Source organism: Aythya marila (genome assembly GCF_965140915.1).
Source record: "Aythya marila genome assembly, chromosome: 3".
In the NCBI taxonomy this organism is placed as follows: domain Eukaryota; kingdom Metazoa; phylum Chordata; class Aves; order Anseriformes; family Anatidae; genus Aythya; species Aythya marila.
The window spans coordinates 84,698,188-84,752,528 of record NC_139044.1 but is presented as its reverse complement, the minus strand read 5'-3'; the positions used below and the strand labels follow the sequence as shown (position 1 = coordinate 84,752,528).

The 54,341-nt window shown below is 41.8% G+C and overlaps 1 protein-coding gene across 1 annotated transcript; it reads right to left on the bottom strand.

Annotated features, from left to right (window-relative positions):
- Window positions 1-4,121: 4,121 nt before the first annotated feature.
- ELOVL4 (ELOVL fatty acid elongase 4) lies at window positions 4,122-33,118 on the bottom strand. The gene is made up of 6 exons (XM_082757885.1): window positions 32,934-33,118; window positions 17,624-17,811; window positions 14,468-14,548; window positions 7,720-7,891; window positions 5,863-5,990; window positions 4,122-4,914 (listed from the first exon to the last, which is right to left on the bottom strand). Exons 1-6 carry the CDS (start codon window positions 33,031-33,033, stop codon window positions 4,639-4,641), a joined length of 945 nt encoding a protein of 314 aa, XP_082614011.1. The 5' UTR covers window positions 33,034-33,118; the 3' UTR covers window positions 4,122-4,638.
- Window positions 33,119-54,341: the final 21,223 nt, after the last annotated feature.

The window sequence follows — 54,341 nt, the reverse complement described above, 5'->3', positions numbered from 1 at the left end:
ATGGGACATTCTGCGGGATGCACAAAACCAAACTCAAAACAGCATGAAAAAAGTAATGTTTATTTTTGTTGTTTACAAAAGCATTAACACCTTATGCAAAAGAAGCATCCTGACCCACACATTTCCCTCATCCTCACGGGATATTGGCAGAAAGCAAAATTTTTTCTGTTCTTTAGGGTTAAACATCCTCTGCTCATGTGAATTGGAACCAACCACCCCACTGCCTGCCGTGGAGCTCTGACTCCTTACATTAGCAAAGAGGCCACCTTGCCAGAACACAACACAGCAAGATGTCCAAACAGCGACTTGCTCCAAGTACCCAATTGTCATAATCTGTGCTGCCACGATGAATACACCATCCAGATACTTCCCAATCACCCCACTCTCCAATTTCAGCTGAAACAGATCTGATTTTAAATACTTCACACATTATGACCGAACCCATGCTACCATGATGCAAGGCTCAACTTAATGCACCATGAACAACTTCACTCAAATTTTTATTTATTTATTTATTTTTAAAAAACAGCAAGTGTGCTCAGAAGCTGGTTTAGGAATGAGGCCTTTCAGCACAATAGCTATTTTTTCCTTTCTTACCTGTCTCCCCAGCATCTGAATGTCAAATGCTTACTCTAAAGAAACAAGGTCAACCTGAAAAAAAAATGTGCAGTATTTTTATTTTGCCTTCATCTTTTTGTCCCATTCTGGAACTGGAAGTAGGTAATGATCATATAATCCAATAGACCATGCTTTTGAACCTACAGAAAAACTGTTATTTATTTATTTTTAAGTAAGTGTTATCTTAAAGTATGTGATCGCAATGACTTTGAAGACTTACCTGGAGCAGATTAGTCACACTGTTTCCCCCAAATGATCCCTACATGACCACAGCATCATTCCTCAGCTCCTCTGAGTTGAGCTTCCTCCCCTCAGAACCTACACCTGACACCTCAAAATATTTACTACAGTGGTAGAAGTAGCTGTGGCTTGTCCATCATCCTATGCCTAAAATGACTGACAAATACTATTAACGTGTGCCGAGACTGAATCTATGGATCAATGAAAATGGCTTTGTTCGGCTGTCCGGGCTGTAGGAACTATGCTATTAGCTCCGGCCAACTTCACATCAAGGAAATATCATTTACCTCACATATTAAAAGAGCCAGTTAAGAACCCATATGTGTGTGTATATATACACACAAACACACATACAATGTATGTGGGCATGTATGTGTATATATACAAAATTTCAATGTATTTATTTTACGCTGAGCAAAGTGCTAAAAGACTCCAACAACCGCCACTGTTAGAGATGAGGCCAAATGAAATGGTATCACTTATATGGCATCAAATGATTGCATGATTGGTCCAAGAGCTTCAGAACTGTGAGCAAATAACTATTTTCCAACAGCAAAACCCCAAATGTTCCCAATGGATTGGATTGAACTTTTAAATAATTTTGAAGCATTTAGGAAAAAAAAATCACTCTGAAAAAATAGTTTTTTTTATATATAATTTAAATTTCAATTCTGTGTACAGCAAAAACATTTTTACACATACACTCTTACTTTTGTGGCAAAATTCTGAAGAGCTTTGGACTAAATGATGACTTTAACGAATCTGGCAGCATCTCACATATGCATCATTACCTCAAATTTTGAAAAAAGAAAAAGCTGCATAGTCATAAACAGAAGTATTGCACTCTTGACCATGCCTATAAAAATGCACATTTAGTAAGGCCATTATATTCAAGATTAGAATGGGATTCAAGTCATGAACAATCCAATATATTATAAATAGACCTAGGAAAGCCATATAGCAGAAGATCGACTCAAAAGAGCAGCATTGCAGCAACTGAATACGTGATTTCTTTTTCCCCCCATTAAACTGCTAATCTCAAGCTGGGTTTTTCCACATGTCCAAACAACATGATGTGTATCTAAGCATGCATTCTCGCAATGCACTTTTTAATGTTTCTTTTTATTTTTTTAAAAAGGTACCAAGTGACCCAGAATTTGGGGATAGGATTCTACTCGAGTTCTGCCAATAAAGTTCAAGTTTTATCAACTTTAAGCAGCTTCCATGCACGCTAAGGGGGAGAGAAGATTTGACTTCCAATTATTTTAAATATTTGCCAACATGCAAGATATAATTCTTACTTTACAAAGTGTAGCAAAGGATATAGTTGAACACGTACTAGAATACTTTTCGGTATGCTCTCTTGGAGCTGGATCACATTAAGAGTATCAGTTTATCCAATCTGGCTTACAGCAATAAAGACAGAGCAAACAACCAATTTAAACACAAAACAAGGAATGACACAGATTTACAAGTCAGCTGCCCACATCCCGCGGCAAATAGAAAGAAGCCACCCTTTGATCACAGTGGGGTAAGCTACCCTGAATTTACAAAAGGGTAAGAATCTCCACACCAGACATTACCTTGGAGTAGCGGGTGTGCTGTAAATCTGCTGTCTAACTTGCTTTGCAGTTATTTGCTCCTTTAGCCATTCCAGAGTAACACAGCCAGCCAACATTTTGGCTTGGTTAAATGCAGTGGCATCTGTCCAAGAAAGAAGGATAGACCATGTTCTCTCTTCCCCATGCCACATTAAATAAACAGAGTTATACAAATGCAAAAAAAAGCATCATTACAAAGGCTGGAAGAATCACGAGACGCAACAGATAGGAAAATTAATGGTCACATGCATTACAGTCCAGCAGAGACATTCTCTAACAATCTTATATTCTGCCATAAAATCCACGTTCATGGATATTACCGACGAACCACTCTTGCAGTTGAATCAACTCCAACATTAGGAATTATTTCCCAGTAGAACAGATCATAACCAACCTTTTTCCCTACGACCTGCTTTTTCAGGTTTAGATAGTTTCCATTACAGTGACAAGAGACAAACCCAAGACACAAAAGATGTTTATAATGTGCAAAACAGGTCACAACAGGTGAATGGGTATTTGAGATGCAAAAACTTAGATGTGCCACACACTTTAATATCTATACCTAGAGCTCCACGTACATTCTTCCTGCAGTAATGGTATCACTTGCTAAGGATGAACTTGCATCGAGCAGTGAATGTTTCTGACCAGAGCTGGGAAGAATGCATTTCCACAGCAACAACGCAGCTCTTACAGTGATGAGCAAGGACCCTGGGAGCTCAGGACATGGTTTCTAATTCAACCCATCTTTCTCATTGCATCCTCAGCAACTGAAAAACTTCTCTTAGTAAGATCACATTTCCCTTTCATATAACTCTTTTTATATTTTCTTCACAAAAGGAGTAAGATGAAAAGCTGTCTAAAAGAGACTTCTACTTTGTGTAGCAGTTATGACTGAAAAATGATTAGCAGAATTGCTTTGTCAATTAGGTTGAGAAGAGCCAAGAATATTTTGGGACTAGAGTTTCAGCAGCTCATCTCTGATATTCACATTAAAATGGTGGCCTATTAGCAATACTTTGCCTGCAAGTGTCTAAACAAATAGGGTATTGATGGGCATCAAGTAGTAGCAGCATTTTCAGCATTTTGTTTGCTGTATTTTATACTGTATTACTAAATTCTCTCTCCCCCAGTAAAGTGACTGTCCCGTCAGTATGACTACCCATACACACTGCACTTCTAAACAGAATTACACATTGTTTTCTCCCCACCATAATGTCATCTGACAATTTTCAGCATCAGCACTACAGGTTTAATGCAGGTCACAGACAACAAGCAACAGGCCTACGGTAATTGCTTGCTTCACACAACGTATTGTTTCATACTTATAAAATCTTAAAATGTCATCTTCACTTAGCCATACTAGAAATACCACTCCAAAATTTAAGTTTATTTAAGTTTACATTAAATTAGAATATTGATGATTTGACCAAAAAATACCTGAAAAAAAAGTCCCTTTTACTCCCACAGGAAATTATTTTTTCTGCTAAATTCTTATTAACAGATATGTATATTAGAGGACTCCATATTTCAGAAATCAGTTATTTAATGCTCAATATTCTTTTCAGCAGATGAAGAGGTAGGTATATTTCCACACAAGGAAAAAAAAAAAAAAAAAAAAAAAACAACCGAAAAACTGTAACAGACACTAAATTAAATCAAGTAATGTCTGAAAAGTCAAACACTGTTCTGACAGCACATAAACATGATGTGTCTGAAGATGCTTTCCAAGGAAGACAAGAAAAGTTGCACATTCTGATTAGATAATACATCATCATTTGAAATTTAATAATTTTCTGGAAAGAAAACACAAGTATCCAAATGCTACTTCCTCTCTCCCTCCCTCCCCCAAAGAAACGTGGGTGCCAATAAAACTGGTTGTGTCAATGATTGTTTTGATTTTTGGACTGCTAAACATGGAATTAACTGCAATTCTTCCTTACTTTCACCAACACCAGCAGTCTACAAGTTTACACAGAGACCATGTGTGTGATAATTACATAATTACAATAGAAATTCAACTTTTTGTTCTTAAAACAATCTTCATAAATAATGAAAATATCTGTGTTCTAGCTCTTCAGTAACCTAAGGTTAATTGGTACAGATAGTGGTTTTTTTTCTTCCTTTTATAAACCAAACTGTAGGTTCCTCACTGCCAACAACGGTTAAGGCCTGGATCGAGTTACTCTCCTTTTGCTTTTCCCTTTTTCTGCTTTTTTCCATTTTCCACCACTGGATTATTTTCCGCTTTGCTTACTCCGTTTGCAACAGCACCATTTGCTATTTTGCCATTCTTTACAGGTTCCTTGGGCAGCTTATATGTCCGATAGTAGAAGTTACCAAACAGGAAAATGAAGGTGACAGCATAGAAAATTACACCCCAGTGCATCCATTTAGGGAAAGGACAATCAATATAAATAGACAAGGCTGTGTGGCCAATAGTCACATGGAACTGCACCTGAAAGACAGAAAATACACAATCAAAAAAAGGGTTGGATGCATTTTGTGGGTCTGACTGCACTGATGTATACCAGGGTGTTAAGTTATGAAAACAGATGAATAGGATGGTGGGGGAAACTGTATCCCCCAACACATGACCAGAAGCATCAACTTCATTGCACTATCTGGCACGAGTTTTCAGAATGAGAAAAATGAGAAGGCACGAAGAGATCTGGATTTTCTCTGTCTATTGAACTTTTTAAAATTCAGTCGAAACAATCCATAAAGCAGTATCAGTAAATGCACAAAATTCTTATCCATGCTGTGCAGTTTCTGAGACATGAAATAAATACTTCCATACTTCTACCTCCAGTTCTGTTTTACTAGCCCTAAAGTACATTTGAAAACTAAAAACTAAATAAATAGACAGAGACACTTTCAATTGAAACTACATTTTCCTGTATCAGGTTACTGCTGTACAACAAAGCAGATCACAAGCTTGTCTTTAAGCTACGGTGGCAATTTCATAGGATTTAGAATAGGATAGCCAGATGTAGTATTACTGCCTGGTAACTGACTGCTTCCATATGTGGGTGCAGAGGAATGGAGTCAATGCCAGCCTAAAGTTGAGCTGAAGTCATCTTTAGCACTTTTCCAGTGTAATAATAATTTTTATTATGTCACTAAATAACAGTGATTGTTTTGTGAAAATACAAATCTTTTAAAACTTACAAATGCCGCTGTGCAGTAATAAGAGTTTAAGAACTTTTCCCACAACAATGGTTGTATAATTAGGCAATTATTTTAACTGCTTAATTACATTTAAGAATATACTAATTTTAACTTGAGCTGTGAGCATCATGCAACTAAGAACTTTTGAAAAGGACAACATCTGCTCCAAAGCTCTGAAGAAAGAAATCTACTTAGAGATAATAATTTCTGAGATAAATGGAGAAATTTCACTTACCAATTGCAATATGGTCAAGTATCGTTTCCACCACAGGTATTTCTGAAATTTAGGGCCACAGGCAGCTAATCCGTAATACATGTACATAATGACATGAATAAATGCATTCATCTGAGCTCCAAAAAAAGCTGTCCAGAAACAAAAGAAAGATTTTCATGTACTTTTGAAAAAAAAAGAAAAGAAAAATATCTATTCTAGTATTTGTGTGATAGCAAACACAGGGCATGTCTGGCTTCCATCCTTGAAATATTCAATTGTAGAGCATAGACCTGATAGCTGACATGTACTGACACAAACAGCTGTCCGTGCAATTAGTGTGTCACGACTTTCATTGAACTTCTTATGCAATAGCTTTTCATAAAATTTTGTTGAACAGACGTAAATCACACGGATTACACATTACTTATTATAGTATAAGTATGATGCTCCCTTTGCTAAGGGAGTATTTGACAGCACAAAGTATAAAGCAGTTTCAGGTTCTGAACTTAAATCTGTTAAGCCATAATTAGATGTGTAAGGTTCACAACTCAGCAAGAAATCAAGAAACTCACGTGGCAGTCTGAGTAAAGAGGCCAGAAAATAATACAAAGCAATACTTCACTTATGGCTGTAAGATGTTGAAGGGCATTGCAAAATGAGTTTGTCTCAATAGCTCATCTTTAGTTTCTTTATTCATGACTTACAATATCCAGCATTCTTAAATCAATGTATAGCACTTTTACCAGAACGATCGATGCTGGAAACAAAGGCATTTGTTCCCTTCGCATTAAGATCTCTTTGCTCTGTCAAGATTAGCAACCATTTAACAGGAATAAAGTATATCCTTTTAAGCTTTTCCTTTTACTACAGAGAGGATCAAAATGGTGGTGACGTATATAACTTTAGGACAAGGCAGACATTAGCTGCTGAAATCATACGGCTCTGATTCCCATGTGGTTAACTATGTGTAGGCCTTGTTAGTTAATTTATGATGGAACTTCCTGTGAAAACAATATGCCACCTACTAGTATGAGACATCTATGTTAACTGAGAACATAAAACTCACATACATTAAGTATCAGTGTGGTTTGACAAAAAAAAAATTGTTCTTCACTGTCCATTATTTTCAGTGCTGTGAGCCTACAAAACACATTACAAACAGAACAGGGTCTTCTCCTTTTTTTTTTTTTTTTTTTGAGAGAGATAAACAGGGCAAAAGGTACACTGCAGGAAAGGGAGGATGTAGCAAGAACAATGGAATAAAGTTCTTTGATGTTGGTCTTAGAAATGAAACGGGAAAAAATAGACTTATAATGAATTAGAGACTGGTGTCATTAATAAGTTTTAAAAGTTAATTGACAGATTTATTGGCTCACCTTCAAGGGAAGGTTTCAGAGTTTTATATAAGCCTTTTTAGACAAAAAAAAAAAATAAAGCAAACTCCAAACTCAGATATAATGCCAAAATAATGTCTCTGTTAACTTCATTACATTTGCACACAGATTGTTGCCCATAATTAGATTTTGCAGTTCTCTGTATCTGCAAAAGTTAAAGTTAAGCAAGACACATTCATCTGTTTCATACAGAACAAGGATAATTTTGAAGACAGAACTTCAGGCTTGCAATTGATGCCCATGAGGAAAAAAAAAGTTTTGCAATTCATTAGAATATGGGCCCTGGTATCTATCTTTTCCTCCCCCACAGTTCTCACAGACGAAGATCATACACGTTAAATCCACTGCACTGCTTCAGTGCTATTTAAACAACTTTCTGTATAACAATGTTAAGTCTAACAAAACTTTTTTCCATTGATCCTAAACAATTATAATAATTGTCCCTTACGTCCACTCAGAAGGGTATGGGAGGAAGGGAACTCACCTTGTCCACCTGCAACCCACTTAATCCCAATCCACCACAAAGTGAACATGGTGAAATGGTGATAGACATGAAGGAAACTAATTTGGTTAAATTTCTTCCTCAGGATGAAGAATACTGTATCCAAGTATTCAATTCCTTTGGAGACATAATACCACCATAAAGCAGCAGCTATCTGTAATTAAAGAAGAAAAAAAGGTTTTAGTGATTCTAATTTAAATGGAATAAAATTATCTCCATCTAGCTGCTGCAAGAGAACATCTCTGCCTTCCCCAAATCGTAGTAAATGTTGAGATGGAGTCAAACATCTGATGGTATTAGAGTAACAACAAAACAATACTTCATTCACCTACTCTGAATGTAGTGGAAGTAGTATTCTGAGGATGCTGCTCACAAATTGCTGCTATAAAAGAGCTAACAGAACTAAAAGCTTTATTATCTCTGAGCAGTTTACTCATTATGCATAAGGAATTTGTGTCTTCATTCTGTGTCAAAGCTTTGTGGCAGCAGACTACCACAGGGCTTCCCACACTAATGAAGCAACACTTTGATGTGGTCAGAACAACGAGGCAGAAACGTTACCATAAAATGAAAATGCAAAGGCTGAAACGTTACATAAAATTCATTCGCTATCACAGGCACATTGGTAGGAAGATAACAAATCAGTCTATAAGCTAGGCAAGGTAAAGACTTCACATCTGTTAGGGCAATATTCAGCCTGGAGAAGAGAAGGCTCCAGGGAGACCTCATCGTGGCCTTTTGGTACTTAACGAACACCTGCAGGAAAGATGGGGAAGGACTCAATCAGGGAGTGTAGTAACAGAACACCGGGTAACGGATTTAAGCTAAAAGATGGTGGGTTTAGATTAGATATAAGGAAGAAATACTCTGAGGGTGGTGAGGCCCTGGCACAGGCTGCCCAGAGAAGCTGTGGATGCCCCATCCCTGGAGGTGCTCAAGGCCAGGCTGGATGGGGCTTTGGGCAACCTGGTCTGGTGGGAGGTGTCCCTGCCCATGGCAGGGGGGTTGGAAATGGGTGATCTTTAAGGTCCCTTCCAACCCAATTCTGTGATTCCATGAATATTCCCTGCAGCTTTTTCCAGTCCACCCAGTCTCCCTCTCTGGAAACCAGCACTACCCCAGTGGCTATGCTCCAGTCAGGGAACAGAAGAAGCGAGATCAAGGGAGCCAGACAAGCTGCAGATATAACCCACCTATCCAACAAAGCAGCGCCACACACCCAAACATTTTTCCCTAATCCACCAATTAGGGTAGATCTTGCCCAAGATGCAGCGTGAACAAGGCTTCCTGCTGAAACCGGAGCATTGCTGTACCAGGTTAAGCCCAGAAGCTCTGTGCAGCAATTTGCTAATGCCGTGCTATGGGGATATGCTGTTAGTGGGGATTCCCTTCCCGATCCCAAAGCACAGCAGTGAGTGTAGTTGCTGGCAATGTAAGTCAACTAGCTTGTTATGCAGGGTGGGACCAGGACATATCCCAGGCGGTGACTCACACGTAGAATAAATAAAAATAAAAGGCAGGAGGAATGAAAGCAGCACCACCAGCAAGGAAAGCAGGCAATGTCACAACACATTCCTATTTGTAAGCTGTTCACTTCATCTTCTTCAGACTCATCTGAAGGCAAATCAGACTTTCTTACCTTAACATTATGTGAAGTAACTCTACCACCCCCATGGTCCCCGGGGAAGACAGAAGAGAAAAATGAAGAGAGCAGCAGCTTCCCTTCCCAAATACCCATGTCCTGTGAGATTTATGGGTATGGGTGAGCGAGAGGAAGGGGCATCAGGAGACCAGGCAGTACAGAGCAATGCTACAGCCCTGCGTGGAGTTTCCCTCCGTATCTCCAAAACAGCTGGAAAGGAACGCGTCTCTCCTTGGACGAAGCTTGTCACAGCCCTAACTGGATGGGTGGAAGTTTTAAAAAGGGATTACAGTAGAAGAAATAAATAAATAAAGAAATAAATAAATAGAACCAGCAGCACAGGAGCAGAAGAGTGCTGCAGCTCTGCATTGCAGACTCTGCGGTTTCCCAAAGGGACTGCACAGCTTACCGATGCCAAACCGCAGCCTCCTGTGTACCCATTACTCAATAGACATAACGTAGCCTACTTCGGATCTCAGGAAGAAGAGGCTGATGTTGTCAGTTTTATATTAAAAAATAAATTTATATTGAATATCTGCCAAAGTTGGAGAGGTGCCTGACGAAAGAGAAGGGACCCCCATGGACCTCAGAGCTCACAGCCATGCGGTGCGAGCCGCAGGAGCTGTGGGTGCAGAAGTTACCCAACATCCAGCACAGCTCTGCTCCTGGGAGAGGGAGCCCTGCGCCTAACACCCACACCAAGGCTTCGTCTCACGCCCATGGATTAGCATAACAGCTCGGCATCTTGCAGAGATCTTTGCTAAAGCTGCATCTTTTGAATAAATTAAGATAAGCATCTCTTCATCTCATCAGTTGACAGCAGCGACTTTGGACCGTGCCCATAAAATGACAAGCCAGCTACAACGCTCAGGTCCTCCGGAGACCCCCTGCCTGCCGAGAAACTTGCAAAGGATCAATAGGTCTGCTACAAGCAAACTGCCAGAAGAGCTCTAACCAAGCTGCTGTGTAGTTTGTTAAAGGAACAAGCTGTATTTCCAAATTTACGGTACGACAGAGCAACACACAAGCGGAGAAAAACCCAACAGAACACTTAGATTTCATGCCCAGGATGCCACAGATTCACTGTACACTTCTGGGAAGTCATTCAATGCACTTTATTCCTCCTCTTTTGAGTTCTACCTGCCTTGCAGAAAGAAACAATTAGAGCCCAGGGATCAAAATCAACTGAAGTTTTGATCAAAATGCTTCCCATCACTTAAGAATAAAAATAGCCTGCATTTTCTTTTGTTTTCTCTTTTTTCCCTTTCAGGATTATACCTGCCAATTTTTGTGTTTGTATAGATTTTTGGCCTAAAAGCTCTTTTGCCTTCCTCCTTCCTATCTTGAAGTTTTACTGCCCGTCACTCTCACAACTGATGGACTTCAGGTACTGAACTACCGCAGAGCTCCCAATGACTTATGCAGGCATTTTGATCATTAGCTTACAGACGCAGAAAAAAATGAAGCAGGTATTATGTCCTTTGCCCCAAGCCATGCATGCAGTCAGTGATGGGGGCAGAAAGACAGCAGAACAATACACAAACTTCCCCATTAAAGCATCAGAAGTTACGACCTAACCCGTGGTCTCTCTTTGGACACAGCATGAAAGAAAGATGCAGCTTAAAAGAAAATATGCATTAAAACAGGTGAATTCCTGAAACGAATAATTCTGGTCATGGCCATCCCATTTCTGGCAGTTTTCATGTCCATCAGCCTAAGTCTGTTAAAACACCAGATGGCACAGAAAGATTACTTTACAGCCTAGGATTAAGGGGGTCAACAAGAGGTCCAATCCCATGACCTCTGCCTGCTGCAGGGTTTTTAAGCAGAGAGCTGTTTTAACACGGGGCTCTGTTCCTGCACCCTCCTTCCTCCTTTGAGGTTGGAGATGGTTATCCATCAAGGAGTTTGAAGAGACAGGTGATTTTTAGCAGTTAACAATAACATGAAAACTTGTTAGTTTATTTTTAAAGAACTCACTTTCCCCCTCCCACTTCACTTACAGAATTTTGTTTATAGGAAATGGCATTTGTTTTATTAAGTCAAGTTCCCTTTTCATAGAAATTTGTTAATTTTCATAGAAAGTTGTTATTGTTTCACTTGAGGAAACTATTCAAGCTATAGTTATACATACAAACAATGCGAGTAAAAGCAGAGCATAATTACAACCACAGCTCAGCTTAGCAATTACAACTGGTACGCTTAAAACTAGGAACTAGTTCACCCCAACTCCTAATTCTCAGCTCTCCAGAAATGCTAATCAAATAGATGAACCTTGTTCTGGGAAACAAGAACACACAAACACAAGCAGATGTGAAAGTGACTATTTACAGATGCTAACATGTCTTAATTTAGACAACAGTGGGAAAGTGTTCACCCTAAATACTGGAGCTTCCAAAGGAGCACTCCAAAGCATGGATTTAAACCTCACCTCTGCACCTATATTATTTTGGCTCTCTAGCTATAAACTTAAATTTTCCTCCAAAACGCAGCTCCAGTTCCTTCAAAATCCCTTATTGGGGATTTTTCCCATTTTCTTTCTTCTCTAGTATGAAGACTTATTTTATTTTTTTTAAATAATCAATTACAGAACAAACTCCTCGATGTCCTGCCAGCAGCCAGTAAGGCTACCTACTACACCCAGAAGGTAAGCCCATCTGAAAGGAGCAAGGTCTTTTTGCAATTGCGGAATCTAATTTCTATCACTTGCCTGCTCCAGTTGTCCATTGCCTGTTGAAAGGGACACCTGGGTGGGATTAACAGGTGTAGGTAGGCTCAAAACCCTACGTAGGAGGACCGAACTTCACACTGTGTATTTATTAACCGTCGGTGAATGCCAGAAGCTTGATAGAGTTGAAAACATACAGCTGAACTCCTGGAAGGATGTCCCCTTTAGAATCAGCACAACAAGGCGGCCGCCTCCGACTCAAGAGATCTGAGAGCTGCAGATTGCTGGGGTTGCACTATACAAGGGCAGTGCCACCACGTGCCCAGTCTTACACTGCTCCCTTGAAATCATTTGGCTAAGGTCCTGAGACAAGATCTGGGTTGGAGAGGAAAGACTTCCTGCCACCCAGGATAGCCATGCCTTTGCTATGGGACCATTCACCACATCTTCGTACTGCCTTCAGGAAAAGAGGATGGCTTCTTGCCCCTCATTTTGAGCAGGAAAAGATACAAATGGAGGTCATGCCAAGACTTCTACATTTCCATTCAGATCACCGTATGTGATTAGTTTTTACAATTTTCAGTATTTGCTACAGCTTTCCAACCCCTGCAATGAAACTATGTATGAAGCTGCTGCTCTCCAGATCATTCTCTACAATGCTTTCTGGGCTCAGTGCTGTTTACAATTTCCTTTATCTGACTAATACAGCGCTCATTTACTCACTTTCTACCAAATAAAGTGACTGCATATGTAAGTAAGCCCGTTATTGCAGCATTCCTCTTCTGAGAAACCGCGCTGCCAATGAATACTAGACATTTAGTATCTTTCTCTATTAAGAGGGTATTCAGGGATGTGATTGCAAACTTGAAACTGCAGGAAGTTGCCCACACTTTGATATTTTAAAATTACTTTTGCAGGTTTATATTAAGAAAAAAAACGTTGCAAAAGGTATCTTGATTTTTTGTTTGCTGACAATGTATGACAAGCAACACAACCACACCATCTAAATGCAAAGCATGATACACTGTAAAGCAGACCCGAAACTTATCCTAGACTCCTCAAAGTACACTTGTAGTACTCCTATTTTCCTGAAGTGAGAATTTACTCAGCGCTACCAGATAATAATAATCAAGATATGGGTCTTGACTGACAACGTACTAAACAATTACTGCAACACTCGAGAGAACTCAATTTTCCCTGCTTTCCCAGCTCTATCAGTTGCAAATTGAGTGTTACAAGGCAGAACTTTAGAAATAAAGATTATTCAGATCCATAAGTTTGCAAAATCTTAAAAAGCCGGGAAGCACAAAGAACATATATGGATTGAACAACCTATTTTTTCCAGTAAAAAAAAAATACAAAAAACCCCACAACCTATCAAGCATTGTTATACTTTAATAATTTTTGTTTTTAAAAAAATCGTTAACAGAAGTATTCTTGTGAATGACACAGTAGGTGCACAGTACTGGCAAAGAAGAAAGAAAAGTGACTACCACTGGGTCAATAAAAACCTACAGAGCTGTTCAGCAGTATCAGCCATCACACAGAAGTTGTAAAAATCAAACCTGCTCTTCTCACTACCACCCCTGACACTTGCACAGGCGTTTGAGTACCTGTGAACAGCCCCTTTGTTGAGAAGTATTTTTCAAAACCCATTATTAACATTTGATGTATTTAGACCATAACATGCTTTCATTGCATTTTCAGGAACGTGTCCTAATCTGTCGAGGATGAAACTTGCAAGGACAGCTGCAAGATTCTCAAGTGTCAGCTCTGCCGGAAGATAAGGTTTAGCACATGAGCTAGTCAACGGCATTACAGAAGTTAACAAGCATCTGCACTTTGATTTTAACTTGAATGCTTTCCAAAAAACACACATTTGAAATCCAAGCTTCTGCAATGAAGTATACTGATAATACATTTGCCAGGAGCCAGCAAGAGTTCATGAAGCCAAACAAGTAAAGGATACAAGAAGTTGCCTCACCAGTGTGAATGAAGTGCAGCTTCAGTACCTGCTGACAAATCTTGCTGGCTTTGATCTAGAACTACACCTTCACTGCGGTTACGCTCTATCATAAACTGCAGCACAGGCTTGCAATCTAAGTATGTGTATAAAGCTTATCCTGGATCATACTGCCATGGATGAAGTCAAGGATGGTATCTTCAAGACTCTCCTCATTTGTAGCAGTCAAATGAAAGTTAGTGCAGATACGCTGATGCGCCGTGATTAACTCTGCTATGTGCAAAGCAGTCAAGCCTGAAGCGGTCAGAGAGAATATAACGGGATGCTGTCACGGCAGACAGCACAGCTTTGGGAACACCGTTTTCAGACAAGACTTTAAACATCACGTAGTGTTACATATTACATCCACACATACACAAATACAAAAAAAAAAAAAAAAAAAGAGATAAATACTCACCCTAACTTCATATACATTATCTGAATAATCCACAGTCTGGCAGACATAGCTGTATCCTCGAGCTCGTGATGACAAAAACAGCTGAAAATATTAAAGTCACATGTGAGGGGAAAGGTACTATATAAACTTCTTGTTCAAAGCAGTTATCAGCAAGTTTCTTGCTACTTCAAACTTACCTGAACAGAAATACTTAAGTGTCCTTATTAGTCCTGAGAGTACTACTGAAGAAAGCCAATATTTAGTTTTATCAGCCTGTTAACACAGTGCCTGTTTTCTTGTATATTAAAGAGAGTACTCATTTTTCCTTGCATACCTTTGACCAGATAATTAGAGCCCTGTACAAATTAGTAAGATTTCCAACATGACCTTAAGCTATTCAAACATGAATCCTCCCTTAGAGGGCTCTAGATTCGGAGGCAGAAAATACCTAATTGCTTTCACTATGAATGACGGAGATGCAAAAGCCATGATGGATTAGAGTAGAAAGAATTCGCTCCAATAGACAGGGATTAGATAATTTGGATCTACTGTTCTTAGAACAATGTATCTATCAAAATCCAGAAAGGAAAAAAAAAATAAAACCAGAAAAGCTGAACAAACAATGCTGAGCACCCACAAAACATACTGAGAGACACTGCATGAAGAGAAGAGCCCCAGTTTGTGCCAACAGGAATGGCCTAAAGCACACCACGTGCTCCTGTAGGGACGCTCCAAACAAGGTGTGGTGCAAAAACCTGAATAGGAGAAGATAAACTTGACATTTAAGCAAGCTCCCATTGGAAAAAAGAACACATGCCTACAGCTGTACAAGGCTCAGGTAATACTTTAAATCTTGATGTTCATAAATGTTGTGATCCAAGATTGTTTAAAGCCAGGTAACCCACCCTGTTAAGGATCAAAAAGATAGCAGTGGAGCAGGCATAACTCGAAAACTGGGAACTGTAAAACTAAAGAAGGGTGACACAAGAAGATTTCCAAAATAAACATGGGCAGCCACTGTCTATTCTTATCCTTAACCTGACTTCCATCTCATTTTGACTGAACTTGAAACTAACACGGAAACTAATAGGTTTCTGCTGCAGTCTACTGGGTAATTTCACCAAGGATTTTGCTTGGCAAAGACAATAAATTGACTTCAGGCTGAAGCTACTCCGTCAAAATGAAGAAATACAAGATTTTGTGGCAAAACAGGGGTTATAGGCATCTAGGACTTCTGCAGGTTCTGAGAGAAGTTTGTTCTTAATCTGAAGTTGAGTCCAATATGTGAGCATCTTGGGCTAAACAACCTGGCAGTGCTTTATGCATCTTGTTGTTGTTGTTTTTTAAGTTTTAATGCATGTTATTGAAGATGACCAATGCAGTTTGCAATCAGGATGAATATTTAAATATCATGTAAATTTAAAACAAGATCTATGGATCTTATCAAAAGCATTTCAAGTCCGAATTCTGTTCTCAGCAATACCTGGAAACTCTAGCCATGCACAAAAACCAAACAGGGTATCATTTTACTCACACCAACCATGTTACTCATGGGAATTACAACAGTGGCACACGGGTACTGTAAACCTCATACAGACTGAAGTAGAATTTCCCTGGCTTAAAGACAACAATTGAAAAGTTTCATCAGTCTTGAGAAGAGAAGGAGACAAGTCAACTTCTATTACAAGTGTCATATCAATAGTCCAGCTCAAAATCCATTGGATAGGACACCAGGAGATTAGAACCTGTCTATACCTAAAATTAGGAGCTTTCAGACTATCAGCAGCAAACACATTCAAACCCGCATTTTTTTATTTTTTTTATTTTTAAATGAGACCTCAGTAGTTTGGAAACGCTATGCAAATGCATGTATTATCCAACAGAGGTATGTACACAAACTGACCACAAGCCTGGTGTAATTCAGCTTATGGATAATGCATACTGATTTAAATTAAAACAAACAAACAAACAAAAAAGACAAAAATGGCAAAACCAGTGCAAACTCTTTTCAGAGGAGTTTCAATTTTAATCTGCCAAGATTTTATCCATTTCCATAATTATCCTTGGGTGTAGGCATTAAATTGTTTTATCTCTAGCATTTTATTCCTTAGTTGCTTAGCACAAGAAGACAACTTAGAGAAAATGATGATTAAGGTGTGGTAGCTAGGATTAGTTTTACTGAACCATGTCTTAAAAACAGTGTGAAACCACTTAGTGATTTTATTACAGCTCTGGAAAGGGTCAATATACAGAAGATTTCCACTTTCCCAGCAAAATACAGCAGAACTGAGTCTAAGAAAAGAGTTTTGAGATGCTGTAATTTAAACTGCATTATCTGTTTGCTTACTCCTGGAAATGGATCTTGCAAATTCACGATCAGAGGCCTTCCAGGAAGAAGACCTAAAACCCACATGAGCAAAGTCACAGTAACATAAACTACTCCTTATGATCAGCTACATTTTGAACAACTTTCCTGGAATAACGGTTTCCAAACTGTTAATGTAATCCCACTTAGCTTCTGCTGAAGCAAAGTTTCCATTGCATTGTTACTAACCACTTCTGCTGTACAAAAAATCTAACAAAAGGAGAAATGCAGCACACTGAACTTTATTAGAAGTAACGTATTCAGAACTCTGCAAACAAAATGTTAGGAGACTCAATACTTTTATTTTTATATAAAGATACAATGCATTTTATTTTTATTCTAAAAAATCTAATTTACAAACAAGATACTTCAATACGATATACATCTGAGTTTTTAAAAGTGATTAACACATTCAAGAAGCCAACTGAAAGTGTTATTTCTAATAAAGGTCTGACACCTTTTAAGATTATTAAAAAGAACGGACAAAATATAGTTATAAATGTTAAATCCCTATGGATTTCAGCTAGTCTCTCTGGTACTTATAGTAATATAAATCTAAAAAAATACTATCCTGGACTAGACAGTGTACAAGTTCTTTACATACACCCATCCAGGACATTTATTCACAAACACATTGTACCTAACTAAATAATAACTAAAGAAATATTCATGTCAGAGGCAAATCCAGTTTCAAAAATCTGGGCCAAATCTTCTTCAACAGACACCATAAACACACAAGATTATTTTTCCCTTGCAATCTACAGGCACGCAGACTGTAATAGGAATTCCCTCCTGTGAGAGCGCATACACACCTCTTTGAAAATGAAGAAGTTGAGTAGAACCATTCCAAAGTTGTAAACAACCAACAGGAAACGTAACTGGAAGGGCTCTCTTGTCTTCATCCATTTGGGGCCCAGCCAAACAGTGAGGAGATAAATAGTGCTTATAGTCAGTGTTGGAAATGGAGACTGCATCAAGGGCCAGTCATCAACACGCTTGTCTGGGGAGGGTGAAGCAAACAGAAGGAGTCAGAAGTCTGAACAAAATAAATTTCATCATCATTTTAGGCACTCCATTTGTTAAATATTATTTTCTCCCAGAATAGCTGCATCAGCTATTCGTATCAGCTACATAAAAACACAACATGCTCATTCATTCTAAGAAGTTAAGGAAAAATAATTAAAAAGAAAAAAAAAATCACATTACCTCACAGAGAGATTCACTATGTCAAGCAAGCTCTACTGTCCAATTCTACAATCCAAAACAATAAAAAAACTGAATCAAGTGAGCCCACACTCAGCCCAACCCAGTCATACCCCCAAAAACCATTTTGCTTGTAACAGTCAGAGACTGCAGCAGCAATATAACCAAATATTCAACACCACTACAAATGGAAGAAACAGGCTTGGCAAAATACTTACAAAATTAAAAGCTTTTGTTAATTTAAAACTAGGCATTAAAAAGCCTCCAATAGTTTTATACCAGCTGTATGATGCCAAACACCTATGTTATTTGATGTATGTCAGTCTGATGTGTTTCAGACAAAACAGTAGCGATGTTAATGAAAAACTATGAGATAAAACAGTTCAGAGGGATGCTCCCAGCATCTTCTTTTTTTTTTTAAAGACAGCCTTCTCAAGTCACTCATTGGATCTAGAGTTACACATACTCTAGAGCCCAGAATTTGCTGTATTAAGTCCTGGATCTATAACAAGAAAGCACTCCTTGCCTGAGGAACAAGTGACGCATAGTATTAGATGATGGTTCTGCTACACTGGAAGGATGGAAGACTATAGCAACGTTTCCTTACTCAGTGTATCATTCTGCCCATGGTATGAAGGCTTTATCTATTGCTATAACTTGAGATTAAAGTAGCTATTCCATAACTAGCAAGCCTGCAGTCCCCCAGGTCGGTGCAGCAGAAGGGCAGGAGGTGCTCCAGGCAGGCAGCAGCAGTTCCCCTGTGGCCTGTGCAGGGAGAGGCCCCTGGTGGAGCAGGCTGTCCCCCTGCAGCCCATGGGTCCCCCATGGAGCAGATCTCCACGCTGCAGCCCCCCCATGGGTGGAGGAGCCCCCAGTGGAGCAGGTGGATGTGGCCTGGAGGAGGCTGCGGCCTATGGAGAGCCCCCGCAGGAGCAGGCCCCGGGCTGGAGCTGCAGCCCGTGGAGAGGAGCCCACGCAGGAGCAGGGGTCTGGGGGGAGCTGCCGCCCACCCGTGGGGGACCCGTGCTGGAGCAGTTTGCTCCTGGGGGATGGATGGACCCCGTGGGATGGAGCCGTGTGGGAGCAGTGCTTGAGGAGCTTCTGCCTGCGGGCAGCCCCTGCAGGATCAGTTGGGGAAGGATGGCATCCATGGGAGGGACCCCATGGGGAGCAGGGGCATGAGGTGATCCATGAATTTTGCCATGAGGTAAGCACAGAACAGCACTGCCCTTCCTCCTTCCCTACCTCTTTCTCATTGCCCTGGTTGCTGTTAAGACTGTGAATTTAGAACCTTATTTTAGGAGCAGATTTCACGAGACCTCCCGTATTTCTAATAAATCTCACATCCTGCGTTCTACAGAAAGACAGCCTGCCTGACACTGACTCACCTTGCTTCCTGTTGATTTTACAATACTTAACCTGCAAACAAGATGCCATCAGGCCTAAAAAGAAGTGGAAAAGAAATAAAAAACAGTCTAGCTGCTTTGGTTATGACTTAACAGCAGAAGCAAAAAAAAAACAAGAGAGAGGCCGTGCCCTCCTCACGTGTGGAAACCTGGCTGTGGAAATGCAGGCAGTGAAACAGAACTGAAGGAAATGAGAAAAGTCACCTTTTACTCTTCAGCAGGTCCCCGAGACGGATACTTCCATTACAATATAACACACTGTGCATAAAACATGAGGACAACTGCTGTACAGCACAGCACAGAGTACTGAGCCACAGAAGAGCTGCCCCATTTTCCAGACTCACGGACTACTACGTACAGAAATGGAAATCGCACTGCTGCACCGCAATTAGCGCACAGCCCTCTCCCTTATGCTTTAGTTTCCACTTGCTTGGCCAATCGCTCAACAAATCTGAACTTAAAAATAACAGGTAGCACCACTTAAAAGGACAAAAGCAAAGGAAGAGATCCTTGTCTTCCACTCGGTGTAAAACAGTGGGCAGAGATTCATCTCTGCCGAGCAAGAACAAAGGCGTCACTTCTTAATTAAGAGGCAGCTCTGGCAAAAGCCAACACATGACATGCTTTAATCAGACCTGCATCTCGTTTCAGACACTGCAGTGCACAAGGTGTTAAGGGCAAGGAAAGCAAGAGGACTGGTTGCCTTCCTGGCCTCTTTGCACTGCGTAAGCAATATGAAAAGGTAGGGACACAGTCGTGAACCCAGCTTCTATTTTCTAGCCTAGTGCTTTGTGGGGTCCTGACTGCTAAATCAACAATACTAGAGATGTGAAACTGGAAGGAGATTTAAATTCTACCCAAGAGATTAATATTAACATCCACTGCTGAAAACAGGAAAGCGTGACCTATTTCAGATGTCTTTGTGTGTCAGGAGACTAAGATTTCACTTATAAGTGAAAGGACAGAGAAGGGAACAATTTTTATTTTATTTATTTATTTATTTATTTTAAATGAAAACTCTCTTGCAAATGGGCTTCTTCTGGTGCTTCATCAGAACTGTCAGCAGTTATTTCACCTGTTTTCCTGGAGAATGCCAGAAGAAATATTTAGTTCTCTCTCTCACCACCAGAACAGCTGACGCTACACTTCTGTACCTGTGTGGTAGTCTCAGGCTGTTCCCTACCCTCTGTGCAGGGTTTCTGGCCCGTGACCCACTACAGCTCAGACACTAGCCTCCTCAATGTACCTGCATGAAACGCACAGCTCACTGATACGGACTGCACACCTCCCTGCCCAGGGAATCCACCTGACTGGCATTTTGGTGACTGTAATAACTAGTAGGGATGATTATAACATTTTGAACATGAAACACCCGTATGACTACTGTAGGCTTGAGCATTCCCTCTGAATTCAGTTCTGGAGTGTAACCTGATCAATCAAAACAGAAGCATCACATTTTTTTAAGGGCATTTAGGAGACCCTGCATCTGATTACCTTCCACTAATACTGTGAAATCAGAAAACATGGAAGTATTCATCCTAGAGGCTGCGAGATTTGGGAAAAAAAATGCACACACACAAAAATCGTTTATTATGAGATCCTGCCTGGACAATACAAAGTAACTTGCTAAGTTTTAGATCAGTTCGGTACATCATTCCTGTTGCACAGAGGGTATTACAAAAATGACTTACTGTCAGCTACGGGGTAAGCCTGCTGTTCCACACAGAAAACACACGGTTACACGTGCACCCTTGTTCGCTTTTCAGGGAAGCGAGCAACTCTTTCAAACCAAGACAAATTAAGGCAACCAATTAAGTGACAAGCCCTCCAAGCCACTCAAAAGAATAACTAAAAACAAACAAACAAATAAACAAAAAAAAACAACGCACAAACAAAAAAACCCCTTGTTTTCACAAAAACAGTGGAATTTTGTGTACTATTATTCACTGGTGCTGATGGCCACAAATGGTTTCTGCAAATGACAAGAGAACTGCGACAGCTTAAGGGGACGTGTAAGTGTATTAAACCCTGCATTATTTTAAATACCATCAGTGCATCATTATCTGAAAAACAAAATAAGCATGAAATAAAAAGGCCATCTCCCCGAATTAAAAGTATCCCTCCAATGCGTTGAAGCAAAACGCCCAGTGCCTTCACCTGATTAGAATTGACAGAGAGTGCCTGAATCTTGCAGGGGATTAATGCGTTTGTCTTTCAAAGCCTAAGACCCAGATTCTAATTCGCTCACAAAATGATTGTTGTCATGGCACAGCCTGCAGTACAGGGCTGTTTTGGAAGGTGGCACACGTTTTGGACCACACATGTAAAGCAGCACCCAATTGTAAGGCGAATTCAAAGTAAATTAAGGTGTCTTTCAGTGGCAGAGTCCCAGCAGGAACACGTTATGTAAGGCAAGAACATGAAATCTTTGCACACACAAGATCTGCCTGTCATTTTGTGTATCTACATTTTTGAGTCTCACATTGCAAAGCCAGACAAGAAGCAGAGGAACATATAAATTTGGAATTGCCCCGAGGCACCTAATCTTGCAGGATTTAATTTTTTAATTATGTGGGGCAATTAATGGGAAATATATACAAGAAGTGCTCCAATTTCTTCCTCCGGTGCAAGGGCAAGAGTAGAACGAGTGAAAAGGAATAAATATCCTTGGTAATGTCCAAAGAGGACACAATGAAGCCCTGTTAAAATATGGAAGGCAAAAGATGATGATCTTCAATACGTAAGACTGCACTGATAGTGATCTAGAATGAAAATCATTAGAAACTTCTTTGAAGCTCACTGTGTTTTTATATGCAAATGCTTCTGGTATAGGTGATTCAGCATTTCCTTGCCAATAGGCAGGAGTTTAGATGTTTGGTTACATTCTCGGTTTATTACTGAGCCTACAATCTTTTTTTTTTTTTTCTTTTATCAAGAAGTAAATTTTAAAAAATGAGCAAAAAAATGCATCAGACATTCATCGGAAGAAATCCTGAACTGGTGCAATGATGACTACCTGTGCATTTAATATCAGCTTCAAAAGAAATTAACTGAAATACACGAATTTGAAATTCCATGCATTCACATTTGATTTACAAAAATAATTTAAAAAAATCCATGCAAGATTTCAGCTGAACAACACACACACTCGTTAGCTATAAGGTCGCTACTCACTAATTTATCTGGAGAGCCTTTCAAAGTTATTAATAGCTATTGATACTATTCTCAGCGCAAAGACACTTAGAGTGCCAATCCAGCACACCCATCTGTCCAATTACATTTGTCAGGACACTGCAGAAGTGACGGTGACTGCTTAAAAGTGGTTCTCAGCAGTGAGAGTTCTCCGCAGAGCTGTTTATTTTAAACAAGCAGCCCCCCCTGAAGCCCGGTCGCAACTTTAAGAGAGATTTCCTTAAAAAAGCAGGATTTAAATTCTGCAGTGTAAGGAAGGCAAACCAGCAGTATCTAATTACTGTCCTACAAACTACACCATTTTATTAATCAAGCTATTTCGCTTCTCTTGTTAGCTCCAGGAGCACTACACTTGAGAGGTATCACAAAACGAAGACATGCATCATGTAAGAAAACACGTGAGAAACAACTCTGTGTATCTTGTAACTAAACATTTACAAAGCTTTTCTATTTCTTCACAGTATTTTAGTGTTCTGCCCCATTTTTTCTTTCTGGTTAGCAGTTAATATCCCATACAGTTTATTTCTCTATTTGTGGGACTGAGCCAGGATGTGTAGCACAAATGCAAAAAATTACAAGCGAATAGAACTTCACTGCAGCTCTCCAGCCACTGCAGACTAGGTCAGCTGAAACTCAAGTAAGCATCTATGTGGTTAGGCCCTAAGCTTTTAAATTAAATGGAGCAAGGTGTCTGAATCACTTAGCAGTACGTTCACCGCTACTGGCTGTAGAGATTCCAAGAGGAGGAGGAGGAGAACAAAAAACAACAAAACCAAACCCACACACCTCAGTCTGCCACAAACCAAACCCTCAGAGCATACAGATATAACCTTGCAGGTCTTTTCCAACCTTACTGATTCTATGATATGATACGGGGAGCAGCCAAAGCTGCAGATGTAAGCTTTAAAATGGCACACAGCTAGCCACCTGGGCTGCAGGCTCTCAGAGAAGTACCCGAATCTAATACCAACAGAACTAAAAGTCTCCTCTTAATTTATTACAGCTTTAATAGAGCGTCTGTGTGGCTTGAAATGAATTATTCTTTTAAAAGTTCTCCAGCACCTGAATTAACTTGCCTGTTTTAATACTGATTATTCATTGCACGTATTGCACTCCAGTCCTCAGCCTTCTTTATGGGAAATGCCACGATAAAGGATTGAAGCCAGTGCCCAAACAGGACTCCTGCAGCCTGTCTGAATCAGCAAGCAGTCTGAACAGGCTCTGAGGAGGGACAGCGCAGGCAAGCAGAAGGACTGGGACACGAGAAGCATCCAGTCCCTGCTTATTTCTCACCCTTTATCTCACCCACCACACTTGGCAATGCCTGCAGTTTTGGGGCACTACAGGTATTTCTAAGGAGGCTGGCAGCATCAAAGATGCATGTACTTGACACAGCAACCTAGTACAATCCACAGGACAGAGGCCAATAGCCCTCCCTTAACTCACTTGTGTTTTAGCCAAGTTATCTCCCTCAGAAGAGTTTCTCGTCACCACCCAGTAAGTATTTCCAGAAGCAGTGAATCCAGCAGGACACTAATGCTGTAAAATGTTAATTACACCCACTGCATAAATTTGCTCCCTGAGTCCGAAGGCATCGGAATTAAACGTTAAGCAGCCAATTAATCACACTTTTCTCTGGTAGGCTGATGACTCACCTGTTATCATTTCCCCCCTCTCCCCCTCATTTGGGTGCTTTTAAGCAGCTGTCACTCACTGGTTTTGTTCACTTCGAGGTGTATCTTGCAATCCTTTCATCATTTTCATCTCCAGATCACCTCCAAACATTTAAGTTCACCTGTTTGACAGGGGAAACCACGTCCTGCACCAGCGTGCCACTTTCCCTCTCAGGAGAATTCAGTACTAGGGCTACTGGCAAAGCCACGGATCACATGTGCACGATGCTGTATGGACCATGGCTCCAACACGGCAGCAGGACCCCATTTAAGTGGCTTTTTGGCACAGAACAATACGAAATGGTTGCATTTGCTTTGATCTTGGAGAATGAACGGGAGTATCTGAGTTGAGTATTTTGTCTATGCTCAAGCTTTAACCAGCTCATTTGTTCGGGCTGAGATGCATCAAAATTTCGTGGCAAAGCCGTTTTAGTGTTTTAGTTTGCTGTTTCATAGCTTGTTAAGATGCAAGAATGAATAACAACAATAAAATGAAATTCTTACACACAACAAATAATGAAAGCCCTTACTCTGAAACAAAACAAAGACAACCCCCCCAGACAAAAACAAAACAATTAAAAAGTTTGCAGACGAAGCTGTACCAATCCTGTTCCCTGTACCAATCCTGTCCCATCCAGAAACGAGAGGTGCCTGCCCCAAACCAAAAGAGCTACAGCCAGGACTGACAGGTACTGCCTACAACCACCTGTGGCTTTGCCTTTACTGTTGTGGCTTTGTAATTGACTATTTAGCCTTATATAAAGCTATACACAGCAACACGTGGACCTAGCATAAAACCAAAACACCACACAGCTACGAAGAACGTCTCCTGCAGCTACTAAACACCTGTGTAATATGCGTGTATTTCATAAACTCCCATTAAAGTAACTGGGATGCCTAATCCCAATTTGTTGTTAAAAGGTCAGGTGCATTGTAACAAGCATTTCAGCCTTCTTGGGACTCCTGTAATTCAGCCACTAATATTATATTATCTTTCAAGCCTGTACACAGCAATTACAGGATTCGCTTGTCTCAAGACAAGGGTAATAATGAAATCAAGCTCAGAAATATCAATTTACTATCAACTCCCAGGATTTTCAACTCTAAGAGTCTGCCTTATTCAAACTACTTTTGACTTACCTCCTCCGCTGATTACAATTATTTGTGGGGACAGCACAAACACTCCGCCTCAAGGAATAACAGAAACACAAACCTTGCTGAAGCTTACACAAGACGTGCAAGATTATAAGCCCTCAAGGCATGGTGTAGCCTTTTGTTTGTCAAATCCGACTTTTCCAAACACCACGAAAGCCAGACGGGTGCCCAGTGCAGTGATACCTGTGTGTCTTTTCTTAAATGTTACAAGTTACAGAGCAAACAGATGCAAAGAGAAAAAAGAAGCCAAACAAAAAACACAGGCTGCAATTTTAGGAACTAGGTCCAGAGCTCTAAGACCAAGCCCACATCTCTGTACTCCTATGGAAATACCATATAAAGGGGATGACCACAGAATATTTTTTGTCCATAGACAGATTTTCATCAAATTCCCTCAGCCAGAAGCTAGCACCCTCGTGAAATGTAAAGGATTATTAATAGCCGTTTATTAAAATCTCCACTTATCCACTGCAGAGAGATGTTACACACTCAGCACTCGCAGGGCACGGAGGCAGCACGGAAATACCTTGGCGAGGTGCTAACGCAGCAGAAGGACAGCAGTGCTTAACCACACAGCGAGCGCAAACAACCCACCTTGTGGCCCTCAAAATACAGGATGATTTGGGACTGCAGATGAATATTTAGAGACACCGAGGTGCACTGACCGGAGAATACCAGAGAATATTTGCGAGGAGCTGCACATGAATCCCTCTGAGAAACTGCCTGCTTTGCCTGCTTTTATTTTCCTGTTTGCAGCAGCACGAGGATGCTGCTGCCCAGCTTTGTTTTACAGAAGGATGAACAAGGTCAAAAGCTTGTTTTGAATAAACCTACAAGAGGAGTTACTGAGATGTATTAGCTCTTATCTTCCAAGCTGAGGGGCAGAAGCAAAGCTTCCAGTAGCGAGGTACAGTAGGCCTTCTGTTAGGCTAAGACAAGGACATCAGCCTCCAAAGAAAAATAACACTGCAAACCAGGATTTGTTTCTTCAGCATGCCTTTGGTATCAGCAAGAATGGCAAATCTGGGAAAAAAAGTCTTCAGATGTTGTTTTTCAGAACACAAATGGAACAAAGAAGAGGTCCCGTACCCAAAGATGGCCAGAATAATCACGAACACCTGAACCTTTCCCCAGGAATACCAGGAACAACATCAATCTGGCTGCTAGATAACGCCGTATCCAAACCACCACTGCAACGGAGCCTCTGCTTCTACGGTTGTGTTACCTCTCGTGGCAGCACACAGCCCCCAGACCTGAGCTCCCTAATGGTTTCTGAAATAGTTTCTCACTCTTGATCAAAAATTCATAGATGACAAACTGTGAGTAGACAAACCAAAGATCTGGACTTGGTCTCAGAGCACTTTGGGGCACTCTGGGTGTAAGTATTTCTATTGAACACATCTGTTCCAGTAAGCTACTAAATGCAGAATGCAAACCCAGGAAATATGGTTACACAGCCTCCTATTTGCAGCCCAGATATTTAACTTAGCACCTGTGCTTCCTTTTTTTTAATTCCCCTCTACAGCGGTACCTTAAACCCTTTAAAAAGAAGGTATTACAACAATAATACAGGAATGGAAGGACATCAAATTGTGTGTAAGGGAATAAGACTCACTGGCCCACCTGACAGGTGAAAGGAACCGGCTACAGGCACCCGCTTCCAGCAATATCCTGGGAGCATTTAGAAAGTGTTTGCTATAACTAGCAGAGGCAAATGATTTACAGCCATGGAAGAGACAAAAGATAAGAAGATACCATGGTCAGTCGCAACATCTGAAGCAAAATATGTACAAGAGATAGTAAAAGACTTCTGAGAGACTGCGGAAAGAGGTGAGAGGAAAAGGAAAATGAGACAGGAATAAACCAAGTCGTCTGAACACGAGGGGATGCTGCCACGGAGGAGCGCATGTGGGAGGTGGATGGATGAGAGGGGCCAGCGGGAGTCTCACGGGACGAGCAGGCAGCACCACAGAGCAGAGAGCTCTCCAGGGCAGGAGCGAAGGATCCAGCCACGTACCTGGAGAAAGGAGCTGAGCGGCAGGCACACCAGTGAGTTACTCTGACAGAACCAGGAGCAGTTCGTGCCCCGGGCACGCCGTTATCTTGCAACAACCACAAGCCGAATTGGGGCGGCTTAATCCCCCTCACCTCCTGTAACAGAGAGGTAAACTACCTCGTGTTTATCTCGAAGCCAAGCACACCACACGGAGCTAATACGAAGCACATGGTGTGCTCAGTCTGCCTCTGGGCCTGCCCTGCAGACACTTATTGCCTTACCTCTGCCTTGGCTGCGGTCCTCAACCCCCCCCCAGGGCTGCCACAAGCCCTCAGCAGGCCTGAACTTCGCACCCGCCCGCATTTACATCCTTAAAATGCCACAAGACCTCGAAGGCCTTACGCTCAGAAGCACTCCAGGCCTGACAAAGCTGAGCAAAGCTGTACCCGTGATCCACACCTCAGATCCAGAAACCACCTACCCCCACCCACACCTTCCCAAACTCAGGCACAAAACAGAAACGAATCCCTCTTGGAGTGCTGTGGTAGCTTCAACTTTGGTTTAAAATACAGCCCACCTTCGGGCCACTCACGTTTAACCCCATTTATCCCAGCTCTGAAGCTCTTCAGCACACACCCCCACCTTTCCCCCCTTATTTTTGCACCCTAACAAGTTCTTCCCAAGGTTTTCTCAACGCCTGCTTGCAGCCTTTTCAGTCATCCACCTTTCATCCAAGTGCTCCCTTAATCCTTCCCATGTGAACCCAGTAACTCCAGGAACCTGCCTGGACTGGCAAAAAGCAGAGTCCTGCCTCACCCACGGCTCACGGCTCCTGGTCTACAAGCCCTTAAAAGGCACCACAAACCACATTTCCCACCTCTTCCTCTGCTGGTTGTCCTTAAGTTTCCTTTGCCAGCCTCTCGTGGTTACACAGGACAGTTTAATACAAGCTCTTCTGGACTGCCACAGCTTTACCCATTGCCCTGCTACATCCCCTCACTGCTGGCACGTAGCTTCAGCTGGGAAACGGGATCTGCCAAGATCTCCACAACAGTAATTTATGGTATGCTGCAATTTTATATATCCAGTCGTTTGGATCAGCTGCAGTGGGTGCTATGGTCATGCAGTCAGCGTGGTTAAATCATGTAAAAGGCAGTTTCCCCAACCTTTTCCAAGGAAACTGCTTTAATAGTGTCCATAACATCTTACTTCATTTAGAGATTTCGAGACATGGTATCTACACATGAGAAAGGATCTTCTCCTATGCAGTTTTCATGTCAGGATCATCCCCTCCTCTTTCCATCTCGTCCATGCCTTTCACTTTGCTTCATGAATTTGCTAACGAATGTTCAAAGCACATGTAGCACTCTTTCTGAAGATGCTGAAGGCTTTTTTTCTCGTTTCATCCCTTTGCTGGAGCTAAGAGTTGCAGGCTACCTACAACTCCTCCTTCCTCCTTTAAAAAAGGGATGTCTGTCACCTGCACCTCAGCTTGGCAGTGGCTCTCACGGTGTCAGCTTTGCTTCTGGCTACGTCCTCAGGCCCAGCTCTTGAAGCTTGGTGATCCAAGATCTCCACACCGAGACCCCCACTCCAGGAACACACTTTTCGGAAATACATTTCCATTAGCTGTCGTTTGAGGTCTGCAATCTGATATCTTCTGATGATGAAGTGTGGGTAGAACATCCCCCCAAACACCCAGCACGTTATCTCTGATACCAATAGCTGGCTCCTCTACACCAAGGATGCTTATTGAAATACACTAAGCAAATCGGGATGCTCCCAGTCCTTGGCGTGGTTGGCAGTACGCTCACATGTTTTAGCCTTTAACATTTACTTCTGCAATCAATTTCTCTCTCTCCATCTTTGGCTTCTGAAGATTTTTCATCGGGATACTTCTGGCTTCCAGCTTTGGCACAAATCTCCCACCGCGACGAGGCAGCTCACATAATCCCACTGTCTGCCAACCACACCAGCCACCTTTCCCCAGGTATAGAAATCCAGGATCCTCTGGCCATAGTCGGTTTCTCCACAGTGAAAAGTGCTGTTCCAAAGCAGTCCCACATGGCCAGGGACAGCCCTGCCTGCTTTTAACTTTGAGCTCCAAAACCAACCATTCTCACCCAGAGTCCATAAATCCTGTTTCTTCAGCTCGATACATCCACAGTAGTTCCTCTGTCTTTTGGATAAAGGGTTTCACACATCTCCCTTTCGGGCAGTCTCCTCCCTAAATGTCTCCTCCCTAAATGTCAGGGGTCTCTTCACCCACGTTTTGCAGATGTCCACGTTCCGGGCTTTGTCCTGAGTTATTCACCTTAATAGTTCTCCTGGACTCAGCCTGGAACCTCCCTCTAAGTCATTTGCTCACTCATCTAATCATACCCTTAATCCTTCCTGCCCAGGTCTAACCCCAACCAGCGAGCTGAGCCGAAAGAAAGATGCCCTGCCCCATCCATCACACGTTACTGGTCCCATGCCCTTGCCCATAATGGCATAGAATTTCCTAGATCATCTTTCCTGATAACAGTTGTTCCCCCAACCACCTTTTTTTGCCTCTTGATAACTGCCAAAGCCACGTTTTTGCCCTTTCGACCTCTCTGTGAAGTTTATGGCTTCCCAACCCATCCTCAGCCTTCTCAGGCAAATACACAGTGACGATGGATTTCAGGCTTTCATGACAGGGGTCTAAAAAGGCAGTCAAGGAAGGAGAGGAGAGGGGGAAAAAAAAAGTATTTCAAACAAATTAACAGAGAAAAACACATACTAAGCATTGCTAAGGCTGAAAATATATATTAATAATATATATGGGGAAAAAAGAATACGGCTAGCATTTCCAAATGCAAAATTGAAAAAACTGACCACAGTAAAACAAACAAACAGCATCTGCTTTGGACAGCAGGCTTAGTATTAAAAGTTGTGACATCATTCAAAAAAAAATCCAGTTAGGCTTATCATATATTGAGCCTTTTGGGGTTCTTTCTGACCTCAGAAAGGGTTGGTTGCTTTTTAAATGTCATAAAGCAAAGGAGGAAAGACCAAGTCTTTACTGCATAAAAATGAAGTGGCACAAGACTGCGCGGGACACTCTGGCACAGTCACATGCCGTCCCATCACAGGAGCATGGGATAACAGACAAAAAAACCTGCTGGCAGGACAATCCAGCTGCACGTCGACAACGGGGCTGAGGACAGACCTGGGCATCCAACAGAAAATGGAAGCATAATCTGGGGAATAAATAACTTTGGTTTTATATGAATGGGAAGTTTTTGTGTAGGAGTAGTAGTGGGAATAAAATTTCTTCACATTTTATTGTGTAATTTTGCTGTGTAGTAGTGTTTCAGTATGATTTATTGTGTAATGGTATTGCATGGCATCATTGGTTGAGCAACTCTGCTGCGTGGTATAGTTTTTTATTTAATGATATTGAAAGTTGGGCAATGGTCTTGCATGCCATAATTTGTGTTGTCTGTTGAGCAACATCACTGCTGTTCCTGACACAAAGGTGAATTGCATGGATTCACACAACAGTGCCAAATTCATGATTTTAACATACATTCGCTCAAAGATGACAAATAGAGACAATGTTTTGTTCTGAATGAAGACACGTGCAGGAAAGCTGCAAACTGAGCAGGTATTGAAGAGGAACTTTGGGCATTAAAATATGATTTTATTACACAGTAGCGCAGCATTGCCTCATAATGGCACTTTCTTATCTGGAGCTACATTGTAGCTACCTTGTGTGGATACTGCCTTTCATATATCCATCCCTGACCCTAAGAACTACAGGAGGACCTCATTTCTACACAAGGCTGGGCACAAACAAGAATGGTGACACGAGTAGGATGTGACTTAGCCTCTGTCCAAAACCGTCCTTGCAGGGAGTCACTGAAATTCGGAACCTGAAACTCTCAGCACCTTACGCAAAAGGTGATTGATGCACTCCATAGCGGAACCCCACATTAACAGCAACACCACTGAACTTGGAGCAATCATTTAGCACAGGATTAGCAAGGACTTGGGCATATTCTAGATACCATCACAGTGGCATCCTAACACTGCTTAAGGCTCTCCAAAGCAGTGCAAGGGGAAACAAAAGTTCACTTGATGGATAGTATTAATGTGAGTTACTTATCTTTACATTCCTTACATAAAGGAATCCCTCCTTCTTGGATTTTTTTTGTTAGTTTTTTTTTTTTTTTTTTTTGGGGGGGGGTAGCTTTTTTGGGGTGTTGTGTTTTTTGTTTTTCTTTTTTGGGGGGGGGGGATTTTTGCTGACAACAAATGTAGTCTGCAGCTGAACTTAAATAACACATTTGAAGTTCAGAAAATAGATCAGAACTCGAAATCCTTTTTCAGACAAAGCAAGTAATCTGTAAGGACGTCAGCTTGGTACCCACACCTATTTCTATACCCATCCAAAACTGCAGCTGCCTGGCTGAGCAGCATCCCTCCTGCATTACCCGGGAAGCTCGGAGCAGGTGCCTGCAGCACGAGGCAGGGCGAGCAGGCGCTGGCAGATTACCCGTAGTGCTGCTGCAAGCATTTTCGTTTCTTCTTACAGCCCGGCAGGCTGCACACGGCGAAGGAGAGCGATGCACATAGGCTTAGCAATCTTTAAAATACGGCAAAACCCAGAGGATAGCTGGGAAGGCTTTCCATGATAAAAAATAAAAATAAAGTGAGCCCCTCCATCTATGAGATAAGATTAATTCCTTATCTGGCAGATGGCAGAACGGAGGGGGGCGGAAAAGCCAGGGCTGCTGGTGCAGCAGCGAGCTCCCAGCCTGCATCCAGGCCCCACGTTTTTGGGTATCGGGCTGCCACAAGACACCTCGGTGGCCGTGCTCACTCCAGCGTGCTCCGTGCACGCCCAGGTTGGAAGGAAACAGCCCGGATCGTGGCACAGCCGGCTGGAAAGCGACGGAAAGCGCCTGGCTTGCTGCCACCGGCTCCACATCCCGGGACCATTTTCTCCTCCTTCAGCATCCTCCGTGCCGGGTGTCAGCGCGCAGGGAGCCCGGGGGACGTCAGAGCGAGCCCCCTCGCACTCAATATTGCACATTTAACATTATTTAACATTATCTAACATTATTTAAGGCCGCCCCACCCGCACCGCCGCCCGCAGCCAGCTCGCCCGGCCTCCACCATTTGCCACACGCCGTTGCCAGCGGGCTCGGGGCCCGGCTCGCCGCAACCAGCCGGCTGCCCACCGGCTGTGGCGACCGAGGGGAGCCGGGGGAGGCTGCGGGGACACGGCTGCGAAGCGGGGAAAGGCGGCACCCCCCGTGTGGGGGTCCCCCCGGTGCCCCCCACACAGCGAGGAGCTGTCCCCCCTCCCCGGCCCGCCCGCCCTCCCGCCGTCGCCTTGGCAACGGAGCCATTTTGAGCGCGGCGCCGCTGCCCCCGCGGGCGGGGGGCGCTGGGCGCGGTGATGGCGGCGGGGCTCGGGGGGGCGGCCGGTGCCCGGTGCCCGGTTCCCGGTGGCCGGTGGCGTTACCTCGGATGCTCCAGGTCCAGCGGTAGAACTCGAGGGTGTCGTTCAGCACGCTGGACACGAGGCCGGCGGCGCGGGGGGGCTCGGCGGCAGCGGCACCCATGGCGAGCAGCGGAGCCGGCAGCACCTCTCTCGGTTGCGTGCGTCCGTGGCTCTGCGCCGGGGCTGCGGCGGCCGCTGCCCTTGTAGAGCCGGGGATGTGATTTAAATCTCTATCTCTCGGTATCTTCCCTCCAGACTCCGCCTCGCTCCCGTCAGCGGCTCCCGCGCCCCGCGGGCAGGGAGGAGGGCGAGGAGGCGGCCGGCGGGCGGCGGGGGGGGGGGCTGGCGGCGGGCGCAGGCGCGGGGCCGGCCCCGGCGGCTGAGGGGAGCAGGTGCAGGCCGAGGGGAAGCCTGCTCTTGCCTTTATTTTATCGTCTAAATAAAAATTTTTAACAGAATTGGGAATAAATCCTTCAGTCTCCTGTTGTTTTTTTCTCTCCCGTGGCCTTCCCGCGCCGCGCGGTGAGGCGCTCGCTTCGCCTCAGGTGTTCACCTGTCCGCCTCGCCTCAGGTCGTCCCTACTGAGGCGGCGGCGTTTTGGTCATCTTCCCCAAGAAACCTCATCTCCCGCTGCCTCCCCTCCCAGCACTGATAAGAGCAGACCTCTCCGCCTCCCTGTCCCGCTGCTGGCAGTCTTTCCCTGACCAGCATCAACCCACTCTTCTCCATCCACTAATAACACGTATCTCGCACCTGCATGCCCTCCTCCATCTCCTCAACACGAGTTTTAATGGTGATTTCAAGGCACAGAGGGGTTTCCCCACCCAGGCTGCCGCTGAAGGCTGCAGAAGGAGCCTCCATGGCACAGGCAGCAGTAGGTGAGGCCGCACGTGCTGTGGGTGAAGTCCTGCTTCGTCGGGATCAACCCAGACAAGCCCTCTGCCTGATGTGGGTGCGCCAGCTGCTCCTGACACCCTTTGCTTCTTTTCTCCTCCTCCCGGCTTGCCACTCTCTCCCCAGTGATCCACACAGTGTGAATGGCTGAAATACACATTTGGGGATGTTTTCCTCACTGAGGGGCAGGAGGGGAGCCTGTCTGCCCGTGTCGCGAGCTTTCCTTCTGCCACACAGCAGATGAGATGTACCCACCTCTCCCTCCCCCAGCACACTGGTGCCATGGGTTATTTATTTGTCTCTTGGTCCTCATGAGCACAGCTAGCACTCCTCCTGCTGGGTGAGTCACCTGCCACTTGGCTCCCGGACTGCCTTGGCAGCGCTGATCCCAGCCCTACGGATGAGAGAGGCACACTGACCATTGCTCCATGGCGAGCAGAGCTGCTGTACCTTGGAAAACCAGCAGCTTGGGAGCAGGGATCACTAACACTGGGAAAAGAAGGAGGAGCCAGCTCATCCTCTGGAGGTCTGGATGGAGAGGGTGGTCCAGTTTATCCCAATGCTGCATGGAAGTTGGAGCCGAAGTAAGGTTGCCATATGCTAATGGATGGATGGCTGCTTGTTCTCTCATGTGGGAAGAGTCAATCAAAACTCTGCATCAATCGTACTGGCTTGGGTTGCATTCTGTTCTGATGACACTGATCATTGCAGAAGGTCTGGTGAGAGCCCTGCAGTGGATCTGTCACCAAGTAGGGCGCAGTGAACACCAACCTGCTTCCCCAGCTGCAGGCAGGCAGCGCGGTGTTAGCTGTGGTTCCTGTGCCTCCTTCAGGTGAAACCACTGCAGCGTAGCACTGTGCAGGTAGCAACTTCACGTGCATGTTTGGCATCAACTGAAGCAAGGATTTCGATTTTTGTTAATGTTATCTCTTAAACTGAAAGGAAACCAGAAGAACAAGCTATACACTTCAGACTGGTGTATAGCCATTTGTCTTAGCCAAATGTTTGAATCCAGACAGGCTACTGAATGGTCGAACATGACAAAAGGTCACGGTCCCTTACCACTCCTGATGTCACGCAAGATGTGGACTAAGCAGAGCACCACTAACACACAGAGTAAAGATCCACAGCCTAGCAAGGAACAAAAAGGAATAAGACAGCATATAGATAAGCCAATGAAGATAAGCAATATTAATACGTATTCATAAAAGGTATTATTTATACGACAGCACAGATACACTTCTTTATTAGAATTATTATATCCTTATTCCATGGATGACTTTTTTGCACAATTACACCAATAATAATTATTGTATATGAAATATGTATATGATCCATTTTATTGTTTCATCCATTTTGGTTTAAATACCTTTTCTTTGACTGCAATAAATTCCTTTATATTGATAATGGTATTGTACATACCTAACTCTGCAGAGCAATTAAGCCTTGAAAAAGCTTGAAAAGAGCAACAGAGCTGCAACGTATGAACAACAGGGAGGAGATGCGCAGTCTAAGAGCAACTTCTCTTGTTCTTGAAGAACTGACATTGCCTTAAAAAATGTGATTAAATTTATTACAAACTATTATTAGTTTAACTTTCAACCTGCAAACAAATGGAAATGGTTTTGAAATTAGGTGTAGGTCTACGGACTTCCAAACACATCCCAGCTAGTTTCCTGTCTTTGTGCACCCAGCAGGATGTGCTGGCTCTAAGAAAACTGAGAACCATGTCTTCTACTTAAAGAGAGGAGAAGGAGGAAGGCATCTGAAGTAAAAACACCCAAAAGCATCCAAGGAAATCTCCAAAAAGGTAGTCCAAAAAAAGATGATTTTTCAATGTCATTAATTAACAAGATCTGCCATCTTCTACTTGTTAACCTAGGTAATCCATGTGTTCCTAAAACCTGGCATCTCAGACGGGCAATTTTTTTCTCATAAAAGGCAGGCCCATTGTAGGTAACCCCAGAGGAATGCAGGAAATCCCAGCTAAGCTCCGGCCACTTGTCCAGTGCTGCAGGGTGCTTGTGCTGGCAGCGGGTGAGCCAGAGTGCTTTAGGAAAGGTGCAAAAGGTAACAGGAAGTTATGGGATATCTAGCCCCAAGGAAGGTCTCCTCCCAGCTCCTATTAGAGGTTTGCTTATACCCCAAGACACAAACAATTTGTCTTCCTTCCAGACCTGTTTGTAAAAAAAGCAATGTGATGTCTCATCTCAGAACTTTCAAGCCTCATTCTTCATGACCAAAATAAATAGCAGTATAAATGTTACCTGGGGAGAAACACCAAGAACATCTGAGGAGGAACAACCCCAGGCACCAGTTCATGCTGGGGGCCACCCAGCTGGAAAGCAGCTCTGCAGAAAAGGACCTCAGAGTCCTGGTGGACACCAAGCTGAACATGAGCCAGCAGTGTGCCCTTACCACAGAGAAAGCTAATGGCATCCTGGGCTGAATTAGGGAAAGTATTTCCTGCAGGTCAAGGGAGGTGATACTTACTCTCTACTCATCACTGGTAAGGCCAGACCTGCAGTGCTGGGTCCAGTTCTGGGCTCCCCAGTATAAGACATGGGCAGACTAGAAAGAGTCCAGCAAAGGTCCACAAAGATGATGAAGGGACCTCCACTGTGAGGAGAGGCTGAGGGTTTGGACTGTTCAGCCTGGAGAAGAGGAGGCTCGGGGGGACCTCCCCTTCTTACGTGAAGGGAGGGTGAGAAGAGGATGTGACAGGGAAAGAGAACACAGGAGGTTCCCTCTGAACATCAGGCAGCACTTCTGTCCTATGCAGGTGATGGAGCACTGGCACAGGTTGCTCAGAGAGGCTGTGGTGCCTCCTTCCTTGGAGACCTTCAAGGACCTGGTCCTGGTCCAGCCTTCTGGAGCAGGGGCTGTAGCAGGTGTCCTCCAGAGGGTCCTGCCAACCCCAGCCATTCTGGGGTTCTGGGATTCTGCTAGAAAGTCCAGGTGATCTGTACAGTAAGCAATGCACGTGAAAAAGCATTTACTCATGAATTTCAGTGAAGTGTGTTCTATTATAATATCTGATGAATGAGACAATGCTTCTGCAATTACTGAAAGCACTTGGGGTTTGCTTCAGGCTAGCAATGAGCGTGTTGTGAGGGGAAAGTGACATCTAGGATATGCAGGGTAACATTTGCGAGGTGTATTAGGGAGAAAGCAGCTGGAACTTTATATATTGCCACCAGTGATCTCCTCCAGACAGCTCATCAAAAGATATAAACTGGAGTAAAAGAACTTTGCTCACCTACAAAGAGCATTATGACAACCAGGAACTTCCCTGCTGGGGAAGCCATTAGAGGACTTGAATCAATTTTGACAGATCTACATATTCAGCCATGTGGTAAGAGACAACCAACTCACTTGGTTGTAATAAAAAGGGGTACAAATTATTGTATGTGTTAAGCATGACCAAATTAAAATTGTTCAGAAGACCTTAATTTTAGAAAACGTATGTGTTCTAAATATTTTAGATACTGAACTACCATATTTTTCATTTGATTTCATAAATGCTTTAAGAGGAAAGATGCTAAAATAGATCCATAAATTAGTTTGTAGCATGTGAAATTTCTTTACACAGCCCATCAAATTTGTCTGGTCCTTGCATCAAAGCTTTATAGCTGATATGCATTTTGAAGATGGCTAGTTGTGCCAAAAAAGCTTGTCTGATCTTTGAATCAACAAGTACAGGCTCAAGTGTGTGCACATGCAATAGTACAACTGCTACCTGCTCCAGTGTAGAGGCTGGTTTAATGCACTTTTATGCTATGCAAGCTTAAAAGAGGCTGTTTTCAAACAACCATAATTTTTTTTTTAAAAAAAAAGCATTAATACCAACAATGTGTCTTTCAGCACAAATTAATTTTTTTTATTACGTAACATATTGTTACATCTGTAATTTGAGGTGGGGTAACTAAGGGATTACACAGTTTTGACACAGAGAGAGTCTTCAGCAGGATCTGAAACAGATCCAGCCCTTTGTCTTCTGAACAACCTGCTAGATGCCATCTGTCCTCCCATACAATTTGCTGCATCAAAACAGATTTTTCCAAAACAAGTATTTCGGAGCGAAGTCTCAGAAAGTATCCAGAGATGTCAGTACTCAGTGAGGACTGTGGCCAAAATGAACCTTTGATGTAAGTTCCCACTAGGTTTGACCTAACCTGAATACACCTGCAGCAGTGTTCCAGTTTTTTTTCCAGTCCATACCAACTGCAAGTTTTAAACCTCAACCATTTTTGCTGGGGCTCTATCTAAACCCAGAATTTAAATATATTTAATATCATGGCTTAAATACTGAAGGGCCGGATCCAACAGAGGGAATTCCTATGATGTAAGTACAACTTTTGTTTCCAGAGGATTTTATTTCCATATGGATATTTCTTCTCCACCTTTCTGCACAGAGAGGTCATTGAGCAGAGGTATCAGCCTGCAGTGCTGAGCTGCATTCAACCCCAGCTGCTGCTGTTCCTACTGGTCCCGAAGAGGAGCCATCGGCCCAGTGTTTCCCATTCTGAGAGATTTATTTATAATGATTTCCTTTGTGGGAGATTTCACCCTAACCAAAGCTGATGTGTAACGCACAGTGTATCAGATTTGCTGCATACTTGGCAGGTGCAAGTTCATAGCTTTATCTGCATTTCAGCTTCCTTTTAAAAGTAAGTGTTCCACGGGCACAAGGATGATAAAAACCTGCATGGGCACTATCTCCTATTCACCCTACTGATACTTTTCTTACATGGTTTCTCATACTTTTACACAGCTAAGATTTTTATCTGCCGTGATATCTGTCACAGCATCTATCATTTGTGAGGTGTGGCAAGCACGCTTTTGCAATGAGGGATTCGTATGTGTACATGCCGGAGAGCGGCGATGCCAAACTATCAGCTGATGTTTTGAGGGCACGGTGTTGAAACGGCACCAACATGTATAGTCAGATCTGCAGCACCCTGCTAACCACCAAATCCAGCCTTTTCCACAGGTGTGTGTCACTGCTGCTGCGCCCACTTGGCTGGGTGTGTCAGCCACCTGAAGGCGTGTAGCTGTTTGCAGGGATGATTTTGCATCTTTGCTCCTGTGCTAGTAATGGCCTGAAATGTAGGGCATAGTCCCCTGCAGAAGCCGCTCACAGCGATGTCGTTAGGTGGAGGGGTGCGGATTACTCAAGCTGTGCATTAATTCACGCTCTCTGCTGCAACCATGTGAGCATAGGTGGCAGCGAGGGCGCAGGGCATGCCATCTGTGCGATGGATGTGAGGGGAACAGAGCTGTGGCGAAGGAGTTACACAAAGGATGTGTCAGCCTCTGGCCCTCTGAACCTGTGCGACCTGGCGCACGTTCAACCTTTCACTCTGCCACTGGGATATTCTGCAGGTCCGTGTGATCTTGATGGAGAGCCCGACTGCCGGTCCTCATTAGAGGCTTGCTGTGCCCTATCCCCAGAAGATCATGTGGAAGTATTCGCCACAGGGTTATAAATTTTATAAACAATAGTTTAGTCATATAACACCTTAGTGAGATAAGTGGGGATTATTATTAACTTCAGTTTATGTATAGTGCAATCAAGCCTCAAGAAAAGCAATGCCAGCTCTTTGGAATGGAATCAAAAAAAAAAAAAAAAAAAAAGTTGGGATCTTCCTGATGTTAGATAATCTTGTTCAGTCGCTCATATAAACTCATGGACCTTTCCAGTGCCTTATTAAGGCATGATCAGCTCGGGCTTCACTCCCAGAACCATGCTTCAAGAGAACCTGAAGACCCACAAGGTAGTTCTAGGCAAGCCAGACACATGCAAAGCATCACATTTCCTCCACTATTATAGTGAAATCACAAATTTCTCATGAAAGTTCAAGAGGGTTCTTGTACATTTTCCAGCAGTGACAGCTCTGCATTAAAGCATTTTAGTTGGCAGGGTTCTCATCAGAAATTTTTGTAGTAGATGGATGCGTGCATAACTACATTGGGAACATTTTTATACCAAAACAAAAAAAAAAAAAAAAAAAAAAAAAGAAAAGGAACATTTTTGCACAAAACAAGCAGAAAAAAGCTAATACTAACAACATGAGAATATTCAGTTGTTGTATGTTGGGAAGAAAGCAGAATAAAAAGGCTGTTATCTTGTAAAGGGGCTTGAAATGATCTTCTACAGCCCCCTGCCCACGCCATGCCCAGGTTGCCACACAGCCATCTCTCTGGCCTGGGGACAGGCAGGGAAATCCCCAGCAAGGGCTGCTGTGCAAGTGTGCCGTGCTTCCTTGCTTGGGTTTGTAGTGCCCGTCCCAGGGTGTTGCGGTGCTGGGCTTGGTGCTAGCCTGTGAGCCATCCGCTCTCACTGCAAGAGGCAATTAATATCCAGGAAGGTTTCACGAAGGTTGTAAACCCTGGTGGGAATGAAGTCACTTGTCCACGAGGTAGGAGTCACGGCTCTACCCGGTAGCTAAACAGACTTCCAGAAGGGAAGGTAACACCCTAAACTGTTGAGATTACAAAAAGGCAGCTATTACACATGATATATTTATTTTGTTTGCTGTGGACTGTGGTGATCTCCAGTCAGCCCTCTGTCTAGTCACAAACCTTTATTTTGCCTTAAGTCTTGTCTCAAAGTTTTAGGTTGTGTCTGTGTACCAGAGCAGGATACCTAAAAGCAAAACCTGGAAAGCTGGACACTAGAAGAGGATCTAATGTTAAAGTATGCCCAAAGGACAAAGATCAACCAGGTAACTGCCCCAAAATAATAGGAATGGATGTGATTCTGGACACAGAAGAATAGTTCTGAATTTGCATTCACAGAACCACGAAATCACGGAACATTTGAGGTTGGCTGGGCACTCTGGAGCCCACCTGCTCCAACCCCTGCTCAAGCAGGGCCACCCAGAGCGGGTTGCCCAGGACCACATCCAGGTGGCTTCTGAAGATCTCCAGGGAGGGACAATTACCTCAAGAATTCACAAAGCAACACTTGGACCAGATGCTCAGCTTGTATACATGAGTATGACCGTGAGGACTTTGGTAGAATATTTGTGGATATGTATTTTATGTCATATGCAGACAGAAGCACCAACAGAAATAAAACACTTGCCTTTTCATTAAGAAAGCGGCAACTGAAGATTTGAGGGAAGCCAAAGATGCTGCAGTAAAGAGCACAATAAAATGGTTACAATTGTATTAACATACTCTGAGGAGTAATTTATTAATACATGTCAAAATGAGAAAAAAAAATCACGTAAACTTGTTTAATAATATGAATTTGTTAATTCTTCCTAGATGATTCTAATAGTGAGAGAATTGGGCTTGTCTCGTCTACTTCTAAGTCATGGGATTTGGAGATGGGAAGCAAAAGAGGCAGGTAGCAGAATCATAACTCTGAGCCTAGACAGAGGGGACTTCAGGGAAATTTCTGGTGGGTTGGCGCCCTGAAAGACAAAAGAGCCCAGGAGAGCTGCTCGATATTGATGGGTAACTTCCTCAAAGCACAGGAAGCATTCACTCATCTGGATGCTCATTTGGAAGAAGCAGAGGGAGACTGAGGCTAGAGAGGTGACCCAGCCTTTACTGGCAGCCTGTTCCCACGCTTCCCGTGTGTTTGGCGGAATACAACCAGTATTTGAGGAAGAGCGAGCTGGGTATCACTTAAGCAACCTGAACACAAAGCCAAGCAGGATGCATGGCTGATATCATGCACCATGACACAGCACGGTGTCAGAGAATACAGGGACTCCAAGCGTGTAATAACACAAGCACAATTTAAGGCAGGTCATCTAACTGTGATCGTGGTGAGAGAACCTTTCAGACAGCATCTCCCCCTTCTGCTCCTCCGTCCTCTGCCAAGTGACTGCAGAGACGTTTCAGAGGCGAGGCAGTGGTGAGGAAATGCAGTCATTCCCAGGTTAACAAGGCCAGGTGCCTGTCCCTGGTGGGGCTGGACTCTTTAAGTAGCTTGTTAAATGCCACGGTTCTGAGAAGGAAATAACCAGTGAGTGTGTGACAACACGGAGAGATGGCTGCTGGTGGAGCCTGTAGGACCCACCATTATCTTAACCCAGAAGTGGGGGATTGGAAACAGCCACGAACTGCTAGCTTTTTTTAATTAGGATACACATTTTAGATGGACCTCCCAAATCTTAAATATCGATAACTTTATCACCACAAATACGAGGCTGATCTTTGTCTCTTCAGACGCTTGCAGTGATGGGAAATTCCTGTGGCCACGGAAGCAAATTGTAAAATCATAGAATAGTTTGGGTTGGAAGGAGCCTTGAAGATCATCTAGTTACACCCCTCATGTCACACCCAGAAAGCCAAGGAGTAAAAGCCTCGGAAATACAGGCCAGCTGGCTCTACTTCATTCCTTGGGAAGATTATGGAGCAAATCCTTCTGTAAGCCAAGTCCAGGAACATGAGGAAGGAGAAGGTGATTGGGAAAAACCAGCACGGATTTGCCAAGTACAAATTGTGTATGACCAACCTAATTGCCTTCTACAGTACAATGACTGGATTTGTGGATGAATGGAGAACAGTTGATTGTTTTTGACTTCAATTTGGCAAGCTTTTGGTCTCCAGAAGCATCTTCATAGCTACATTGCAGCAATATGGACTGGCTGGGTGAATTATGAAGAAAGTTTTGAAAAAAGTGTGGAGCAACAGGCTGAAAATGTCATGGTGGCTATTTATGAGGGGTACTCCTTGGGCTGTAGTACTGTTTAACATCTCCATTAATGGCTTTGACAGTGGAGCAAGGTCACAGGTTCACAGATGATATCCCACTGGGGGAAGCAGTCATTGTACTGGCTGTTAGAGGCACCTCGACATGCTTGAGAAATGGGCTGGCAAAAACTGTATGAAATTCAACAAGGGAAAAGGCAGTCCCGCATCTGGGGTGGAATAATGCCTTGAAACAGCACCGGGTGGGGACTGAGCCAGAAAGCATCTCTGCAGAAACAGACCTGTGGGTCCCTCTGGACAGCAAGCTGCACATGAGTCCACAGATCAGCCACACCCTGGGCTGCAATAGCAAGAGTGAAGCCAGCAGGACATGGGAGGTGCTACTTTCCTCTGTCTGACTCTCGTGACACAGCATCTGCAGTGTGGTGTCCAGTTTTGGGCTCCCCATACAAGAAACATGTGGAAGTACTGGTGTGACAAACCGTAGGAGGACCACCAAGATGTCCAGGGATGGGAGCTTGTGGTGTAGAAGGACAGAAGGAGCTGTGTTTGCTTATCCCAGAGAAGAGGAAGCTTTGGAAAGAACTTATCTCTGTCTACAGGTACCTCCTGGGAAAGTGCAAAGAAGTCAGAGACAGACTCCCTTCAGAGATGCACAAAAAAACCACTAAAGGCAATGGGCAGAAGTGGCAGCTGGGAAAAAAGATATTGTGAACCCAACCAGACAAGAGCCTGAGCAATCTGCGTCAAAGTCATCCCTGCTCTGAGCAGAGAACGGAACTAAACAGTTGTACGGCATCCCTTCCAACATAAATTCTTCTGCGATTCACTTTCAACTCCAAAAGTTACATTTTGTCTCCTTTAATGCCAGATGTAAATTTTAATTAAGTTTAATAAACGTCACTGCTCCAATCTGAGCAGACCAAGGGTGAGCTGAGGTTGTTACTATTTCTCACATCATCCCTTGTGTACATTTGTACAACTTTCTGTTGTATTGTTAATACTTTTAAACTTGTTTTTAAGAATATAGCCTAAGGAAGTGCTAGGTAATGTATGATGACACTGCTCTGAAGTAAATGTAAGTGTACCCTTGCCAGCACATGATAGCTTCATTTTATTCTTTTTACCTTTACCTCATTTATTTCACTTTAAATTTCCGAGTTTCTACATGGCAGCATCCAAGCAAAGCATCTAAGCAAAGGTAGGTTGTGTCTGGTGGAAACCAGCAGCAGAATAAAAAGTAACAAGAGGAGAAGCTAATCAGCAGTAATTCTGCAGTAGAATTTCCCAGCTGCTAGCAATTGGTAAGTATTTGATCCATCTTTGAAATGAGTTTTATGGGTATCCTTGAATAACAACAGATCACTAAGCCTTATTTCAGCACCAAAGAGCCCTGTCTGAAACTGTCTGAAGGAATTAAAAAAATTTTTTTAAAAATGCATGGAATATGTCAAGGCTGTAGCTACTTGGTAGTGCAACCTTCTGGGGAAGGAAAATTTCTTTGCTGTTCTAAGAAATCTTTTAGCATGCCAGGGAAGCTATGGATGACTCAATCTGTCTCTATTTTCCAAAAGCCTTTGAAGAGATTTGTTGTTAATGAAAAAAAAAAAAAAAAAAGTTGCTGTAATGTGAAATAACAACATACATCAGACACTGAGTGAGAAAAAAAAAAAAAGAACAGTTAACTCTGCCCATGAAAATAGCCACCGTATAGCCAAAAGTTAATAGAAATACATAAGGTATATGGTACCAGCATGCTCTAGCAAGGGTATCTTTAGGTAGAGGGCCCAGGGAAGTATTCAAAGTTCACAGAGACTATTTAAGTACATAAGGAAATCATACTTCTGAATGAAATCATACTTCTGAATGTTTGAATGTGAAGAAAAAAAAAATAAAGAAAAAAAAAAATAAAAAAGAATGAAAAAATAACTTCAATTTAACTTTCTGCAGCAAAGCAAAAGGAAAGAGTGATATCTTTTATCTCTGTGCCATACAACCATTTTCATTTCTTTAATATTTTGAATGAAGTACTTATGAGTTCTGTCAATAATTACTCACACTGTCACTCATCATACTTTTTCTTGTCTGAATGCCTAGTGACAACTTTTAACTACCTGCTATAGATCACTTTACCGTCAGTAACCACTTCTCTATGCAGGTATTCATGGTTTTGTTTTGTAATATCTTCACTTCTTTGGATTAAAAAAGAATTAATCTTAGTTAAACTGTTATCGTCAGGCATATATTCCAGATGTTTTATCACTCACCAAAGTTTTTGCATGTTTTCAGTACGTTTTGTTTTTTTCTTTTTTTGATTGTCAAATCTGGCCACAGTGCTTTAGAAATAGTCTTAATACTTACACCTGAATGGCAGTTACCCCTTCTCTTCTGTCACAACTACTTGTTAATCCATATAATTTAAATTAAGTTCTTTTTACATCTCTATTTCTTTCATAAACTTCTGCAATTCAAACATCTACAGTAGCTTTATTTTATACATTAGTACCATTACCTTTGTCAGTCAAACTTCTGATCTTCAAGTAAGAAACCTATCTGAGGAGATCTGTATTTCATAATGCTAGGCTGATGGGCGTTAATTGCTTGTGTATTGTATTTTATTTCTGATAGCATCCTTTTTCTACCTTTTTAACTGAGTCTTGAATCTGTGTCATGTTAATGAATTGCAAGTTTCTGAAATCAACCAATGTTACAGTTGGATATATTTTTTTCTAATGGACTTGAAATTTATGAGCTTTTCAAGATTAGAGAAAAACTAACTTATATTTTTCAGAGTTCTTTGAGCAAATATTTTAAGACTTTAATGCTCTTGGAGAGTGTTAATCCATTCCTATGTTTATTTGCTTTTTTAATATTAACAATATAATTAAAGCTCTTTGTCCAGCTAATTATAATATTACTTTCAGTGTGAGAGCTTCTCTTAAATGGCTTGTGAAGTGTAGCCAGACAGGATGCAAGTTGCATTCTGTTTCATGTGCAATGCATTTAAAATGTATTTAATGTGTCAGAAATGACAGTAAAGTTTTTGTATAGTAAGTAAAACTGAAATCCATTTATAGCTTTATTAGCCATATTTTGTCTTTTGCCTTTTTCTTTCTTTCTCCTGGTAAGAACAAAATACCCTAGAATACAGGTTATAATGTAACATGTCCTGAGATGTACTTCCAGTATATGACACATATGCTATCTCATAGTATGTCACACAGTATTTATGATCTCTTAATAACTACAAATTTGCTCACATTTGTGAATTATACAGATAGGACATACTGTGAAGGAATATTTCTTGAGTGTACAGGTGTGATAATAATCACAAGTACACTACTGTCATGGGAATTACAGTACTGAAAGTAATAATAGCAGTAGTAAAAATACAGACAGGATATTCCTCATGATCATCACAGAGTATTTGCAAGACTGCATCACTCAAAGAATCCAACACTGGACCATATATACCATATACAGCAACTCTTATTGCCACTTTAATTCAGATTCCCCATTAATGTATAGTGGTTTTTTGTTTGTTTGTTTTTGGTTTTGTTCTTTTTTTGCACGACAATATGAAATGACAGAGTTTCATTCAGTATTTCCTAAAACATGAGTAGTCAGAATGTTGAGTACATGTATGAATAGAATTTGACTCCTGAGTGGACTATATCCAATGTATTACAATTAAGGATTATAGCAGGTTTAAAAAATATTTTATTAATTCCAAATAATAATAGTTTATCTATAATGCCATAGCAACCAGAAACTCTGGAACTTGTATGCTAGAGATCACGCCGATGGCAAGGGCACAACCCTTGCTATAAAGAACTTGCAACACAGGCTTGGATAAAAATATCTTATTCACTAGTCTGATATTGACAGTTTCAAAATACTCTGAGTTGCTTGCAGGAAAAATATTTTGACCATAGGAGGGGAGGCTAGGGAAAATGGCAGGGTAGCGACTGCCAAGAAAATATTCCTGAATAGGTATAGTGACCTACAACAATGATTCACTGATCTTACACCTGTACCTGAGGTGTTTCCTCCTCCTTCACCTCTTTCTACTCCTCCTTTTCTTCTTCCAAACGTGAGCTCGCTTTGATGTCAAGTCTAAATAGATTCCTGCAAGGTATTCAATTTCGGTGGTTAGGGCTTGTCATGCATTCAGCGAAGAAACCTGAGCTCATGCCTGCAGGACGTAGAGTTTCCATGTAGATTCTCCTGTGTCAGGTCTGTACACTAACAGCACAGCACAATAATATCCCTCGTGTGCAATGCTGGAGCTGGGTGTATGCCTGCACGGTTTTTGTAAGGTGGCTGTCCAGCTTGGCTTAAAGGATATGGAGAATTATGGTGGGTAGGATGCATAACATGGCTTTTAACAGCTGATAAATTAGCCATATCATTCTTATGAATAAATAATGCCTAACAGTAGCTGATAGAGCAAAACAGTAAGTCTGTGTGTGATTAATCTCATTTTGTGCACATGGGAACTGGATATCGTGTAAGACCCAGTTTGGGCTCCATAGCCAATGGGGAGAAAGAGACACTTTGAAAGGAAGAGGCATTCTGCTACCCTTAGGTAAAAAAGTCATCACCTGAGGTTTTCTGCCTCTACCAATAATATAAAGAGCCTAGAGGATGACCAAGCTGATGGCTTTTAGATGGCTAATGAAAACAAATCCCACCTTTATCTGTATTTTAGGTAAGCTTTACCCATTCTAATCCAGTGTGTGTATTCTCTTTTTGTATACATTCAAGGAGAATGTGCTGTCCTGTTATGAATAAGAAAAATACTTTTCACTAACCTATCTCATTCACCCCGGGATATCCTCTGTGTGCTTTATAAACATTAATTAATGTGGCTTCATAACAATCTCATGCGGAAAGAATCGTCCCCAATTTAGCGATGAAGAAATGCATCCATAACATGTTTAAATAAAACCAGAAAACCAGGGGCATAAATGTAAATACCGGAGGATGCCTCACAATCATAGCCCAAAGATAAGCTAATAACAAGGTGTGGCTCCCGAATCAATGCAAACAGTGTAATGTGGTGCTCCCTTCCGCCCTACTCACAGTAAATAGGTTGAGGTGTGGTGTGCGCAGGGTAATTCCCGATGTGTTCACATCATGTGCATTAAGCTCGGTGTACATCTAGCCAGGCTGACTAAGGACAGAAGAGCAGGGCAAGGGTCAAATGCCTGTTCCACATGCTCGAGATTTGGGTATCCATACAAATCACATCATTGGATTCTGCAGAACCCAGCTTTCACCAAAGAAACGCAGTGTATCCCTCTTTTAATTTTCCTTTTAAAAGAAAACAGAGCATTAAGTCATACTGGGTGATTCCACGTCTACAGACAACGCTGACTACATTGTGTATTGGTAAATGGCACGAGTCCAGGAAGGTTTCCAGGTACCGAGGCCAACTGGCAGGCACGTGCCCTGGTGGCCTGCAGAGCAGAGGAGCTACATATGGGCTGCCTCCTGGGAATGGTCCCAGGAGAGTCCCAGCCCCTGGACACACATTGGGAACCACTGCGTAGAAGGCTAAAAATGCGTCAGGGAGCGTTTTAGCAGCTGGTTGGTGTAGATGATTTCAGTTCAGGACTGTGGAACGTTCCCAGCCACAATTGCACAGGCATCCACTGATGCCAGCCTTTGTTCACACCTTCAGCAGGCTTCACGTCATGACTTCTGAGGTATCCTAAATATGGATTTGCTGCATATTTTTGCCCAAATCACTCCTCCCCACTCCTGGCTTTGCCCCCTACTGCCATTCTTGCCCAACGCCTCTTAAGTGCATGTCTAAACCTATCATCAGTGTGTGCTGCCAAGCTCCTCTGGAGTTGCAGGACAAATTGTGCACTGAGATTACCTTCTTGTTTTGCCATATGAAAGCAGCAAAGATATGGATACTTCAAACGCTGCTGAAACAGTCTCACAGTATTATTCACACAATTCCATTCATGTTTATGCTCTCCCTACATTTTTTTTCTTATTCACGTCAGTCTCCTATGTACCAGATAACTTCCCAATACATAGATATTTGTACAATGTTTAAGTCTCCATTTCCATATGGCCCTCTCCATTGCTACCCAGTTCATCTCAGCTATGCCTGCCAACGAAATGGCGAGTCACCTTTCCTGGCACAATCCGGGTCATGGTACAGTTTGGGTTAACTGCTGGTGTGAGCAACCAGCTGCCAACTCCTTCAGACACCATCATCTACAATGACATAACTTTGTACATGGGCTCTCTCATCCTTTTCCTGGAAGATACTGGAGAAAATAACAGAGAGGTTGTATGGTAACGTCAAAGAGGAAGGAGAAGAGACCACAATGACCATGGGCCACATGGATGGGGAAGTGGGTGCTCTGGAAGATTTTCTACTGAATTTTACAAGCACTGGAATAAGCAAAAAAGTTATGGACACATCTTAGACTATGGTCTACAGGCAGAGAAAGGTCTACTGATCCTCTTTATTATTGTCATGGGTGAATTGTAACTGAACAGGAAAACTTTCCCGAATTTTGCTGCAGTATCCAGTTTTCCGCACTGGGTTTATTCTACAGCTATGGATTATATTTGGTTTTGTGTAGATGGGAGAAATAGCATTTTCTTGCACCGCTTCTTTTTTCCCAATATCAAGTAATCTACAGAGGATGACAAGGAAGTGATTTAAATACACATCTAGGGACTCTTACATCTTTGCAATTAGCAGAAATGTATTTATAGATCTAATAAATTTATAGATCTAATAAGTGAGAGTACCCATCTTTTCCTTTTTTTTTTTTTTTCCTTGAAGCTCTAGCCCAGCAGTAGAGCAGTAGATTGAGAAAGATTAACTAACACTGAAAAATTGTCCTAAGTTCATAGACTGTGGATCCTAATACAGTTACATACTTTGGCTAGTGTCATTTTTTTTAGCAAGCATTTCTGATTGAAATGGATGGGAAAAGGTGCACGAAACATTTTGCTTTTTTGAATTCCCCTCATAGTTTGGCTCCTTGTTGGGCTTGCATAAATTTTCCCTTTAGCTGGCAAGTGACACTTCAGAACATTTCATTTGGGTGGGATTGGAGGTGGTCAATGAGATGCTAGTGAGTGCATGTTTCCAATGGCAACCCCAATAACTAACACATATACAACACATTGAGTATTAAAGTAATAAAGAAGTCTCCTTTGCATTAACAGGAGGAATTACACCTATCTTTTCCATACTTTGTCTTTTTTTTTCAGTTTCCAATAATATTATACTACAGGACTTAATGAGTATGAAGCAATAGTGAAACAATCTCTGGTAATGAGACCATGATGCCATACTATGTTGTATGATTATTCTACCAAGTGATTCCTCTTTTGTTTTCCCAGTTACTGGAATTTTTAGTAGTTATAAATAAATAAATAAATAAATAATAAAAAAATCTTGTGGTAGTTTTTTTGTTGTCTCTCTCTCTCTCTATCTCTTTTTTTTTTTTTTTTTTTTTTTTTTTTTTTTTTTTCCCTTGGCCCTGACGGCTTTTGCTTTAAAGGATTAAATGTACATTATTTCAGGTGGCAGTAAATGCATGGCATGTCAATAAAAATGTCCTAATGGAGCTTTTGCTTTTGCCTAGATAAGAGGGTGACATCTCATCACTTTTCTGTTTAAAATATTTTCGGTTGTTCTGCACTTACTTTTGGTTTTACACATTTGATTTTGTTGATACATTGGCTAAGTACCCTAAAAATAGGGATTATGAGCTTGGAAAATGAAAGAGAAGCAGGTTGTTGCACCCAAAATTTATATCACAGTAAGAAGCTCTTAAAATTCTGCATAACCAGAAGTATCTGATGCACCAAAGCAAATTGGTCCATAGCAGGAAAGTGAATCTGCATAGCACAGCAGTGCACACACACTACATGACCCACAGCCACCTGGCATTCCTTCATTCCTAAGCCACATCAACCTTCAATAAAGGATGTGGGAGCAGGAGGCATCCCTCATTTTCCCTGATTGTCTCCCTTAGCCTCAGAGGGAAGAGAGATGATTTCTGTCTGTGCCAGATCTACAAGCTGAGTGCTTCTTGGGATAATGCGTGTGAACAGAGCCTGCCATTATCTTCTCAGCTAATGAGATGGTAACATAAGGAGTATGTAGGTGTTCTCTATGTCAGCTGCAGCATACTGCAACGATATGGCCAGAACAGCATCCAGGTGTTTCCCTACACAGTGACAGCCTGCACATTCTCCCATCATCCTGCAATCACCAGGCATCACAGTCGGAGCAGGTCAATGGGATTCCTTACAGCAATAATGAAATCACGTGCTTTATTGACTACTTTGTCAGTAAGACAGTAAAGTCTCAGTTGTCCTAAAAGGCAAACATCAGATTTCTTCAACAATGGGAAAAAATATACCTGTGCCAATGCTTCTTATATATTATCATACGCATATGCATACACACACACATATGCATGTTGAGTACAACTTGAGAATGATAGAACAGCTGCCCCAGTAATTCATTTTTCATAGGTTCTTCTGATGGGCAACTAACATGCATGTGAGTGCCCCTGATGATTCTAGTAATGCTTGGAAAGTCCTGCTTCAGATAGCTGCTATTTCACACATGTTTGAAGAATTGCCCAATAACCCAGAGGTGTCATTTGACCGACTTGATATGGTGTTATGTTAACAAATGAATTAGAAAAGGGGATGGGAGTGAAAAAAATATGGCAGTAGATCTAGATATTGATACAAATAAGAAAGCTGGTATAGACGAGAAAATGCGTGGGCCTCTCTGAGAAAAAATATGTGAAGAGACAGAATATAACTTTGTGATGTGTAAGAGTATAATATTATGATGTGGAATTAGGAAGGAATTCTCCCAAAGAGGGTGGTGTTATTTGAGAAGATGAATGAATGTCATCAAAATGATACCAAGTTATACGGCCATCACTTATGAGTGTGCGTGGAAGGCTGATGAGAATTCAGAGTGAAAAAGAGAGAAAAGGTGAACTAATGGTTAAGGTATTGGACCAGGTTCCAGGATCACAAGTTTTTTTATAGACATGTACATGTTGTATTCCTGAAGGAAGGCAAAAGGTATCCTATTGATATTCCCATTTCAGAGACTTTCAGAATCTTGCTAAACAGCCCAAAACATTTGCATATACTAAAGGTCACCGATGTTGAGTCTCTTCAGTGTTTTTCACCTGTCACCAGAGCTGTGCCCTAGTGAGCTATTCAGTCATTAATCAGGTAAAGTCGTTAAATCCAACTGTAGCTTCTGAGTTCAATACACCTTTAGTAGATGTATGTTTAAAAGACACTGCAAAAGAACATTTAGTGTATTCCTCTGGAATTGTTCTGGAGTTCTTCAAGCTCCTTGAGTAATTCTGTAACATAGCTTACTTTCTTCTTTATGTTTGCGCCTTATGATAAAAAATTTTGATACATTATTCAGCATATACAATGCAAAGGTCATGCAATAGTTCAACACTGTTCAGCAAAATGGACACTTCCAAGAAACCTACCTTTCAGAAATGCCATTTTAAAGTTATCTTTAGCAAGTTCTCATTTTACCATTTCAACAGATTGTCTAGAGATGGGACTAAGTTGCATACTGGTGGGAAATGGATTGTGATGCAAAAAAAGAGTTCCCCAAAATATTCATGTTAAATGAATTATACTTGCTATGTAACTGTACAATCTGGTCACTCAATATATGCCAAGACAAATAGGAAACAAAAAAATAAAATAAGCATGGCAATGTATTTTATAGCTTCAGAAAATTTATTTAGGACAAAATCCACTCCATATTAGAAGCTGCACTGTGAAGAAATCAGAGTAAGGTACATACACAAAAAAATTAGCTGACAGTGACAAAAATGGCCATAATTCCATGGTAACTTCATTAGAACAAAAAGTAGATTCAAATACTGTTGAGTAGGAGTTCCAAAATGCTCAGTGTTTAGCAAAATCTCTTCTCCTTCTGGTGAAATGGAGTTTTGCTAGATTGTTTTTCTGATCTATCTTTCATGGGCTACGGGTTTTCAATTCCAGTGTGATTTTGATATTCATGCCTCAACAGAGACCAGAGCTACCTCAGCCTGACTGATATTCTTTAGGTGCACAGCACCAAGCACGCTGACCTGTACAGACAATATTTTTTGCCATCTCACACTGCTTTTGGCCTTCAAACTCACTGTTGGGACATCTGAAATTAATTATTTCACATAATTTTAAGTCATACAGGACTGTGAAATGAACATTTGTGATGACTCGTTGCATTGCATTGTATTACCCTCATATGCAGCTAAGAACATTTTTGACTAAAACACACTTTCAGAAGAAATAAATTTGATTCAAAGGTGATTATTCACCACTTCTCTTGAAGGTTTTATTTCAGTGGTAGTGCTCAGTGTTGTGCCTTGTTTTCATTTCAGATATGTCCAGTTTCATCTTCCAGACATTAGTTTCTTTGAACTTTTTCTCCATGACATTAAAGACCACTGCAGTGCCTACATTTTGCTCCCAGTGAAGATATATACATAAAATAACTGTTATCCCCCGGGCCTCACTTTTTTCTTTTCTTTAAATAACTAAGTAAACATTTTGTTCAGCTCTGAAGTATTTTTGTGACTGTTTTATGCATTTTCATGACTCATTTTTTAATGAGGATTCTTTGCTGTTTTTTGAGACTTGCCAGCACTGTACATGAAAATAAAATTGCCTGTTGACTCCTACTCCCTAATCACCTGACTTTTTCATGAGGCTTGAATAATTTCCTTTGGCAGTAACATCACTGCTTTGAGTTTTCTGTCCTTAAAATCCATACAAATCTCAGAGTTTTCCAGATTAGAGGCAAGATTTGAAGCTACAAGACAAGGTATAGCTTGTCTTCCTCATGTCTAAAGGTTTCATTTGGTCTACTATGTGATCCAGATTACTGTACATATGAATGCCCTACCCTAAACCTTATTGTTCACCAGATCCTTGTATCATCCCCACATTAATCTGTAGTAAAAAGACAATCAACACAGCTGATCTTAACAGTTTATATGCCTTAACATTGATTCACAAAGACACCTACTAGAAATAATAATGATTCCTTATTGTTATTCTTCAGTGGAATTTTTTTAACATGATGTCATGCATTAGTCAATGAAATTATGAGGCTTATATACAGTTTATCTGTGTGCTTATTTCCATTAAAAAATCCTCCATTAAATGGCATCAAGCTTGCTTAAGTATTTATACTTAAGTATGTTATAAAGACAAAATGACTGATACTTTTTATATTTCTATTCATTATCCATTGAACAATACCACATCTTAATTTATTTTTCTCATGGTTGACCTGGTTGACCATTTTGTAATTACTTCATTCTGGTTGCTTTTTGAACACTGACAAAATAATGTTAGTATTACTTAGTTTCTCCAGAATTTCCTGGAAATCCTCAATAGAACAGGATCACCTGTTTTACAACTTCCAGATGCAAATTATTTGAGTTTACTGATTTTAAAATAGTTATTTTACCTAAGTGCTTTTTAATGGTCTCCTTTTTTACTTATATATATATATATATACATGTATATGAATATGATTCACTTTGAATATGTGAATATGGTTATATAATTCCTCTTTACTGAGTAGAAGAATCTATTTTAAATGTTTTCCTTTAATACATTCTCAGTTTATGGTCTTGGTCTTTTATTACATCTAGGTACCTACAATTTCACCTGTGCCATAGGATCACAGAATAATTCAAGTTGGAGGTCTGTGGTCTGTTTATTACTGGCCTTGTAATTTACTGACCTTGTAAATAACTGGTCTTTATTACTGTCCTCAGGGCTAGAGCAAACTCC

Bases quoted from the DNA above. Each gene is read 5' to 3' on its own strand.
- ELOVL4 (XM_082757885.1), bottom strand. From the start codon at position 33,033: ATGGGTGCCGCTGCCGCCGAGCCCCCCCGCGCCGCCGGCCTCGTGTCC. The intron at 14,549-17,623 runs GTGTGTATGCGC...TAATATTTTCAG, and splicing joins ACTTCTTCATTTTCAAAGAG to CTGTTTTTGTCATCACGAGC. The intron at 7,892-14,467 runs GTGAGTATTTAT...CTTTAATTACAG, and splicing joins ATAATGTATATGAAGTTAGG to ATAGCTGCTGCTTTATGGTG.